The sequence below is a fragment of the Rutidosis leptorrhynchoides genome, chromosome 5 (assembly GCF_046630445.1).
Source record: "Rutidosis leptorrhynchoides isolate AG116_Rl617_1_P2 chromosome 5, CSIRO_AGI_Rlap_v1, whole genome shotgun sequence".
NCBI lineage: Eukaryota > Viridiplantae > Streptophyta > Magnoliopsida > Asterales > Asteraceae > Rutidosis > Rutidosis leptorrhynchoides.
In genome coordinates, this window is record NC_092337.1 from 132,323,365 (window position 1) to 132,395,453 (window position 72,089).

Here is a 72,089-nt window from a genome sequence, read left to right on the forward strand (position 1 = left end):
TCTGGGACGGTACTTCTCGTTCATCAAGTGCTTGAATGCTGACCACGGTAGTGCGTACGCATCATCTTGTCCCACTTGCACTAGATAGGTATTCCACCATGTTAACACAGAACCTGTGAAGGTATGCATAGCGTACTTCACTTTGTCCTCTTCAGTACACTTACTTATGGCAAACACCGATTTGACCTTCTCGGTCCACCGTTTCAATCCGATCGGTCCTTCGGTTCCATCAAATTCCAAAGGTTTGCAGGCAGTGAATTCTTTGTAGGTGCATCCTACACGATTTCCTGTACTACTAGATCCAAGGTTATTGTTGGTATGTAGCGCAGCCTGTACTGCGGCTATGTTTGAAGCTAGAAAAGTACGGAATTCCTCTTCATTCATATTCACGGTGTGTCGAGTAGTCGGTGCCATTTCCTTCAAAATAGTCAAATGGAACAAGTTAATCATACAGAATATTAAGAGTAGTTAATAGTATTTCGTAGCATAATATGAACTCATTTATAAAAGCTTTTTCTTCATATTAGCATTTTATAAGTTTAAATTCGGGTAGTACCTACCCGTTAAGTTCATACTTAGTAGCTAATATACAATTCAACTACTACAATTCTATATGAAAAACTGATTATAATAATATTTCGCGTTCAAACTTTTATACAATATTTTACAAACTTACAATACAGCTTATTTTACATAAAGCATGAAATATAGCACACAATAACTTTGATACAAGATAGTTGTGAAGATAATTCTAGCTAGCACACAAGTCGTTCAACAAAGGCAATAAAGACACGTAATTCATACGTCCAGAAACAAGTCATGCATTCTGGTTTTACTAGGACTACTTCCCATCCTTGGTCTTGTGGAACATAACCGTTATGGCCGTTGATAAGACAGCGTGTTGTAACGTCGTCAAAGGGACGAGGGTTACGTAATGTCCAACAGTCCCGTAACAATCTAAAAACCTCATTTCTTACCCCAATTACCGACTCCGTTACTTGTGGGAACATTTTGTTTAATAGTTGTAGCCCGATGTTCTTGTTCTCACTTTGGTGAGAAGCGAACATTACTAACCCGTAAGCATAGCATGCTTCTTTATGTTGCATGTTAGCCGCTTTTTCAAAATCATGAAGTCCTATATTCGGATACATTGAGTCAAAATAATTTCTTAACCCGTTGCGTAAAATAGCATTTGGGTTCCCCGCAATATATGCGTCAAAGTAAACACATCGTAACTTATGGGTTTCCCAATGTGATATCCCCCATCTTTCAAATGAAAGTATCTTATAAACCAAGACATTCTTGGAACATTCTTCGAATGTCTTACAAACTGATTTCACCTTAAATAGTTGTGCCGAGGAATTCTGACCGTCTCTAGACAAGATTTCATCAATCATGTCTCCTGGTAGGTCTCTTAAAATATTGGGTTGTCTGTCCATTTTGTGTTTTTAAACTGTAAAATAGACAAGAGTTAGATTCATAAAAAAAAAATTACTTATTAATACAAGCAATTTTTACATATATCATAAAGCATAAGCACACTATATTACATATATTACACCACACGAATACAACTATCTTATTCCGACTCGCTCGTTTCTTCTTCTTCGGTTTTGGTTCGTTTTGCCAAGTTTCTAGGGATATATGATGTTCCCCTAATATGAGCCGTCGTTTTCCACATTGGTTTAGAAAAACCTGGTGGTTTAGAGGTTCCCGGGTCATTGTTACAACTTAAGGGCTTCAGGGTTTGACAATACATATAAAGTTCATCGGGGTTGGAATTAGATTTCTCTATTTTTATGCCCTTTCCCTTATTATTTTCTTTTGCCTTTTTAAATTCAGTTGGGGTAATTTCTATAACATCATCGGAATTCTCGTCGGAATCCGATTCATCGGAGAATTGGTAATCCTCCCAATATTTTGCTTCCTTGGCGGAAACACCATTGACCATAATTAACCTTGGTAGGTTGGTTGAGGATTTTTTTTTACTTAACCGTTTTATTATTTCCCCCACCGGTTCTATTTCCTCCTCCGGTTCCTCCTCTTCCGGTTCTGATTCTTCTTCCGGTTCTTCTTCGGGAACTTGTGAATCAGTCCAATATATATTCGACTCTTCGTTATTATTAGGTGAGTCAATGGGATTTGTGCTAGAGGTAGACATCTATCACACAATATCAAACATGTTAAGAGATTAATATATCACATAATATATACATGTTAATAATATATAGTTTCCAACAAAAATGTTAAGCAATCATTTTTAAAGAAAACACGGTCGAAGTCCAGACTCACTAATGCATCCTAACAAACTCGCACTAATGCTTTTCTGGTTCTCTAAGACCAACACTCGGAAACCAACTGAAATGTCCCGTTCTTATTGATTAAAAACGTTCCATATTAATTGATTTCGTTGCGAGGTTTTTACCTCTATATGAGACGTTTTTCAAAGACTGCATTCATTTTTAAAACAAACCATAACCTTTATTTCATAAATAAAGGTTTAAAAAGCTTTACGTAGATTATCAAATAATGATAATCTAAAATATCCTGTTTACACATGACCATTACATAATGGTTTACAATACAAATATGTTACATCAAAATCAGTTTCTTGAATGCAGTTTTTACACAATATCATACAAACATGGACTCCAAATCTTGTCCTTATTTTAGTATGCAACAGCGGAAGCTCTTAGTATTCACCTGAGAATAAACATGCTTTAAACGTCAACAAAAATGTTGGTGAGTTATAGGTTTAACCTATATATATCAAATCGTAACAATAGACCACAAGATTTCATATTTCAATACACATCCCATACATAGAGATAAAAATCATTCATATGGTGAACACCTGGTAACCGACATTAACAAGATGCATATATATAAGAATATCCCCATCATTCCGGGACACCCTTCGGATATGATATAAATTTCGAAGTACTAAAGCATCCGGTACTTTGGATGGGGTTTGTTAGGCCCAATAGATCTATCTTTAGGATTCGCGTCAATTAGGGTGTATGTTCCCTAATTCTTAGATTACCAGACTTAATAATAAGGGGCATATTCGATTTCGATAATTCAACCATAGAATGTAGTTTCACGTACTTGTGTCTATTTTTTAAATCATTTATAAAACCTGCATGTATTCGCATCCCAAAAATATTAGATTTTAAAAGTGGGACTATAACTCACTTTCACAGATTTTTACTTCGTCGGGAAGTAAGACTTGGCCACTGGTTGATTCACGAACCTATAACAATATATAAATATATATCAAAGTATGTTCAAAATATATTTACAACACTTTTAATATATTTTGATGTTTTAAGTTTATTAAGTCAGATGTCCTCGTTAGTAACCTACAACTAGTTGTCCACAGTTAGATGTACATAAATAAATCGATAAATATTATCTTGAATCAATCCACAACCCAGTGTATACGTATCTCAGTATTGATCACAACTCAAACTATATATATTTTGGAATCAACCTCAACCCTGTATAGCTAACTCCAACATTCACATATAGAGTGTCTATAGTTGTTCCGAAATATATATAGATGTGTCGACATGATAGGTCGAAACATTGTATACGTCTCTATGGTATCTCAAGATTACATAATATACAATACAAGTTGATTAAGTTATGGTTGGAATAGATTTGTTACCAATTTTCACGTAGCTAAAATGAGAAAAATTATTCAATCTTGTTTTACCCATAACTTCTTCATTTTAAATCCGTTTTGAGTGAATCAAATTGCTATGGTTTCATATTAAACTCTATTTTATGAATCTAAACAGAAAAAGTATAGGTTTATAGTCGGAAAAATAAGTTACAAGTCGTTTTTGTAAAGGTAGTCATTTCAGTCGAAAGAACGACGTCTAGATGACCATTTTAGAAAACATACTTCCACTTTGAGTTTAACCATAATTTTTGGATATAGTTTCATGTTCATAATAAAAATCATTTTCCCAGAATAACAACTTTTAAATCAAAGTTTGTCATAGTTTTTAATTAACTAACCCAAAACAGCCCGCGGTGTTACTACGACGGCGTAAATCCAGTTTTACGGTGTTTTTCGTGTTTCCAGGTTTTAAATCATTAAGTTAGCATATCATATAGATATAGAACATGTGTTTAGTTGATTTTAAAAGTCAAGTTAGAAGGATTAACTTTTATTTGCGAACAAGTTTAGAATTAACTAAACTATGTTCTAGTGATTACAAGTTTAAACCTTCGAATAAGATAGCTTTATACGTATGAATCGAATGATGTTATGAACATCATTACTACCTCAAGTTCCTTGGATAAGCCTACTAGAAATGAGAAAAATAGATCTAGCTTCAAAGGATCCTTGGATGGCTTGAAAGTTCTTGAAGCAGAATCATGACACGAAAACAATTTCAAGTAAGATTTCCACTCGAAATAAGATTGTTATAGTTATAGAAATTGATTTAAAGTTTGATTATGATTATTACCTTGTATTAGAAAGATAACCTACTGTAAGTAACAAAGGTTTCTTGATCTTGGATGATTACTTGGAATGGATTTAGAAAACTTGGAAGTAAACTTGCAATCTTGGAAGTATTCTTGATTTTATAAAACTAGAACTTTTGGAATTTATGAAGAACACTTAGAACTTGAAGATAGAACTTGAGAGAGATCAATTAGATGAAGAAAATTGAAGAATGAAAGTGTTTGTAGGTGTTTTTGGTCGTTGGTGTATGGATTAGATATAAAGGATATGTAATTTTGTTTTCATGTAAATAAGTCATGAATGATTACTCATATTTTTGTAATTTTATGAGATATTTCATGCTAGTTGCCAAATTATGGTTCCCACATGTGTTAGGTGACTCACATGGGCTGCTAAGAGCTGATCATTGGAGTGTATATACCAATAGTACATACATCTAAAAGCTGTGTATTGTACGAGTACGAATACGGGTGCATACGAGTAGAATTGTTGATGAAACTGAACGAGGATGTAATTGTAAGCATTTTTGTTAAGTAGAAGTATTTTGATAAGTGTCTTAAAGTCTTTCAAAAGTGTATGAATACATATTAAAACACTACATGTATATACATTTTAACTGAGTCGTTAAGTCATCGTTAGTCGTTACATGTAAGTGTTGTTTTGAAACCTTTAGGTTAACGATCTTGTTAAATGTTGTTAACCCAATGTTTATAATATCAAAAGAGATTTTAAATTATTATATTATCATGATATTATGATGTACGAATATCTCTTAATATGATATATATACATTAAATGTCGTTACAACGATAATCGTTACATATATGTCTCGTTTCAAAATCATTAAGTTAGTAGTCTTGTTTTTACATATGTAGTTCATTGTTAATATACTTAATGATATGTTTGCTTATCATAATATCATGGTAACTATATATATAATCATATATATGTCATCATATAGTTTTTACAAGTTTTAACATTCGTGAATCACCGGTCAACTTGGGTGGTCAATTGTCTATATGAAACCTATTTCAATTAATAAAGTCTTAACAAGTTTGATTGCTTAACATGTTAGAAACACTTAATCATGTAAATAACAATTTCATTTAATATATATATAAACATGGAAAAGTTCGGGTCACTACATTAGTGCTGTTGGTGCTGAGGCTGGTGATGTTACTGGTGTTGGTGATACTGCTGGTGCTTGCAAATTATGTACCGTGCTCTCTAAAGTTAACACTCGAGCTCGGAGTTCTTTAACTTCTTCTACTAACCCTGGTTGGTTATCAGTGTGAGGTAGAGGTCGGATATCTTCTCTAGTTCCATTAATGGTAGCCTCAAGACGAAAAATTCTTGCAAAAAGGGTATAAACGGTGTTGCGAACAGGTTCTCCGGTGAGCGGGTCGAGTACCTTCTTCCCTTTTCCATAGGGTGAGTATGTCGCGAACCCATCCCCATTTTATCCAGTAATCACGGTAGTTGATTGGTTGGTGTGCTCCTGTCACGCTGTCTTCGGAGTCAGAGGAACGTGGTCGATTTGTAGAGGCCATCTTACGCGATCACAGAAAAGATTTTTGGTATGAAGAGTTTAGTGACAGCAATTGATAGTTGGATGTATTCTCAATGCATAATATGCATAGATATATATAGTACCAGGATTCCTTAAATTACAGAAAAATTTACGAGAGATATCAGGCAAGGTCTACAGTAACAGATATGCTAAGATATGAATTATCAGATACGCTAAGATATAAATTTTGTCTATACACTATTCATGCAGTCAATGCAGTAAAACGTGTTTAGACTAAGAATAATGAGCAAGTAATTTCCTAAGGATGATAAGCAGATGATTTTCGACAAAAACGATACGCAAAACTTTTGACATGCAGACACGGTCGAAGTCCAGACTCACTAATGCATCCTAACGACTATCAGTTAGACACACTAATGCAAGACCTGGTTCGCTAAGACCATCGCTCTGATACCAACTGAAGCGACCCATCCTAATCCATCCGGACGAAGTCCATATCGATTATAAACGATTCACAACAGTTGATTACATCGCGAGGTACGTGACCTCTATATGATACATATTACAAACATTGCATTCGTTTTTGAAAATACAATCTTTCATTACATCGAAAGTTGACGGCATGCAAACCATTTTATAATATATCTAACTATAATTGACTTAATAATAATCTTGATGAACTCAACGACTCGAATGCAACGTCTTTTGAAATATGTCATGAATGACTCCAAGTAATATCTTTAAAATGAGCAATTGCACAGCGGAAGACTTCTTTCATACCTGAGAATAAACATGCTTTAAAGTTTCAACCAAAAGGTTAGTGAGTTCATTAGTTTATCATAAATATTTATTTCCATCATTTTAATAGACCACAAGAATTTCATTTCCAGTTCTCATAAATACGTCCCATGAATAGAGACAATAATCATTCATATATATTGAACGCTTGATAACCGAACTAACAGGATGCATATAGAATATCCCCATCACTCCGGGACTCTCATCGGACATGATAATCGAAGTACTAAAGCATTCGTAACCCGAATGGGACTTGTCAAGGTCCATAGATCTATCTTTAGGATTCGCGTCAATTAGGGGCCATTTCCCTAATTCTTAGGCTACCAAGCTAAAAAGGGGCATATTCGATTTCGATAATCCAACCATAGAATGTAGTTTCGATTACTTGTGTCTATTTCGTAAAGCATTTATAAAAGCAGCGCATGTATTCTCAGTCCCAAAAATATATATTGCAAAAGCATTGAAAAAGGGAGCAAATGAAACTCACCATACTGTATTTTGTAGTAAAAATACATATGACAATACTGAACAATACAGGGTTGGCCTCGAATTCACAAACCTATATCATTTATATATATATATATATATATATATATATATATATATATACATATATATATATATACATATATATATACATATATATATATATATATATATATATATATATATATATATATATATATATATATATTAACACACATAATAGTAATCGAATAAATATATACATTATAATTAGTGATATAATTTCTATATTATTAACTTATATATTTTTCATTAGTTCATTAAATATATTCATTTTGTATATATATAAAAAATGTTATTATAGTTAAATTATGTAAGTTAAATATATTTTTATATATATCATTTGTATAATAGTAATAGTAGTCATAATAACATCAAAATAATTTTAATAGTGGTAAAAATGATGATAATTATAATACCTAATATTACTAATAAGATAATAATATTAATAATTCTATTAATGATAATAATAATGATTATAATTGTAAAAATATTAATTTTACTGTTAATGATAGTTTTGATAATGATTTTGATAATTATATAATAATAATACTCATATTAATAATTATGCTTATGTTGATTATAATAATTTTAGTATCTACAAAATGATGCCAATACTAATATTTATGACAATAACTTGTATTACATTCATAATAATAGTAATAATAATGATCACAATCATATCAATACCTATTTTAATATTAGTAGTAATAATGATAATATTAATATTTAATGATAATAATAATAATAATAATAAATTGTAGTATGATAGTTATAGTATTACTTAACTTTTCATTAATAATAATAATATTCATTTTTGTAGTTATAATCCTAATAAAATAATATTTACTACTTATGTTAATACAATACTAATAATAATGATATTACTAATAATAATAATAATAATAGTAATACTAATCGTATTGATAATAATAATACTTCTATTTCTTAATATTACAAGTAACATAATATTATAACAAAATGATTTATACTAACAATAATAATAATAATAACAATAATAATAGTTAATAATAATAATAAGAATTGAAATAAAAATAAAAAAATGTATACCCCTTGAAAGCTTTTTCAAAAAAAATATGCTCTAGACGAGGTTCGAACCTCTGACCTCTCGGTACCATGCAACACACCTTACCAATTGATCCATCTAGCTTTTGTGATTCAAACTCCACATCAATTTATTTAACCTAAACACTGCAACCTTCATCCTCATTATTACTTTGATCGAACAGATACCTCCATGACATCGTTTTGTATCTAACAATTTATGCCTAACGCATTTGATACATAATCCTTAAGCAGCGATTTTTATTATCTACCTCTTAGTTTAATTTTTAACAGCTTCTTTTAATCCATTTAATCGAATAACATGGTTCTTTTTTCCAAACTCGAACTTAAAATCAAACTTACAATCTAAAGGGTTTTAAGTTATAATTTCTTCATGAGATATGCTTCCAATCACCACTACAATACTCGTGTATCATCAATCGAATCTGAGACATCCTAAAAATTTCGAATTTGCTCAATAAAAATTCTGTTGACTTTTTCTTCCTCTACTTTGACTTCGAAATTCATAATCGTTCCTTCGAATTTGTTTTTGTAATTTTGAGGAAAGTTTCAAGTAATGATTTAGAAGGCTTCGGCATTTCCACTTTCCTTCAATTTGTGTTGAATCAATATTACCATCAAATGGTTTTCGGATATTTGACAGGATGAAGAACGAAAGGAAAAAAAAAATATAGAGATAAAGAACACGAAAGATAGAATAGTTGTGCAGGATTGTATGGTACGGTTGTGTGTTAAATTCCAAAATTTATTGATCAAAGTCTTCATGTAGGGTTGATGTTAGTTGGTAGCATGATCACGAGTGGAATAGAAAAAAGAAAGAAAGATGAATCTGATAAGTAATACTCGCGTATTTTATACCCTTTTATTTATTTATTTTATATTTAAATAATATTAATACTTAATAATTATATTAATTATATTAGTAATAAATAATATTATTGATTTCCTAATATAATTATCTGTATGTATCGCATATATTATATATATATATATATATATATATATATATATATATATATATATATATATATATATATATATATATATAATATATGCGATACATACAGATAATTATATTAGGAAATCAATAATATTATTTATTATATATATATATCTGTATACATCTATATCTTTATATGTTTATCTATTATATTTATATATTTATTTATTTTTATTTTTATTTTTTTTAGATTATAATTAATATTATTAATAAATATAAATATAACTATAATATTAGTACTCTTAATATTATACATGATAATAATAATACAAATTTATAATGATATAATAGTAATAGTAATATTACTAATGATAATGGTAACAATTATCCTAAAAGTATAGCAATAATATTGTTATTAACAATAATACTAGTTATACTAATATTATTAATAATAACAATAATATTAATAGTAAAAATAATATATCAAATTAATTGTATCAATTTTCATTAATAATATTAACAGTACATATATTATTAATACTAATGATAATAATGACTGTAATAATAATATAATAACTATAATTAAACTTGTAATTACATTTTAGTATCTAAATTCTACATTTCATTACATATGTAATGTTTACTAATAAAGTAAAAAATATATATATATTTGAATATTTACACTATATATATATATATATATATATATATATATATATATATATATATATATATATATATTACAATATCTATAATACTATAATACTACTTATATTTAGAATCATATTTAGTTATGTAGATTCATTTTAAGTTACACTTAATTATTCTATATCTTATTTTACATATTTATTTCTAATGTTTAAATTATATTTTATAATTTCAAACTTATTATATATACATATTTATTTACAAACAATTGTTCGTGAATCGTCGGAAATAGTCAAGGTCAAATGCATTCATGAAAAATAGTTCCAACATTTTGAGGCGGTTTAATAGACTTTGCTTATCGCCTCTAAATCATATAAGAATAAAGTTTAAATTTGGTCGGAAATTTCCGGGTCGTCACAACTAGTGGTGTCACAGGACCCCGTAGGAGTACTCCTACACTCGCCACTGCGTGTGGAAGTGTTATTATTATTACTAGCTTAAAGCACTCGAATTCGCGGGACTTTTTTTTAGACTAATCAAGAATAAATTATGATTTACAGATGATTTGATTAATGCATCATCAAATATCAATACACAAATGCTTTGTATAGTAATGCACACTCCATAAAGCTTCTGTACATTGTAACAATTTAATTTTGAAACATAACTCCATAAAAGAAGTAAAGGATTATTTTAATACTATTAAACCTATACAGTTGCATACAATGTATGATGCATACAACCATATCATGAAAAGTAAACAACTTAGATTATTAGTTGTGCCAATTCCACATGATAAAAGTCCACCAAGGCTATATCATTTATGCAATTCCCTAAAACAGTAAAATATAACCACACAAATAGAAAAAATACTACACATTCATATTCCATTTACTAAACTGAAATCACAAACTGATCAGGTAAACGTGAATACCATCACTTGATAATTTAATTTAACAAAATTTGAAGTACTTAAACACGTAGATTTTGCTAGAATTTTATATATATAAGAATTATCTATGGAGTATATATATTTCATGAAACAATCCCCTTATCTACTCAAAACCATAGCTACTATATTACCTGTTTAGACCCACTCAGTTAGAACTCACTAACTTTGGGTCATTCACCCATATATCCCACCATAAAACCATCGATTTAATATGCACCTTAAAACATCTCGTCTACACCACTTGAGACTATCCAACACTTCTTAACTTTTTACCTTCAATAGGCAAACGTCATGTGTTTAAAATTGTTCAAATTCAGCTTCTTCTACTATCTTCAATTCATCTTGTATTTATCCACTTTCCATATTAAGATTTTTTTAAAGTAAAATCAACTTTTTACAATGAAACGCCAAAGTTAATAGACAGTGAACTGAAAACATAGTAGAATTGTGTTATAAAGTTATTTCATTATTAAGCGTTTATATCACATGTGTTGTGGAGAAATGACTCTTAATGGAGGAATTATATGGAGAAAGAGGTGACAACCTCAACCCATATACTAAAAAATGGGCCAATTAGAGATATGTTTCAAAGATGATATAATAGGTAAAATGAAAAAAATTGTGGTTATATGTTATAAGTAATAGGCTATAGGTCAAAAGGTTTAAAAGGGCTAAAATACTGATCCAAAATTTTATATCCATTAATCGACAATACTAAACACATGCAATGTATTAAGGGAAACACAAATTAATAAACCCTAAAAAACGAATAAAGTACAAATCTCTATGAATTTATGAATCAGAGATGACATGCAATACAACAGATAATTGTCAAGAATATGTATGAGGCAATTGAATATTAAAACCTTAAAATTGAAACGAAAATTAAGTAAAAACTACCCTTTGTTTGCAATTGAACAAGATTGGACACAAGATGTTAGTGCAAGTATGTTGCTGGCAAACGTTTGCCGGAAAACGATTGAAGATGAGTGATTTGAAGTTGCGATAAGATGTTAGTGCAAGTATGCTGCTGGCAAACGTTTGCCGGAAAACGATAGAAGATGAGTGATATGAAGTTGCGATGGTGATTACGACTGTAGGAGTGTGATTGTATGTGACGATTTCAATGTATATAATATAATGGTTTCTTGTAAAATACCTTAATTAGCAAAGAATTATACATTAAATAAATTGAATTGCAATTTAATTAAAGGAAAAAGTCAACTACCTTATTTAACAAGTATTAATGTAATTTGAATTAATGTGATTAAGGACTTTTAAATTTTGAATTAGTTTTGAATTTTATATTTGAATTAATTTTAATTTGCTCAAATTAAGCACCTTAAATCAATTACTACAAATTCACATTATTCCTAAAATAAATATATTGATTAGAAGGGTGTTTTGGTAATTAAACAATTCAAGGTGATCATTATGATGTCATTAGAAAGTTTTTTGAAAATGAATGGTTGAGATTATTTAGGATTAAGTTAATGAAGAGCTAGGATTAGTTGTTGTTATTTAAGATGATATATTTTCATCTTTGTTATAATATACTATCTTCAATTCATCTTGTATTTATCCACTTCCCTATTAAGATTTTTTTTTTTTTTTTTGAAATAAAATCAACTTGTTACAATGAAACGCCAAAGTTAATAGACAGTGAACTGAAAACATAGTAGAATTGTGTTATAAAGTTATTTCTTTATTAAACCTTTATATCACATGTGTTGTGGAGAAATGACTCTTAATGGAGGAATTATATGGAGAAAGAGGTGACATCCTCAACCCATATACTAAAAAAAGGGCCAGTTAGAGATATGTTTTAAAGATGATATAATAGGTAAAACGAAAAGAATTGTGGTTATATGTTATAAGTAATAGGCTATAGGTCAAAAGGTTTAAAAAGGCTAAAATACTGATCCAAAATTTTATCGACAATACTAAACACATGCAGTGTATTAAGGGAAACAAAAATTAATAAACCCTAAAAAATGAATAAAGTACAAATCTCTATGAATTTATGAATCAGCGATGACATGCAGTACAACAGATAATTTTCAAGAATATGTATGAGGCAATTGAATATTAAAACCTTAAAATTGAAACGAAAATTAAGTAAAAACTACCCGTTGTTTGCAATTGAACATGAATGGACACAAGATGTTAGTTCAAGTATGCTGCTGGAAAACGTTTTCCGAAAAACGATTGAAGATGAGTGATTTGAAGTTGCGTTAAGATGTTAGTGCAAGTATGCTGCTGGAAAACGTTTGCCGGAAAACGATTGAAGATGAGTGATTTGAAGTTGCGATGTTTGGGAGGAGACGACTGCAGGAAGTGATTGCGATTGCAGGAGTGTGATTGTAGGTGACGATTTCAATGTATATAATATAATGGTTTCTTGTAAAATACCTTAATTAGCAAAGAATTATACATTAAATAAATTGAATTGCAATTTAATTAAAGGAAAAAAGTCAACTACGTTATTTAGCAAGTATTAATGTAATTTGAATTAGTGTGATTAAAGACTTTTAAATTTTGAATTAGTTTTGAATTTTATATTTGAATTAATTTTAATTTGCTCAAATTAAGCACCTTAAATCAATTACTACAAATTCACATCTATTCCTAAAATAAATATATTGATTAGAAGGGTGTTTTGGTAATCAAACAATTCAAGGTGATCATTAGAGCTCGCGGTGTTCCAAGTCGATTCCGCCGTCCATCACCGACGAGCCAAGAACAAGGACACCCCTTCAGCTTCGATTTCGATTTCCTTTCCCACCGTTACAACAGCGACGGTGGTTTCAACCTTTTTTTTTCCTTTTTTAAATTTTTCATTTTTTTATTGGTCCAAAACTAAGATCGACTCTGAAATGGACAACGAAATAGACACCGAACGACACCCCACTTTAATCAATTTCAAGGTCCATTTTTGACTTTGAAATGGACATCGAAAAATGGACACGGACACCTTGTGCTCTTATGATCTCATTAGGAAGTTGTTGAAAATGAATGGTTGATATTATTTAGGATTAAGTTAATGGAGGGCAATGATTTGTTGTTATTTAAGATGGTCTATTTTTATTTTTGTTATTATATATAGTATAGTTGTATAGATTTTTTTTTTTTTAATACATTTTTTTCATACAAAATGATGATCTAATTTATTGTTGAAAACACGACAATGAGGATACAAACCATTAAGATCTTAATGGAAACCACGTGTTTGTCAATTGATAACGTGGAACTCAACTAAGCAACTACATCCGTTCTATTGGATGTAGGTGCTAACATTCGATGTATTGGATGGTAGGTGCTATCTTTCTCTCTTTTAGTAATTTATAATTGTAAATGTACGGTGAAATCTGAAATGAACTTCTTTATTTAACCGGATGGTTATCATATTTTTTTAAGAGTCAGCGGGTCTAAAAAATTGTCCGGTGAAAAATATATAAATTTTTTTGAACATAGATCTTAGAGCTATTTTCAAAAATTAAATTAAAGCATAAATAACTTGTACATTGAAGTAGTTAAGAATAGTGAGAAGTTGATTATTATAAAAGTACGAATAACATGTGCATGTCTAAATTTCTTAAAATAGCCCTTAGATCTATCTTTAAGAAAATCCAAAATATATACAATAAAATGTCATGACCGCTATCTAAAGAATGATTTTACTACCCATAAATCTATATAATTATACTATACTATAATACTAATTATCATGAGTAATTATTGTTCACCTGCGGTAGTTTAGACTTTTTTTTTTTTTTTTTTTTTTAATTTTGGATCAGATTGATCCGTCTTCATTTGAATTATAAATTTGATAGAAACTGCTTACATATTTTGTACCGCTATTGGTAAATGGCTGAAGCATCTTGATAACACATCTTGTGGGGCGAATTTAGAGGGGGGCGGCGGCCGATTTCAAAATTTTAGTGTAAAAATTTGAATTTTTTTTATTTTGCCCTAAATCCAAAAGCCATTTGCCCCAAACCCAAAAGCCATTTGCTCAAAAACCTACATATTTTGCCTCAAAACCTTCAAATTTTGCCCACAATTCTCTAAATTTTGCCCCAAAACTGTCAAATTTTGCCCACAAACCTTCAAATTTTATCCAAAAACCTCAAAATTTTGCCTAAAAATCTCCAATTTTTGTCCCAAAAACTCCGTATTTTGCCCAAAAAAGTTGCTACGGTTTTAAAAAAAACATTTCGCCCCCGGTGAAGAAAAATCCTACTTCCGCCACTGGTTCGATCCCTCCATGTCCTAACCTTTTTTAATCCCATTTGATTGGGAGGTGATCCGTACACCACCTTCTAATTGCCATACACCATCATATAAATAATTAATATGACATTTTTACCTTCCTTTTATATTAGCCATATTACACAGCCTTTCTTTTACGAGGAATTCTAGAATTACATAATTCTTACATAAACATTTTTACAAATTGACGTGGCATTTTGACTTGGTAGTACACATCATCCCACTAACCAAACTTACCCATTAACATAATCTACTCACTACCCTAACCTAAATTAACTTCCCTTTTTTCTTCTTTTCTTATTTTTTGGTTTGATTCCTCTCCCTCTGTCCCCCAAATACAGAAATCCACCATGCTTTCTCAAAAACAAATCAATTGATAGAATACGAATTTATTAAATTCATGGATTTCTGCGGATGATTACTTGCTAACAATGATTAACTGATGTCCTTATACGTGATTAATCGTACAAACTGATTTCGTCGTCCTACAATGGTGTTTAACAAATAATAAGAATAATACAAGAGGAACTTGATTCAGTACAAAATTAGTTTGATCCGTAACTTAGGCACCCATACTCTCACTGAAGGGGTTTGTATGAAATTTCATAAAACTATTTAGCAGCGGAAGCATGTACAACAATTTTTAAACCTTTAAAAAACTCTCTACTAAGGATCCAATTGCATGTTGTTAAGAAAACTAAATAATAAATAGTGAGTTTAAAGACTACAATCTTTGAAGACTTTGAACTTGAGACGAAATAGATGCTTAGGATGTAGGAGCCAAAATAGCCTCCCTCTATCGTTAATCCACACTTGAGCAAAGTTTCAATACCAAATGGATGCTAGTCATTCTCAACCTTTTAAGAGTTAACTTTAACTCCTAACTCTTTTACTTACTAAAAGACTTGCTTAAAAGTTATTTTCATGTGAGAAATGAAAGCACATGGAAACCTTTTTATTTCCTTGTAAATGTACGTATCATTTCTTTTTAATGTGTAAGTATATGTATATATTCCAAATGTATGTTAGTTTTACTTATTTTAATAAGTGCACTTACACTTAAAATACATAAAGTAAAAGCTAACAAAAATAAAGGTAGATTATAATTATTCTTCCACCATCTCCATTATGCAAAGATGGTGTGTAAATGTGTCCATGATATGATCCACCTCATTAATTTAATCCATACATTTGTCATATATATTTGTCAAACAAATATAACACAATCTTAAATGTTACATGCAACATTACTAGACTATGTGCATATATATTGATACTTCACTACACATAATTATTTCATCCAAATAATAATGTTATCATACAAATTATGCTTGATTATATTTAAATCACATTTAAATATATACTTGGTATATAATTGCTCTTTGTGTTTGACCCTATAGGTTCATATGTTATTAGTAGTGTAAACATAAGTTGTGTCTTGGGCATTAATAACTAACAATCTCCCACTTGCACAAGATTCAACATATATAAACACAGACAGTGGTAAACGTCTAGCAACATGCCACTGCCCCTAATAACACATGAAAAATGTCATTCCGAGCATCCATTGATTCTTAAGTTAAAACTTCAAATCAATATATAGGTATGGTATCAGTTATTCCTTTGTTACTGACATCTTGTTGAGCATGAGGCATGGATAGTAATCAATCTCATATTTAGCTCATATATTATGTTACTCCGTCAAGATTGAAAGTGATAAAACAAACACCATTGAATACATCAATATAGTTTGAGCGTGGCCACGCATCTTAATCAATTTAAATCATCGAGGAGCCCATAGATGTCAATCTCTCATCCAGATGAGAGGAACAAATCCCGTCTAGACTACACACGTCTCTCATGTGTCTCATATTATACTTAACAATAGCTTTTATAATTGCCTGGCTAAAGAACAACGTTTGACTATGTCAAAGTATAACAATCCTCACACTTAAGGCCCAATATGTATCTACAGTCTAAGGATATAGAGATATTACCATTTTTAAGAATCACTTATGACATCGATCCATGAAGTGATCTTGAAAGCGGGTCATATCCAATGTTTATTCTCTAATAAACATAGGTGAATTTGGTTGCAACTCCCTTGCTCTACTTTCATCTTCATGAAAGTCAACCAACTTATTCACATTAGTCTTAACTCATAATTATTCCAATAATTGTGATCGACTATGGACGTTTTAGAATAACAATGTTATTCAAGGATTTAAACATACTAATAAGGAACACAACAATTATTAATGAGGATGATTATATCCGAATACATCATATCATTTAAGATAAATGTCGCTTATATGTTCCAAATATTCAAATACATAAATTACAAATCATTCCAATCATTAACATTACGAAGCCCTATGCACTGAGCATGACCCTCGTGTTTTGATTGTACCAGAGCCTTTGTAAAAGGATCAGCAAGGTTTTGATCTGTGTGAACTTTACGAATACAAACATCTCCGTTTTCCACTATGTGACGTATGTAGTGGAATCTCCTAAGGATATGTTTGGTGCTGTGATGCGATCTAGGTTCTTTTGCTTGAGCAATAGCACCATTGTTGTCGCAAAATATTTCTATGGGGTCTTCTATGCTTGACATCACCCCTAAATCAACAATGAACTTTTTCATCCACGCAGCCTCTTGTGCTGCCTCCGATGCAGCAATGTATTCAGCTTCTGTAGTAGATTGTGCAACTACTTTCTGCTTAGAACTTTTCCAAGTTATAGCTCCTCCATTCAAGATAAAGACATATCCAGATTGTGATCGTGAATCATCTCTATCAGTTTGGAAGCTAGCATCTGTGTAGCACTTTACAGTAAGATCTTCTTCCACACCACCATAAATCAAGAACATATCTTTAGTCCTTCTCAAGTACTTTAGGATGTTCTTGACAGCCATCCAGTGGCTTTCACCCGGATTTTGTTGGTATCTACTCGTCATGCTCAAAGCATACGATACGTCTGGTCTTGTGCATAACATGGCATACATAATGGATCCAATTGCAGAAGCATATGGTGTTCCATTCATTCATCTAAGCTCATCATTTGTGCTAGGACTTTGAGACTTGCTCAATATCGTACCATGTGACATTGGCAAAAATCCGCGTTTGAAATCTTGCATCTTGAATCTTTTTAGAATCTTTTCAATATATGCACTTTGGCTCAAACCGATTAGCCACTTTGATCTATCTCTATGAATTTTTATTCCTAGAATATAAGCTGCATCGCCAAGGTCTTTCATTTGAAAACACTTTCCAAGCCAAGACTTTACCTTTTGTAAAGTTGGGATGTCATTTCCAATAAGTAGTATATCATCTACATATAAGATTAAAAATACTACTATGCTCTCACCAGCTCTTTTGTAAACACATGACTCATCTTCATTTTTGATAAAATCAAACTCTTTTATTTTCTCATCAAAATGAAGATTCCAGCTTCTATATGCTTGCTTTAATCCGTAAATGGCTCTTTTAAGCTTACACACTTTATTAGGATACTTAGGATTTACAAAACCTTCTGGTTGTTCCATATAGACATCTTCACTTAAGTGTCCATTAAAGAATGCGGTTTTGACATCCATTTGCCATATCTCATAGTCATAATATACGGCTATGGCAATGAATATTCTAATTGATTTTAGCATGGCTACTGGAGAGAAAGTTTCGTCATAGTCAATACCATGAGTTTGAGTGAAACCTTTCGCCACTAGTCTTGCCTTAAATGTATGTACATTTCCGTCTCTATAGGTTTTCTTCTTGAAAATCCATTTGCTCCCAACAGCCTTGCTGTCAGGAGGTAGATCAACTAAGTCCCATACTTCGTTGTCATACATGGACTGCATCTCGTCATTCATGGTTTCATGCCATTTCTTAGATTCAGGATCTAATGTAGCATCTTTGTAGTTAGTGGGCTCACTTTCATCCACCAAGAAAATTTCGTCATATCTTTCGGGACTATGACGAGGTCTACTAGATCTACGAATGTCTTATGTTACTTCAGGTTCCTGAGCAACCAATTGTTCAGGTTCTTCAATAGTTTGTTGATAGCTAGTGCCAACCTCAGGTGTGATATTTTGTGGTTCTTGAATTTCTTCAAGTTCCACATTACTCCCACTTGCTTTATTTAATAGAAACTCTTTTTCTAGAAAAGTAGCGTGTCTAGAAACAAACACTTTGTTCTTGGTAGGATTGTAGAAGTAATATCCCATAGAATCCTTTGGGTATCCCACAAAAATGCATTTGATAGACCTGGGATCAAGTTTGTTGGAAGTTTCTTGTCGAACATGAGCTTCGCAACCCCAAACTTTCAAATAAGATAAATTTGGAACTTTTCCATGCCATAACTCGTATGGTGTCTTATTCACCTTTTTGGTTGGTACCATATTTAATATGCGAGCAGCAGATAATAAGGCATAGGTCCAGAAGGATGGAGGAAGTGTAGTATTATTCATCATAGATCGAACCATATCAAGTAATGTTCGGTTCCTCCTCTCAGAAACACCATTATGTTGTGGTGTTCCGGGTGGAGTGCGTTGTGAAATAATTTCACAATTCTTTAGATGATCGTCAAACTCTTGATATAAGTACTCACCTCTTCGATCTGATCGAAGAACCTTTATCGTTTTGCCGAGCTAATTTTGAACCTCATTTTGAAACACTTTGAACGTTTCAAATGCCTCATGTTTATGTTTCAATAAGTAAACATAACCAAATCTACAAAAATCATCAGTAAATGTAATGAAGTATCTTTCACCATTTCTTGACATAGTTCTAAAAAGACCGCATACATCGGAATGTATAAGTCCCAAAAGATCCTTTGCTCTTTCTCCGGAACTGGAGAAAGGCGCCTTTGTCATCTTCCCGCTTAAACAAGATTCACATACATCAAATGACTCAGAGTTAGTTGATTTTAAAATTCCATCAGATTGGAGTTTAGTTATGCATTTCTTGTTTATGTTACCAAGACAACAATGCCATAGATAATTTTGATTCAAGTCATACTTGGATCTTTTGGTGTTAATGTTATACATAGAACTATTATTGGATGAATCTTGTATGTCAACTTCATATATGCCATTGTGAGGGCGTGCCTCAAAATAAAAAACATCTTTATTGAAAACTGAAATATTACCATTAGAAAAAGCATACGAGTAACCAGATTTATACAATCGTGCAGCTGAAATGATGTCCCTAGTTAAACTAGGTACATAATAACAATTATTTAATATTAAGTACAAGCCATTTGGTAATAAAAGTTCATAAATGTCTATTGCTACGACCGCAACATGTGCTCCGTTGCCAACATGCAATACCAAATCGCCTGGTTTTAGCTGCTCAATCTTTCTTAGTCCCTGCACATTATTACAAATGTGAGTTCCACAACCAGTATCAAATACCCATGAATTACTAGAGAAAGCAAATAGTTCTATCATATAGATACCTGAGGTGCTAGCATGAAATGTCCCGTTCTTATTGATTAAAAACGTTCCATATTAATTGATTTCGTTGCGAGGTTTTGACCTCTATATGAGACGTTTTTCAAAGACTGCATTCATTTTAAAATAAACCATAACCTTTATTTCATAAGTAAAGGTTTAAAAAGCTTTACGTAGATTATCAAATAATGATAATCTAAAATATCCTGTTTACACACGACCATTACATAATGGTTTACAATACAAATATGTTACATCGAAATCAGTTTCTTGAATGCAGTTTTTACACAATATCATTCAAACATGGACTCCAAATCTTGTCCTTATTTTAGTATGCAACAGCGGAAGCTCTTAGTATTCACCTGAGAATAAACATTCTTTAAACGTCAACAAAAATGTTGGTGAGCTATAGGTTTAACCTATATATATCAAATCGTAACAATAGACCACAAAATTTCATATTTCAATACACATCCCATACATAGAGATAAAAATCATTCATATGGTGAACACCTGGTAACCGACATTAACAAGATGCATATATAAGAATATCCCCATCTTTCCGGGACACCCTTCGGATATGATATAAATTTCGAAGTACTAAAGCATCCGGTACTTTGGATGGGGTTTGTTAGGCCCAATAGATCTATCTTTAGGATTCGCGTCAATTAGGGTGTCTGTTCCCTAATTCTTAGATTACCAGACTTAATAAAAAGGGGCATATTCAATTTCGATAATTCAACCATAGAATGTAGTTTCACGTACTTGTGTCTATTTTGTAAATCATTTATAAAACCTGCATGTATTCTCATCCCAAAAATATTAGATTTTAAAAGTGGGACTATAACTCACTTTCACATATTTTTACTTCGTCGGGAAGTAAGACTTGGCCACTGGTTGATTCACGAACCTATAACAATATATACATATAGATCAAAGTATGTTCAAAATATATTTACAATACTTTTAATATATTTTGATGTTTTAAGTTTATTAAGTCAGCTGTCCTCGTTAGTAACCTACAACTAGTTGTCCACAGTTAGATGTACAGAAATAAATCGATAAATATTATCTTGAATCAATCCACGACCCAGTGTATACGTATCTCAGTATTGATCACAACTCAAACTATATATATTTTGGAATCAACCTCAACCCTGTATAGCTAACTCCAACATTCACATATAGAGTGTCTATGGTTGTTCCGAAATATATATAGATGTGTCGACATGATAGGTTGAAACATTGTATACGTGTCTATGGTATCTCAAGATTACATAATATACAATACAAGTTGATTAAGTTATGGTTGGAATAGATTTGTTACCAATTTTCACGTAGCTAAAATGAGAAAAATTATCCAATCTTGTTTTACCCATAACTTCTTCATTTTAAATCTGTTTTGAGTGAATCAAATTGCTATGGTTTCATATTGAACTCTATTTTATGAATCTAAACAGAAAAGTATAGGTTTATAGTCGAAAAAATAAGTTACAAGTCGTTTTTGTAAAGGTAGTCATTTCAGTCGAAAGAACGACGTCTAGATGACCATTTTAGAAAACATACTTCCACTTTGAGTTTTAATCATAATTTTTGGATATAGTTTCATGTTCATAATAAAAATCATTTTCTCAGAATAACAATTTTAAAATCAAAGTTTATCATAGTTTTTAATTAACTAACCCAAAACAGCCCGCGGTGTTACTACGACGGCGTAAATCCGGTTTTATGGTGTTTTTCGTGTTTCCAGGTTTTAAATCATTAAGTTAGCATATCATATAGATATATAACATGTGTGTAGTTAATTTTAAAAGGCAAGTTAGAAGGATTAACTTTTGTTTGCGAACAAGTTTAGAATTAACTAAACTATGTTCTAGTGATTACGAGTTTAAACCTTCGAATAAGATAGCTTTATATGTATGAATCGAATGATGTTATGAACATCATTACTACCTTAAGTTCCTTGGATAAACCTACTGGAAAAGAGAAAAATGGATCTAGCTTCAACGGATCCTTGGATGGCTCGAAGTTCTTGAAGCAGAATCATGACACGAAAACAAGTTCAAGTAAGATCATCACTTGAAATAAGATTGTTATAGTTATAGAAATTGAACCAAAGTTTGAATATGATTATTAACTTGTATTAGAATGATAACCTACTGTAAGAAACAAAGATTTCTTGAGGTTGGATGATCACCTTACAAGATTGGAAGTGAGCTAGCAAACTTGAAAGTATTCTTGATTTTATGTAACTAGAACTTGTAAAATATATGAAGAACACTTAGAACTTGAAGATAGAACTTGAGAGAGATCAATTAGATGAAGAAAATTGAAGAATGAAAGTGTTTTTAGGTGTTTTTGGTCGTTGGTGTATGGATTAGATATAAAGGATATGTAATTTTGTTTTCATGTAAATAAGTCATGAATGATTACTCATATTTTTGTAATTTTATGAGATATTTCATGCTAGTTGCCAAATGATGGTTCCCACATGTGTTAGGTGACTCACATGGGCTGCTAAGAGCTGATCATTGGAGTGTATATACCAATAGTACATACATCTAAAAGCTGTGTATTGTACGAGTACGAATACGGGTGCATACGAGTAGAATTGTTGATGAAACTGAACGAGGATGTAATTGTAAGCATTTTTGTTAAGTAGAAGTATTTTGATAAGTGTCTTGAAGTCTTTCAAAAGTGTATGAATACATATTAAAACACTACATGTATATACATTTTAACTGAGTCGTTAAGTCAACGTTAGTCGTTACATGTAAATGTTGTTTTGAAACCTTTAGGTTAACGATCTTGTTAAATGTTGTTAACCCAATGTTTATAATATCAAAAGAGATTTTAAATTATTATATTATCATGATATTATGATGTACGAATATCTCTTAATATGCTATATATACATTAAATGTCGTTACAACGATAATCGTTACATATATGTCTCGTTTCAAAATCATTAAGTTAGTAGTCTTGTTTTTACATATGTAGTTCATTGTTAATATACTTAATGATATGTTTACTTATCATAATATCATGTTAACTATATATATAACCATATATATGTCATCATATAGTTTTTACAAGTTTTAACGTTCGTGAATCACCGGTCAACTTGGGTGGTCAATTGTCTATATGAAACCTATTTCAATTAATCAAGTCTTAACAAGTTTGATTGCTTAACATGTTGGAAACATTTAATCATGTAAATATCAATCTCAATTAATATATATAAACATGGAAAAGTTCGGGTCACTACAGTACCTACCCGTTAAATAAATTTCGTCCCGAAATTTTAAGCTGTTGAAGGTGTTGACGAATCTTCTGGAAATAGATGCGAGTATTTCTTCTTCATCTGATCTTCACACTCCCAGGTGAACTCGGGTCCTCTACGAGCATTCCATCGAACCTTAACAATTGGTATCTTGTTTTGCTTAAGTCTTTTAACCTCACGATCCATTATTTCGACGGGTTCTTCGATGAATTGAAGTTTTTCGTTGATTTGGATTTCATCTAACGGAATAGTGAGATCTTCTTTAGCAAAACATTTCTTCAAATTCGAGACGTGGAAAGTGTTATGTACAGCCGCGAGTTGTTGAGGTAACTCAAGTCGGTAAGCTACTGGTCCGACACGATCAATAATCTTGAATGGTCCAATATACCTTGGATTTAATTTCCCCCGTTTACAAAATCGAACAACGCCTTTCCAAGGTGAAACTTTAAGCATGACCATCTCTCCAATTTCAAATTCTATATCTTTTCTTTTAATGTCAGCGTAGCTCTTTTGTCGACTTTGGGCGGTTTTCAACCGTTGTTGAATTTGGATGATCTTCTCGGTAGTTTCTTGTATAATCTCCGGACCCGTAATCTGTCTATCCCCCACTTCATTCCAACAAATCGGAGACCTGCACTTTCTACCATAAAGTGCTTCAAACGGCGCCATCTCAATGCTTGAATGGTAGCTGTTGTTGTAGGAAAATTCTGCTAACGATAGATGTCGATCCCAACTGTTTCCGAAATCAATAACACATGCTCGTAGCATGTCTTCAAGCGTTTGTATCGTCCTTTCACTCTGCCCATCAGTTTGTGGATGATAGGCAGTACTCATGTCTAGACGAGTTCCTAATGCTTTCTGTAATGTCTGCCAGAATCTTGAAATAAATCTGCCATCCCTATCAGAGATAATAGAGATTGGTATTCCATGTTTGGAGATGACTTCCTTCAAATACAGTCGTGCTAACTTCTCCATCTTGTCATCTTCTCTTATTGGCAGGAAGTGTGCTGATTTGGTGAGACGATCAACTATTACCCAAATAGTATCAAAACCATTTGCAGTCCTTGGCAATTTAGTGATGAAATCCATGGTAATGTTTTCCCATTTCCATTCTGGGATTTCGGGTTGTTGAAGTAGACCTGATGGTTTCTGATGCTCAGCTTTGACCTTAGAACACGTCAAACATTCTCCTACGTATTTAGCAACATCGGCTTTCATACCCGGCCACCAAAAATGTTTCTTGAGATCCTTGTACATCTTCCCCGTTCCAGGATGTATTGAGTATCTGGTTTTATGAGCTTCTCTAAGTACCATTTCTCTCATATCTCCAAATTTTGGTACCCAAATCCTTTCAGCCCTATACCGGGTTCCGTCTTCCCGAATATTAAGATGCTTCTCCGATCCTTTGGGTATTTCATCCTTTAAATTTCCCTCTTTTAAAACTCCTTGTTGCGCCTCCTTTATTTGAGTAGTAATGTTATTATGAATCATTATATTCATAGATTTTACTCGAATGGGTTCTCTGTCCTTCCTGCTCAAGGCATCGGCTACCACATTTGCCTTCCCTGGGTGGTAACGAATCTCAAAGTCGTAATCATTCAATAATTCAATCCACCTACGCTGCCTCATATTCAGTTGTTTCTGATTAAATATGTGTTGAAGACTTTTGTGGTCGGTATATATAATACTTTTGACCCCATATAAGTAGTGCCTCCAAGTCTTTAATGCAAAAACAACCGCGCCTAATTCCAAATCATGCGTCGTATAATTTTGTTCGTGAATCTTCAATTGTCTAGACGCATAAGCAATCACCTTCGTTCGTTGCATTAATACACAACCGAGACCTTGCTTTGATGCATCACAATAAATCACAAAAACATCATTCCCTTCAGGCAATGACAATATAGGTGCCGTAGTTAGCTTTTTCTTCAATAACTGAAACGCTTTCTCTTGTTCATCATTCCATTCAAATTTCTTCCCTTTATGCGTTAATGCAGTCAAGGGTTTTGCTATTCTGGAAAAGTCTTGGATGAACCTTCTTTAGTAACCAGCTAGTCCTAAAAACTGGCGTATGTGTTTCGGAGTTTTCGGGGTTTCCCACTTTTCAACAGTTTCTATCTTTGCCGGATCCACCTTAATACCTTCTTTGTTCACTATGTGACCGAGGAATTGAACTTCTTCCAACCAAAATGCACACTTTGAAAACTTAGCGTACAATTCTTCCTTCCTCAATACTTCTAACACCTTTCTCAAATGTTCACCGTGTTCTTGGTCATTCTTTGAGTAAATAAGTATGTCATCAATGAAAACAATGACAAACTTGTCAAGGTATGGTCCACACACTCGGTTCATAAGGTCCATGAACACAGCTGGTGCATTAGTTAAACCAAACGGCATGACCATAAACTCGTAATGACCGTAACGTATTCTGAAAGCAGTCTTTGGAATATCATCTTCTTTCACCCGCATTTGATGATACCCGGAACGTAAGTCAATCTTTGAATAAACAGACGAGCCTTGTAGTTGATCAAATAAGTCGTCGATTCTCGGTAGTGGGTAGCTGTTCTTGATGGTAAGTTTGTTCAACTCTCGGTAGTCGATACACAACCTGAATGTACCATCTTTCTTCTTGACAAACAAAACAGGAGCTCCCCACGGTGATGTGCTTGGTCGAATGAAACCACGCTCTAAAAGTTCTTGTAATTGGCTTTGTAGTTCTTTCATCTCGCTGGGTGCGAGTCTGTAAGGAGCACGAGCTATTGGTGCAGCTCCTGGTACAAGATCTATTTGAAATTCAACGGATCGATGTGGGGGTAATCCCGGTAATTCTTTCGGAAATACATCGGGAAATTCTTTTGCAATGGGAACATCATTGATGCTCTTTTCTTCAGTTTGTACTTTCTCGACGTGTGCTAGAACAGCATAGCAACCTTTTCTTATTAGTTTTTGTGCCTTCAAATTACTAATAAGATGTAGCTTCGTGCTGCCCTTTTCTCCGTACACCATTAAGGGTTTTCCTTTTTCTCGTATAATGCGAATTGCATTTTTGTAACAGACGATCTCTGCTTTCACTTCTTTCAACCAGTCCATACCAATTATCACATCAAAACTCCCTAACTCTACTGGTATCAAATCAATCTTAAATGTTTCGCTAACCAGTTTAATTTCTCGATTCCGACATATATTATCTGCTGAAATTAATTTACCATTTGCTAATTCGAGTAAAAATTTACTATCCAAAGGCGTCAATGGACAACTTAATTTAGCACAAAAATCTCTACTCATATAGCTTCTATCCGCACCCGAATCAAATAAAACGTAAGCAGATTTATTGTCAATAAGAAACGTACCCGTAACAAGCTCCGGGTCTTCCTGTGCCTCTGCCGCATTAATATTGAAAACTCTTCCACGGCCTTGTCCATTCGTGTTCTCCTGGTTCGGGCAATTTCTAATAATGTGGCCCGGTTTTCCACATTTATAACAAACTACATTGGCATAACTTGCTCCGACACTACTTGCTCCGCCATTACTCGTTCCGACACCATTTGTTCCTTTCGTTCTATTAACCCCTGGTCCGTAGACCTCACACTTCGCCGCGCTATGACCATTTCTTTTACACTTGTTGCAAAATTTGGTGCAGAACCCCGAGTGATTCTTTTCACACCTTTGGCATAGCTGCTTCTGATTGTTGTTGTTGTTGCGGTTATTATTGTTGTTGGGATGATTGTTGTAGTTGCTGGTGTTATTATTGTTGTTGTTGTTGGGCCGTTTGTTGTAGTTGCGATTGATGTTGCGATTGTTGGGATAATTGTTGCGATTATTGTTGTAATTGCTGTTGTTGTTGTATTAGTGATTCTTATCACCGTTTTCCTCCCACTTTCTTTTGACTTGCTTCACATTGGCCTCTTCAGCAGTCTGTTCTTTAATTCTTTCTTCAATCTGGTTCACGAGTTTGTAAGCCATTCTACATGCCTGTTGTATGGAGGCGGGCTCGTGTGAACTTATATCTTCTTGGATTCTTTCCGGTAATCCTTTCACAAATGCGTCGATCTTCTCTTCCTCATCTTCGAATGCTCCCGGACACAATAGGCACAATTCTGTGAATCGTCTTTCGTACGTGGTAATATCAAATCCTTGGGTTCGTAACCCTCTAAGTTCTGTCTTGAGCTTATTGACCTCGGTTCTCGGACGGTACTTCTCGTTCATCAAATGCTTGAATGCTGACCACGGTAGTGCGTACGCATCGTCTTGTCCCACTTGCTCTAGATAGGTATTCCACCATGTTAACGCAGAACCTGTGAAGGTATGCGTAGCGTACTTCACTTTGTCCTCTTCAGTACACTTACTTATGGCAAACACCGATTCGACCTTCTCGGTCCACCGTTTCAATCCGATCGGTCCTTCGGTTCCATCAAATTCTAAAGGTTTACAGGCAGTGAATTCTTTGTAGGTGCATCCTACATGATTTCCTGTACTGCTAGATCCAAGGTTATTGTTGGTATGTAGCGCAGCCTGTACTGCGGCTATGTTTGAAGCTAGAAAAGTACGGAATTCCTCTTCATTCATATTCACGGTGTGTCGAGTAGTCGGTGCCATTTCCTTCAACATAGTCAAATGGAACAAGTTAATCATACAGAATATTAAGAGTAGTTAATAGTATTTCGTAGCATAATATGAACTCATGTATAAAAGCTTTTTCTTCATATTAGCATTTTATAAGTTTAAATTCGGGTAGTACTTACCCGTTAAGTTCATACTTAGTAGCTAATATACAATTCAACTACTTCAATTCTATATGAAAAACTGATTATAATAATATTTCGCGTTCAAACTTTTACACAATATTTTACAAACTTACAATACCGCTTATTTTACATAAAGCATGAAATATAGCACACAATAACTTTGATACAAGATAGTTGTGAAGATAATTCTAGCTAGTACACAAGTCGTTCAGCAAAGGCAATAAAGACACGTAATTCATACGTCCAGAAACAAGTCATGCATTCTGGTTTTACTAGGACTACTTCCCATCCTTGGTCTTGTGCAACATAACCGTTATGGCCGTTGATAAGACAGCGTGTTGTAATGTCGTCAAAGGTACGAGGGTTACGTAATGTCCAACAGTCCCGTAATAATCTAAAAACCTCATTTCTTACCCCAATTACCGACTCCGTCACTTGTGGAAACGTTTTGTTTAATAGTTGTAGCCCGATGTTCTTGTTCTCACTTTGGTGAGAAGCGAACATTACTAATCCGTAAGCATAACATGCTTCTTTATGTTGCATGTTAGCCGCTTTTTCTAAATCACGAAGTCTAATATTCGGATATATTGAGTCAAAATAATTTCTTAACCCGTTGCGTAAAATAGCATTTGGGTTCCCCGCAATATATGCGTCAAAGTAAACACATCGTAACTTATGGGTTTCCCAATGTGATATCCCCCATCTTTCAAACGAAAGTCTCTTATAAACCAAGACATTCTTGGAACGTTCTTCGAATGTCTTACAAACTGATCTCGCCTTAAATAGTTGTGCCGAGGAATTCTGGCCGACTCTAGACAAGATTTCATCAATCATGTCTCCGGGTAGGTCTCTTAAAATATTGGGTTGTCTATCCATTTTGTGTTTTTATACTGTAAAATAGACAAGAGTTAGATTCATAAAAAAAAATATACTTATTAATACAAGCAATTTTTACATATATCATAAAGCATAAGCACACTATATTACATATATTACACCACACGAATACAACTATCTTATTCCGACTCGCTTGTTTCTTCTTCTTCGGTTTTGGTTCGTTTTGCCAAGTTTCTAGGGATATATGATGTTCCCCTAATACGAGCCGTCGTGATCCACATTGGTTTAGAAAAACCTGGTGGTTTAGAGGTTCCCGGGTCATTGTTACAACTTAAGGACTTCGGGGGTTGACGATACATATAAAGTTCATCGGGGTTGGAATTAGATTTCTCTATTTTTATGCCCTTTCCCTTATTATTTTCTTTTGCCTTTTTAAATTCAGTTGGGGTAATTTCTATAACTTCATCGGAATTCTCGTCGGAATCCGATTCATCGGAGAATTGGTAATCCTCCCAATATTTTGCTTCCTTGGCGGAAACACCATTGACCATAATTAACCTTGGTCGGTTGGTTGAGGATTTTCTTTTACTTAACCGTTTTATTATTTCCCCCACCGATTCTATTTCTTCATCCGGTTCCGATTCTTCTTCCGGTTCCGACTCTTCTTCCGGTTCCTCTTCGGGAACTTGTGAATCAGTCCACGAATCATTCCAATTTACATTTGACTCTTCATTATTATTAGGTGAGTCAATAGAACTTGTTCTAGAGGTAGACATCTATCACATAATATCAAACGCGTTAAGAGATTAATATATCACATAATATTCACATGTTAAAAATATATAGTTTCCAACAAAATTTATTAAGCAATCATTTTTCAAGTAAACACGGTCGAAGTCCAGACTCACTAATGCATCCTAACAAACTCGATAAGACACACTAATGCAAAATTCTGGTTCTCTAAGACCAACGCTCGGATACCAACTGAAATGTCCCGTTCTTATTGATTAAAAACGTTCCATATTAATTGATTTCGTTGCGAGGTTTTGACCTCTATATGAGACGTTTTTCAAAGACTGCATTCATTTTAAAACAAACCATAACCTTTATTTCATAAATAAAGGTTTAAAAAGCTTTACGTAGATTATCAAATAATGATAATCTAAAATATCCTGTTTACACACGACCATTACATAATGGTTTACAATACAAATATGTTACATCGAAATCAGTTTCTTGAATGCAGTTTTTACACAATATCATTCAAACATGGACTCCAAATCTTGTCCTTATTTTAGTATGCAACAGCGGAAGCTCTTAGTATTCACCTGAGAATAAACATGCTTTAAACGTCAACAAAAATGTTGGTGAGCTATAGGTTTAACCTATATATATCAAATCGTAACAATAGACCACAAGATTTCATATTTCAATACACATCCCATACATAGAGATAAAAATCATTCATATGGTGAACACCTGGTAACCGACATTAACAAGATGCATATATAAGAATATCCCCATCATTCCGGGACACCCTTCGGATATGATATAAATTTCGAAGTACTAAAGCATCCGGTACTTTGGATGGGGTTTGTTAGGCCCAATAGATCTATCTTTAGGATTCGCGTCAATTAGGGTGTCTGTTCCCTAATTCTTAGATTACCAGACTTAATAAAAAGGGGCATATTCGATTTCGATAATTCAACCATAGAATGTAGTTTCACGTACTTGTGTCTATTTTGTAAATCATTTATAAAACCTGCATGTATTCTCATCCCAAAAATATTAGATTTTAAAAGTGGGACTATAACTCACTTTCACAGATTTTTACTTCGTCGGGAAGTAAGACTTGGCCACTGGTTGATTCACGAACCTATAACAATATATACATATATATCAAAGTATGTTCAAAATATATTTACAATACTTTTAATATATTTTGATGTTTTAAGTTTATTAAGTCAGCTGTCCTCGTTAGTAACCTACAACTAGTTGTCCACAGTTAGATGTACAGAAATAAATCGATAAATATTATCTTGAATCAATCCACGACCCAGTGTATACGTATCTCAGTATTGATCACAACTCAAACTATATATATTTTGGAATCAACCTCAACCCTGTATAGCTAACTCCAACATTCACATATAGAGTGTCTATGGTTGTTCCGAAATATATATAGATGTGTCGACATGATAGGTCGAAACATTGTATACGTGTCTATGGTATCTCAAGATTACATAATATACAATACAAGTTGATTAAGTTATGGTTGGAATAGATTTGTTACCAATTTTCACGTAGCTAAAATGAGAAAAATTATCCAATCTTGTTTTACCCATAACTTCTTCATTTTAAATCTGTTTTGAGTGAATCAAATTGCTATGGTTTCATATTGAACTCTATTTTATGAATCTAAACAGAAAAGTATAGGTTTATAGTCGAAAAAATAAGTTACAAGTCGTTTTTGTAAAGGTAGTCATTTCAGTCGAAAGAACGACGTCTAGATGACCATTTTAGAAAACATACTTCCACTTTGAGTTTTAATCATAATTTTTGGATATAGTTTCATGTTCATAATAAAAATCATTTTCTCAGAATAACAATTTTAAAATCAAAGTTTATCATAGTTTTTAATTAACTAACCCAAAACAGCCCGCGGTGTTACTACGACGGCGTAAATCCGGTTTTACGGTGTTTTTCGTGTTTCCAGGTTTTAAATCATTAAGTTAGCATATCATATAGATATATAACATGTGTGTAGTTAATTTTAAAAGTCAAGTTAGAAGGATTAACTTTTGTTTGCGAACAAGTTTAGAATTAACTAAACTATGTTCTAGTGATTACGAGTTTAAACCTTCGAATAAGATAGCTTTATATGTATGAATCGAATGATGTTATGAACATCATTACTACCTTAAGTTCCTTGGATAAACCTACTGGAAAAGAGAAAAATGGATCTAGCTTCAACGGATCCTTGGATGGCTCGAAGTTCTTGAAGCAGAATCATGACACGAAAACAAGTTCAAGTAAGATCATCACTTGAAATAAGATTGTTATAGTTATAGAAATTGAACCAAAGTTTGAATATGATTATTACCTTGTATTAGAATGATAACCTACTGTAAGAAACAAAGATTTCTTGAGGTTGGATGATCACCTTACAAGATTGGAAGTGAGCTAGCAAACTTGAAAGTATTCTTGATTTTATGTAACTAGAACTTGTAAAATATATGAAGAACACTTAGAACTTGAAGATAGAACTTGAGAGAGATCAATTAGATGAATAAAATTGAAGAATGAAAGTGTTTGTAGGTGTTTTTGGTCGTTGGTGTATGGATTAGATATAAAGGATATGTAATTTTGTTTTCATGTAAATAAGTCATGAATGATTACTCATATTTTTGTAATTTTATGAGATATTTCATGCTAGTTGCCAAATGATGGTTCCCACATGTGTTAGGTGACTCACATGGGATGCTAAGAGCTGATCATTGGAGTGTATATACCAATAGTACATACATCTAAAAGCTGTGTATTGTACGAGTACGAATACGGGTGCATACGAGTAGAATTGTTGATGAAACTGAACGAGGATGTAATTGTAAGCATTTTTGTTAAGTAGAAGTATTTTGATAAGTGTCTTGAAGTCTTTCAAAAGTGTATGAATACATATTAAAACACTACATGTATATACATTTTAACTGAGTCGTTAAGTCATCGTTAGTCGTTACATGTAAATGTTGTTTTGAAACCTTTAGGTTAACGATCTTGTTAAATGTTGTTAACCCAATATTTATAATATCAAAAGAGATTTTAAATTATTATATTATCATGATATTATGATGTGCGAATATCTCTTAATATGCTATATATACATTAAATGTCGTTACAACGATAATCGTTACATATATGTCTCGTTTCAAAATCATTAAGTTAGTAGTCTTGTTTTTACATATGTAGTTCATTGTTAATATACTTAATGATATGTTTACTTATCATAATATCATGTTAACTATATATATAACCATATATATGTCATCATATAGTTTTTACAAGTTTTAACGTTCGTGAATCACCGGTCAACTTGGGTGGTCAATTGTCTATATGAAACCTATTTCAATTAATCAAGTCTTAACAAGTTTGATTGCTTAACATGTTGGAAACATTTAATCATGTAAATATCAATCTCAATTAATATATATAAACATGGAAAAGTTCGGGTCACTACATAGCATTGCTAGCCTTTGTCTTCTTCAACTCTGCAAGGTAAGTCGGGCAGTTTCGCTTCCAATGACCAATTTCTCCACAATGGAAACAAGTGGCATCTTTGGCAGGTTTTTCTTTCTTCTTGACAGAATTCTTTGGGACAAACTTTTTGCCTTTGTAGTTGCCTTGACTCTTAGGTTTGCCTTTAACTTTGCCTTTGGCTTGTGATTTCTTGATTTTTCCTTCCCGAATCATGAGGACTTCAGAGGTTTTGGATGGAATATTCTTCTCGGCAGTTTTAAGCATTAAATGCAACTCTGAGATAGATTTCTCCAAATTGTTCATATTGTAGTTCAAGACGAACTGGTCATATGACTTTGGTAGTGAGTTGAGGATTAATGGTGTATCCTATCGTATAACAGCTGTAATCAGTGGTGATTTTGGGGGTTTTGTTTTCAGCCACACACGTATAAGGACAAGATAAAAGGGCTAGTACATCGAAAAGTCTTTTTACAGCTAGAGGCGCGTGCGGTATTTTAGCTGTGCAAAAAGCAATCATCATAATGTCAGGAAAATTCGTCTGCATTTAATGCCTAAAATGTTTTCCCCGATGCAAGTAGGCAATGAAAAGGCTGGTTTGGCATGCGTTATCAAAAGTTTAACGACTTAATCATTCTTCAAATGCTTAAGTCATTAAACTGGGGGGACTTAATGGTGTATCCTATCGTATACACGCGTAAAAGGCATAACGGTTGCATAAAAGTAACATCAGGAAGGCTGGAAACAACAGTTTTGTGGAATTATCTGTCCAGCGTTCTCCACTGTACAGGTTGCTCCGTCATGCGTAAGCTCCGAAGGCCGCCTAGCGTGTAAGCCCTCGCCGGAGAACGGCACTTTCAGCATAAATTTCGGATCACGAATAACAGAACGTATCATCATCTGACATGTGTCCCCGAACAATCTAGTGGATCTGACACTATAAATAGACCCCTTGGGTCGTCATTTTACACAGTTCAGACATTTTGACAACTTTGAGAGCTGAGACTTCACTTCTCTTTCTCTCTCTACTTTCTCTCACTAGAAGTCATCCGGCTAGCACTTTTACGCTCTACGGACGACAGATTGATTAAGCCACCTCACAAGTTTCAACACTTGTGAACCGGGTCTGCAGGGATTATTTTCCGAGGGTAAAAATCAATCGCCAACACTCCGCCCTCCTAAAGCTAGATTACTTCTAGTATCTTGTTGACACACTAAGCCTTACCTCATAAGGAAATAGGTGTTAACAAGGATCAAGTCTATTGCCAACTCAGGACCAATGGAAGATCCAAGCTTCTCAAGTTGATCTATGTAGCTCTTCATTTTTAGAACATAAGAGCTTACAGATGTCCCCTCTGTCATCTTGCATGCGTGTAACGCTCCGACAGTTTTAAAGCGTTATTGCCTAGCTTGTTGCTGGAACATTTCCTTTAGCTGCTTAAGCATATCAAAGGCATCATGATGTTCCAGGTCCTTTTGCAAGTCTGGAATCATGGTGGCTAACATGAGGCATGCTACCTCTGTGGAGTCATCCACATGCTTAGTCCAAGCATCTCGGATGCTCTTAGTGACATTAGCAGGGGGTTCCTTGGGAACGGGTCCATCAAGTATATACGACTTCTTTTCGACTTTGAGAACAATTCTCAAATTACGATACCAGTCTAAGAAGTTCGTATCATTGAGTTTTTTCTTCTCTAAGACAGATCTTAGAGAAAGGTGGTGAACGGGTGTAGTTGCATTGGGTGACATCTACAAAATTAACAAAGTTCTTTTAGTATTTTAATATTTGATCCTTTAATAATTGATTACCTTAACTTTGTTACGAAAAATTAATTTGTTAAGGATAGAATTCAAGTTACATTTAACCTTGAATGGTTGGCTGATGCTCTCTCCACTAAGTTTAAATCAACAAGGTAGGTAGCGATTACCAATTGCAAGTCTAATACAATTTCTATATCTTAATGGGATCCTTAACAACAATTGTCAACTGGTATGTTTAATCCCATCTATGCCTTGAGCATCTTGTGTTTGGCTGATGCTCTCTCCACAAGAAGCACCAATTAAGTTGTCCTATTTAAAACTTATGGTGTTCGGCCCAAGACTGTCATGGGAATCGCGAAACACCATCTCGGTAATCACAAGACGACCGTGGTGGTTGGCTGATGCTCTCTCCACAACGACGTACAAATGACAAGCGAGTGTCTTAAAAAGGATGGCATAAACTTACATTTTAAAAGGGATTTTGTGTTTTGTATTATTTCAATTTGACAAAACATTTCGTATAATAATTGTTGCATGCATTCAACAATATATTATACGTATACTTTAGATAAAATCATATTTTATATGTTGGTCTTGAGTTTATAGAATCTCTATTTTAGTCACTCACGGCGTGCCCAATATTAAACTAATATCCTATATTAATATGTATATATTGAGCGCGCTAACTTAAGACCAATTTTAGTTTCTAATAAAACTCATTTTATTTAAAACTTTATACAAGAGTTTGGTTTAAATTTATTAAATTCATAATTTATTAAAATTCATAATTTTAATGTTAACTTTGAGCTTTATGTAAAAACTTTTTTTTATTAAAACTAATTTTATACTTTTACAAAAAACCATTTTCAAAATTATATATAAATTTACCAAACTCTTATTTGTGTTTGATTTGTTTAAAAAAATTTATTTTCTAGCATGCAGATATCCTATATTCAAACATGCAACATACAAACATAAACACAACAATTAATAGGTGTATAGCCAAGCCTTTTTCTAATCGGTTTTCGTGAGCCAAACGAAGGGACCAAGTCAATCTAAGGACATAACAAATATCCATGCTCCATTGTGATGTCTTAGAAGCTCCCACTTGCCTAGTCAACATTTGGTGTTGCAAATGGCTCCAAAATTGCTTAGAACTCCATCTTGAATTTTCTTCATGTCTTGTTACATTTTTATAGATAAAATATACAAGTCTACACTAATACTTTTACATCTCAAAATTAAACAAAACATGAAAAATAAAATTATTACAAACCATTATAAATAAAGAATAATTTACAACCCAATCGAATTTCAACACAACCAAACATCACAAAATGGTCTAAAGGCTTTCTATGCACCATGCAACTTAATATATCAACTAGTATATATATAGCAACTTCTACAACCATACATGCATGTAAAAGGAATGGTTGTAGCAAATAAAATAACTAAGTTGCATTTTAGAAATCTACAACTTTTCCTTAAAAAAAAAAGTTGTTCATTTCTAATAATAAGAACAAGTTCTTATTGTATATAACATAAGTTTCTTAACACATGCAAAAGCGGCTCTTGTACCACTAAAGGGGTTTGTATGAAATTTCATAAAACTATTTAGCAGCGGAAGCATGTACAACAATTTTTAAACCTTTCAAAAACTCCCCACCAAGGATCCAATTGCATGTTGTTAAGAAAACTAAATAATAAATAGTGAGTTTAAAGACTACAACCTTTGAAGACTTTGAACTTGAGACGAAATAGATGCTTAGGATGTAGGAGCCAAAATAGCCTCCCTCTATCGGTAATCCACACTTGAGCAAAGTTCCAATACCAAATGGATGTTAGTCCTTCTCAACCTTTTAAGGCTTAACTTTAACTCCTAACTCTTTTACTTACTAAAAGACTTGCTTAGAAGTTATTTTCATGTGAGAAATGAAAGCACATGGAAACCCTTTTATTTCCTTGTGAATGTACGTACCATTTCTTTTTAAAGTGTAAGTATATGTATATATTCCAAATGTATGTTAGTTTTACTTATTTTAATAAGTGCACTTACACTTAAAATACATAAAGTAAAAACTAACAAAAATAAAGGTAGACAAGATGATGGCATTAAATTATAATTATTCTTCCACCATCTCCATTATGCAAAGATGGTGTGTAAAGGTGTCCATGATATGATCCACCTCATTAATTTAATCCATACATTTGTCATATATATTTGTCAAACAAATATAACACAATCTTAAATGTTACATGCAACATTACTAGACTATGTGCATATATATTGATAATTTACTACACATAATTATTTCATCCAAATAATAATGTTATCATACAAATTATGGTTAATTATATTTAAATCACATTTAAATATATACTTGGTATATAATTGCTCTTTGTGTGTGACCCTATAGGTTCATATGTTATTAGTAGTGTAAACATAAGTTGTGTATTGAGCATTAATAACTAACACTCACCTCTATTATGTGTAAATGTACTAGACTATAAGAGGAACTTAGTGCAACCATGAATTATTTTAAAATGTTTTATTTGCATCTCATCATGGATTGGGAGGCAATTTTTTTTTCTTTTTAAATTCGAATTCAACAACAAAATCAAGTCTTTCAATTAATTTTGTTTTTGATAGACAATGGGTCTCTGTATTGGGACGGAAGAAAAAGACGAATCAAATCAAAACGAAAAATTAAGAAAAGAAGAAAAGAGGGAAGTTAATTTAGGTTAGGTTATGTAAATGGGTAAGTTTGGTTAGTGGGATGATGTGTACTGCCAAGTCAAAATGCCACGTCAGTTTGTAAAAATGTATATGTAAGATTTATGTAATTCTAGAATTCCTCTTCTTTTACACCTAATATAAATTAAAATAATAAAATCCCTCTGTGAACCGTCTCTCTTTTCAACATAAAATAAAATAGAATAAAATAAATAAATCAAATCATAAAATCCCTCTAAACCCACTTTAATTCCTTCTCATCTTCTTAATTCTTTAATTACTCGTACTGATTATTGATCATAATGAACACCCATATATGATTAATTGGTTTCATAAATAAAGTAGATGATAAACTTGCGGTTGCGTTAAAGGATGTGGGTGGTGCAGGAGGGGTTCTACTCAGAGATGGTGCCGGCGATTTCGTTAAAGGATGTGGGAACGACTTTGTGCAGAAATTGAAGTTTGTGGCCCTAATTTTGTAGAATTTTTTATGTAGATTTTTTTTTTTTTAGTTCCTAATTTGAAATTAGGGTTCTTAATTATCAATAATATGTCACAATTGTTTGTATGTAATGAATTATGATACTTTGTGTTACTTTTGTTCTCTGTTATACTTCAAAATTTCTACTTAATATTCATTAGAAGGAAAAGACCCACCAGTTTATGGACTTGTATATTTTTGATAATATATGTGCACCCTTCGTGTATCCATGGTTAGATTCATTAATAGCCATGGTTCTAAATTCTAAAATATTGATCAATTGTACCTACTGCCACAGCTGTTTAGTTAGTTTAATATAGGACTTGCAAATGAAAAAACCCGGGATACGAAGGTGTAAAGTAAATTTGGGAGGTTAAAGGGAGGTGATGGTGGGATATATGGTAAATAAAAGGAAGGGTAAAATTGTCTAAATATCTTATTTGGCGGTGTATGGTTAAATGAATGTGGTGTACTGATCACCTATTTAATTGAGCCTTCTTTTTCACTTTGTTACTACTATACTATAATAATTAATTTATAAATTATATTTAAATAATAACTTAATTATTATTTTTTATTTTTTTTAAAGCGAATTTTTGCGTCAAATTCTCTCATTTGCCACCCACACACTCGTTAGAAAGAAACTCTTCGCATCAATCGCGCAAAACGTACCCGAAATGCTTTAGGTTAATTAATTATTAATGATTTAATAATTAATTATACTTATAAATAAAATTAAAATAATAATAAAATAACAATGATAATTATTACTTCGTATTATATAAAACTTTTTTAATTACTTTTTTTACTTCATTTTTTCTTCTTAATTTTTCATTTTTTTATACATTTAGTTAACTGACTGTTAACCGCTTCTTTTAAAAGTTAAATTAACCAACTCTTAACTGAAAAAAACAACCCTGTTACGAAGTTATTTTTTTATAAATTTCTTTTTTCCTTCCTCTTTTTACTGTTTTGCCCGACCGTTGACTTTTTTTTTAAGTTCGATTAACTGATCGTTAAACGTAGAAAATAACCCCACAACGAAACCGTTTCTCTTTAATTGAAATCTTAAATGAAAGCATTCCGTAATATACCACCAATTATCTTAAATGTATTCCGATACCCCCAAATCCTTTAAATTAACTGCGTATCCAAAATGTTTTAGATTAACGGCTCGTAATATACTATCAATTCATTTAAATATACAACAACTTACATTACTATACCATTTCCCTATTCTGTATTTTCATTATTTTTAAACAAGAATGTTTTGGTTAAATATGTTATAAAATCGCAATCTGGCTCAATATATTTTATTAAATTTAGATAATTAATTAAATTAATACGCAAGCAAACCTTTCATTATGATTTTTTTATTATTTTTTTATTTTAAAACATAAGATAAAACAAAATTTGAAGGAGGATGATATGATATGATATATCAGCTGCGACAGCGAACTCTGAGATCGGAAAACCACTCAATCCGTAAATTGTAAATATATACATGATCTCATTTGTTCATATATTTATCACTATTACACATAATTTGTGTAATATTTCAATTTCATGTTTGAGTCTCTAAAATCAATGCAATGATAACAATTCAAATTCAGTCATCAATTTTCAAATCTTCATTGAAAATTGAACCACAATCGACCAAATTAGGGTTTATAAATTCACCTGCGACGTGCCTCAATTGCCGTCGGAACTTAATTTTTCCTGCAATCAAAGCTTCGCGAATGTCTTCATTTAAAACCGATATTGACATCAGCAACAGTTCGGATGATAATTTCAGTGGTACTATATTCTTACATATTTGAATTATTATAATATAATAATTTAATTTATATTTATGTAAAGTAATCCGTATATATTTATTTAAATTAGGTTTAATTCGAAACGAATTACCTACAAAGGGAAATACATCAATGAATATTGTTTGGCATAAATGCTCTGTTGATAAAGTTGATAGAGAGCAATTGCTTCACCAAAAAGGTTGTGTTATTTGGATTACTGGCCTCAGCGGTTCAGGTTAGTTATTTAGTTAGTTAATATTGACTTTATATATGGTTTTAGGCTTTGTTTTGAACTATTTGAAATTATCACTTAAATATTAAGCACCTCTGTTTCTTATCATACTCTCCTTAAAATTTATCCATAACATTTTATCATACAATTATATTCTTTAAATGGTTAATATGAAATATGATAATTTTACATCATTTAGAGTGTCCAAAACCATCACAAGATAGCCCATGTTGAGGCTCTAAGTTCCTTGTAAGAGGTTTCAGGTTTGAATCATGTGTAGGACAATTATTTTGTGGTGGTTAGGGAAGGGTTGGAAACAGCTAGAGAGTAATCTTGTTGGCTGCGTACGTTAGAGTATGGGGTCGGATTATTCGTCCTCTCAGGTAGCTCGAACATGGAAAAACATCCTACCTTACCTCACCTTACCTTTAGAGTGTCCAAACTATCAAACAGGTTACTATCATTCAAAAATTAATCTTTGTGAACAATGTGGATATCATTTGAAAATGAGTAGTTCTGACAGAATCGAACTTCTGATCGATCCGGACCCCTACTAAGAAAGACATTCACTTGTTAAAATATTCTATATACGTAGGCGGAAACAGAGGAAAGGGCGGAATTTATCCAGACGGAACCATTTGAATCATTCAGATCTTGAACCATTAAAGCACTTAATCATTATGTTTTTATCAAACGCACCTTTAGTTTGTGTATCTTCACTGAATGAATAAAATATATGTTTAGCAATGGACCTATGAAAGTATTGAATTGAATGATGTTTATATGATAAACCAGCAATCAAAAAGGTTTAATTGTGAATGCGACTTCAGGAAAGAGCACATTGGCTTGTGCGTTAATACGAGCTTTGCATTCTCGAGGGAAGCTGACGTACGTCCTTGACGGTGATAATGTCAGGCATGGTCTTAACAGTGATCTTACTTTTAAAGCAGAAGACCGTATTGAGAATATTCGAAGAATTGGTATAATTCATCATTGTTATATAACTCTCGATGGTACTACAATTAACTCGCATGTACTTATTTGATCATATTCTAAATATTTAGGAGAAGTTGCTAAGCTGTTTTCAGATGCTGGAATTATTTGCATTGCAAGTGTGATATCTCCATATAGAAAAGATCGTGATGCTATTCGTTTCAAACTTCCAGATGGAGATTTCATTGAGGTTGGTACTATAATAATAATATAGTATTATACTTAATTACTTAATAATTTTAGGTTTTGATGATGTGGTTTACATTTTTAAGTAATGATTTGTGATATGAACAAAAGGTTTTCATGGATGTGCCTTTAAGGGTTTGTGAGGCCAGGGATCCAAAGGGTCTATACAAGCTTGCACGTGCTGGAAAGATTAAAGGTAATTCTTAAGCTCAAAATGCAATTTCGTTATTTATAGTATGAATGAGAACCATTTGTTCCCCACTCAAAATACCTGAGCCAGACTTTGTCTTCTGAAAATGCAAATGATGCCATTCTTTTTCCCATATGTTGCATCAGTCATTTGTTTATTCCCTCGCATCAAACAATGAATTAATACCAATAAGAAAATTGTAGGAATCTTAAAACTATCACATAACTTGATTGGTGTTTAATCTCTTTGTCGTTAGTTTACATGAGTCCCTATCTTTATTATGTCCATACGGTGATACAGAATGAAATTTGATTAACAGTGTTCAAGTGTTGTTATAATGATCTTTTTTGGGCTATCTTTCTTCTATTTGAACTCATGGGTTACATTCCACAATATCATCTTGACAGATTTTACAGGGGTTGATGACCCATATGAGGCGCCACTAAATTCTGAGGTACGTTTACTTACAATGCTTTATGTATTCTCAATTTGCAGTACCTTGCAAATTTGAGCAACCACAATGAGGCTTCTTGTGGTTTAGTAGTCGAAATAGTTGTCATAAGTCCATTTTGAGAATCCTTGCCAATATGCCATGTTCTGCCTATAAAATAGTAGAGAATGTTATGATGATTATGATTACATTTAAAGTAAAGAATATAAGTTAGCACACATATTTTTGGAATTAAAAGTCTTTTTGTGAATGTGACTTTGGTAATGATAACAAGTTAAAGAAAGTAGAATTATGAATGTTGTAAGCTTATAACTAATAAACTTTGAATGTGCAGATAGTAATACAACAGGAAGGTGATGTATGCCCACCACCTGAGGCTATGGCTGAAAAAGTAATTTCTTACCTTGATGCAAATGGGTATTTGGATGCATAATCATTCAAACACACTCTTATTTGCACACTTAAATACTCAATAAATTGTCATCTCCGGGAAATTACTCGTTTCTCGGTCCCTTTTTTTCTCAAGAGTCTCTCAATTAACCAACCAGTCGGTTAATTGCTGTTAAATATCATGTGTATGTGTATGTTGATTAGTTGGTGGAGTTAAATATTGTAGTATGTCATTGATTGTTGTGTATATGAAAATATGGATTAGGATTTGGTAATGTTATAGTTTATGTGTGTCTGTGTTGTTTGATCTCCTTTGTTTCATTTTTTTGGCATGTGGATATTAAAATGTTTTTCGTCCAATGTTAATACCATTTCGGCGGATTAGAGTGTTTCTGGTTAAATAGCTCAACCATATGCAAAGTCTGTTATAACCAGTTTGAAACTAGCCTTACGTTTATGCCTTTGGACGCGTTCAGTGCTGTTTAATTTTTATGTTTAGCTCGCTAGTTTTTGCAAGGAAGGAAAAAAAGTATGATACATTTCTTGTCCAGGACAATCTCCCCTACATGAGGATGGTTTGAAAGGTATTTTTAGTTAAGTTCAAAAGAAAACAAAGAATTTGTTAAACATAATCTCATTTGTGTTTGATATTCTAGACTAGATGTTGTTTTTGTATACAAATTACCACCTTTTTAAAAATTTTAAACATTATCTCAATCTCAATGTGCATGGATATGAGGTTGGAGTTTTATTGTCTGGGATGAGATAATTAAAGAGGATCAAGTTTCATAACTAATAGTATTTGTAACTTGGTTGATTGTAATTTGAGTTTGGTAGTTTTGGTTTGTTATGATGGTGGTTCGGGAGATCAAGATGGTTACTAATGATGTACGTCCCGCCATGACCGTCACGTGAGACGCATGTCGTACTTCTTAGCTGTACGTTTAGCTTCAATTCCTGGTTGCATTACACCTAAGTCAACGCTGTCTTCAGGTCATGATTGTTCTCACGCTACGCCACCCGTAGCGTACCGTTGAGTGTTGACTTAGTCTGCTTAGTCGCTTGTCCGTCCGACAAACCAGGAGAACGTGGAGCAGTTAGTGGGCATGATTAGAGGATTCCAGGAGTGGTAATCGTGGGTTAGTGGACTGATGGTAGTTACCTAGAATAACCGCCATCTTTCTCCTATAAATACTAGCCATAATCAATCATTTACAACACATTAAAAACAATCAGCATTCACTTACCATTACTGATCACTTTGATTAGTTCACCTTGGAGGCTCGGCAAAAGTCAACCACCACAACACCCTTCAAACCCATCGCGTTAACCGGAGGAACCCCTTCCGAAGGTTAGTCACAACAATCTTTTGCACTCAGGTCAATTTTGGCTTGATCATTTGGCTCCATCTGTGGGACCGTTTGATCAATACTTTTACACAAGATGACAGGTGATTCCAATCCGTCAACAACCGCCAACACTGGCAAAGAACCGTACGATCCTTTGAAGCCCACTGACGATAGAGGTTACGAGACACCAGATGACTCTATCAAGCGTACAATGTTGCAATTCGACGATGATGATGAGGCCAATAAGCGTGACGTCGAGGGGACAGGAACCCCGGAAGCCAACTTAAGCCAGCTTAAACCCATCGGTGGCGAAGAAGCGATACGTTTTTTGGCAAAAGGAGGATTTGTTTTACCGTCGCTCATGTCCAAAGGCGGCGAAAAACCAACTGGTATGTCCAAAGTTTATCCACGAAGCTCTACACGTTCAGCGTCAGAGACTGGTAAGAGTTCTGGCAAGACCAGAGAGGAGGCACGAAAGGACTTAATCGAGAACTTAATTCTAGCCGCACCGGAATCCATGAGCGCTCAGGTCGAGCAGCCTGGCGTGGCGGATAACATGTTGAACAATTGGTACGCGATGATGGGAGACAACGTTAAGCGAACGTTTGAAGTTTCCGCGACGTCGGAGAAGTTTACTCGAGAGATAGCCACCCATCCGTTGCCCGCCGTCCTTACTACCCCTCTCACACTAGGGATGTATGACGGCACCACGGATCCGGAAGACTTTCTGCAGCAATTTGAACACGCCGTCAAGACGCAGCATTGGGATAGTCCGACAGCGTGCCACATGTTCCCGGGACAGCTACAAGCCGTCGCGAGAGAATGGTTCGCCAAGTTGCCTGCCTTGAGCATATCCAGCTACACCGACCTCAGAACTAAGTTCGTGCAACGTTTCCAGAACTTTAAACGCACCGAACTCACTCACCTGGATGCGCACAGCATCAAGATGAGGACGCGTGAATCCCTGATGAATTTCACTTCTCGCTTCACGACGGAGTGCCAAAAGATCCCCGATCTGCCTGAATCGCAGCAGATCTCCGCATGCATCATGGGAATCTGTCAAACCCGTTATTTGTCGTTAGTAAAGTCGATGCGGCGTAAGCTGCCGAAGACGTTCGTTGAGGCCGTGAAAATGGTAAAGGATTATGTACGTTCCGAGGAGTTTGCAGATGCTGCCGTTGGGGACCACAGCACAACGGACCGGCACGATAAAGACGATAAGAGAAACAGAAAAGGCAACGCAGGTAACAAGTACAAAGGAAGTGGAAGCGGCCACAACAGGGGTTACGGGCGTTCCAGCCACAAGTCTGACCACCGTAACAGCTATCGTCCTTACGAATGGTACGCCCCAAAAAGGTTGTCGGCAGAAGAGGAGAGTTTGATAAAATCGTTGTCGAAAACGCCTAAGGAAATTCTGACAACGGAGGAACTAAGCAAAGATTTTCCGCCGCCGAAACCAATGCAGCCACGCTTCGCTGTGGATGAAAGTAAGTGGTGTATCTTTCATGAAGATAAGGGGCATGATGTGGATGACTGTAGGGAACTTAAAAAGGTGATAGTCGAACGATTGAAGCTTGGGGAATTTGACCATCTGAAGCCGTCACGTGTTAAAACCCCCGGTGCAAAGAAATTTTCTTGGCAAAGAGGAAAAGAAAAAATTCCCGAAAATCACATCCACATGATACAAAAGTGGCACGCAGGTCACGTTCGAAAGGCAGAAGTTTTGGAGGAATGGGAATGTGCCCCTATCACGTTTCCTGCTTTTTGGAGAGTCTGTCCTACCGATTTGCCCGTGACGATAACCGCCACGGTGGGACGGTGCAAGGTCTCCAGGATTTATGTGGATACAGGAAGCGCCGTTGACGTCTTATACGAACATTGCTTCTTACAGTTACCACAGGATGTGCAGGATAAGTTAAAACCACCGCTTCATCCCGTCGCGGGTTTCACGGGAGAAACCACTTGGCCTTTGGGCCGGGTAAATATTGATGTTACGTTAGAAGAAAACGAGAAGCGGCGAACAGTAGCCCTGAATTTCGTGGTCGTTAGAAGCCAATCGAAGTATAACATTATAATGGGATGGGAAGCGTTGTGTGAATTCGGCGCTATAGTTTCTACGGTACACGGAATGATGAAATTCCCAACCCCGTTAGGCGTTGCAACCGTTTACTCTGATCGAATACCGATTGTAGGCCAGGTCGAGCAACCGCTACAGCGGACGGCACCGATTGAGCATGAGGGGAGTGTCATCATTAACCATTCCTTTTCCGAAAAGACGGTTCAGATTGGGCAAACGCTGTCCGATGCGACGAAAAGCGCGTTATGTGAACTTTTGGCAAACAACGTCGATGTATTCGCGTGGCAAGAGTGATATGACGGGAGTACCCCGCACCGTAGCAGAACATCGCTTAAACGCTAACCCAAGTATAACTCCTGTGAGGCAAAAGAAACGGGGTATGGCTCCAGAACGTAGCGCCTTCTTAAAAAACGAGGTAGAAAAGTTAGTACAGGCAGACATACTACGTGAGGTTAAGTATCAGACATGGGTCGCTAATCCAGTATTAGTCAAGAAGGCGAACGGCTCGTGGCGAATGTGTGTCGATTTTAAAGACATCAATAAGGCTTGTCCCAAGGATAATTATCCGTTGCTAGAGATAGATTGGAAGGTAGAGTCGCTGGCGGGTTTTCGTTTCAAATGTTTCTTCGACGCTTACAAAGGATACCACCAGATCCAGATGGCGGAACGCGACGAAGACAAAACCGCGTTCCACACAGATCAAGGCATTTTTTTGTTACAAAAAGATGCCCTTTGGTTTGAAAAATGCTGGAGCCACGTACCAGCGCTTCATCGACGCTACGTTTAGGGAACAAATTGGTCGAAATGTGGAGGCATATGTCGACGACATAGTAATCAAAAGTCACACCGAGCCGGATCTTTTGACAGACATCCAAGAAACGTTCGACTCACTGCGAAGAATCAACATGAAGTTGAATCCGGACAAGTGTAGTTTTGGATTCGAAGAGGGAAAGTTTTTGGGACACGTCGTCACGACGCGCGGCATACGGGCAAACCCTAAGAAAATTCAAGCTGTTGAAGAAATGGTAGCGCCGCGAACAAGGAAGGAAGTGCAAAGCTTGAACAGAAAACTGGCAGCGTTGTCCAGATTCCTGTCGAAAGCAGCGGAGCGGTCACTTCCATTTTTCAAAGTGTTGAAGGAAAACGTAGGACGGAACTTTGATTGGACCCCTGAAGCGGATCGCGCTTTCCAGGAAATGAAGACCTTGATCAGGACGTTGCCGACATTAACGGCACCGGTACCGGGTAAAGTAACCGTTCCGTGATAATTTTTTACGAATTTTTATATCTTGTAACGCTAACGTGTTAAGAGTTTTCAGGCGAAACTCTTACAATTGACTTGGCGGCAGGAACTGAGGCTGTTAGCTCGGTGCTCGTCGCGGAACGTGGTGGCACGCAGATGCCAGTTTATTTTGTGAGCAAAGTGCTACAGCATGGCGAAGTTAACTACAAACCAATTGAGAAGCTTATTTTCGCTTTAGTACACACCGCAAGACGATTGAGACGGTACTTTCAAGCGCACCCAATGCTGGTGCTAACAGATTCACCTATTAAACAGGTACGGTACAGCGGTCGGAAACGGAGCAAATTGGAGGAAATTTATTCTAACAAGTTTTCCATGCAGGTACTGAGCAAACCGGAGGTTTCGGGCAGACTAGCCAAGTGGGCAATCGAATTGGGCGAACATGAAATCCATTACGCCCCCCGTACCGCTGTCAAAGGCCAGATCATGGCAGATTTTATGGTTGAATTTATAGGCGCCGCGTCACCAGAGCCGGTTGTTGAAGAAATACCGAACACCGTCACGTGGGAACTATTCACTGATGGTGCGTCAAGTTCTGACGGTGCAGGTCTAATCCTAATTGGCCCTGACGGCGAGGAACACACTTACGCGTTGCGTTTCGAGTTCCCCGCCTCCAATAATGAAGCGGAATATGAGGCATTGCTGTCTGGTTTAAGAATGGCTGAAAAAATGGGAATTAAAAATCTGAAGGTGTCGGTTGATTCTCAACTCGTAGCAAACCAAATGAACGGGACGTTTGAAGCTAGAGATCCGGCTATGCAAAACTATTTGGCATTGGCCGAAGAATTGGCCAACAAATTCGAGCGTTTTTCAATAACGCAGGTGCCGCGATCCTTGAACAAAAAGGCCGACGCACTCAGCAAGCTCGCGTCAAGCGTATTCAGCCACTTCGCCAAGGACGTTTGGGTGGAGGTCCTTAGTCAAAAATCCACTGACGTTGTACAGGTATCGACTCGCTTCGATAAAAAATACGCTATATGCATAATCTGTTTAAAACACAACGTACACTTATGTACTGACTTCCTTGCAAAATAATCACAGGAGGCGGCCCCTGTAGAGGAGGTCGAGACATGGATGAGTCCCATTGTTACGTATCTAAAGACCGGGACGTTTCCAGTCGACGGGTCAAAGGCACGTAAGATTCGTATGAAAGCACCTATGTATTTGTTGAGGGACGGAGTTCTATTCAAGAAATCCTTCACGGCACCACTTTTAAGGTGTGTCGGTCCAAGCGAGGCGGAAACAATTGTATGGGAGGTGCATGAAGGGACTTGCGGCATGCATGCAGGATTTAGGACCGTTGTGGGAAAGATAATGCGGCTAGGGTATTTTTGGCCGTCCATGTACCGTGATACGAAAGAAATCATTACTGCCAGTGCATGAGCTGATTCCCGTAACGTCTGCTTGGCCCTTTTACAAATGGGCAATCAATTTGTTAGGCCCCTTCCCGGACGGAAAACACTTGGTTGTTGCAATCGATTTTTTCACCAAGTGGGTCGAAGCCAAACCCTTGAAGAGCATAACGGGCAAACAGGTGGTGAACTTTGTTTGGGAGGAAATCGTGTGCCGTTTCGGAATACCACATGAAATTGTCAGCGATAACGGCAAACAGTTTGCTCACGATCCGTTTCGTTCATGGTGTGACGGGTTAAATATCAAACAGACTTTCAGTTCCGTTGCCCATCCGCAGGCAAATGGGCAAGTGGAAGTCACAAACAGGGATATCATTGCCGGGATAAGGGCAAGGTTGGACACGGACAGAAAAGGTTGGGTAGATGAGCTTCCACAAGTCTTATGGGCGTTCCGCACCACGCCAAAAGGAAGCAATAGAGAAATGCCATTTAGCCTTGTCTATGGTACCGAGGCGGTGATTCCCGCCGAAATTGCTGTTCCAACCCAGCGTGTAATGCAATTCAACGATGAGTCCAACGTCATTAGCTTGAAATAAAATTTGGACTTGTTGGAAGAAAGGCGCGCCGCCGCCTCCATCAGGGAAGCGTCTAATAAGCAAAAGATTGCCAAGTACTACAATCAGCGTGTGAAGGAACGTACTTTCCGCCCCTGTGACTTTGTGTGGCGTAACAACAATGCCAGCCGGGTTGAGGACACTGGAAAATTGGGACCCAACTGGGAGGGCCCGTACGTGATTGCAGAAGCAATTGGCAACGGGACGTATAACCTCAAGACGCATGATGGCAAATTTGTACCGCGTACTTGGCACGCGACAAACTTAAAGAAGTTTTATGTTTAAAGTATTTCGACATGTTCCATTGTTGAAATTTGTTCTTTTTCATTTTACCTAAGTTTGTGATTGATCACCACAAATGTAAGCGCGTAGCGCATTAGACTTTGTTTTTTAGTTGTTTCAGTTAAATGCATCTTTCAATTTTCATTGTTAATGTGTTGCGTAACTTTTATGGCAGCACTTCGGTGTTTCGTAAGAATGTAATAATGTAAGTCCATTCACAAGTTACTTATGCCATGAACAAAGACATCATCTAATCTTTGGACAGCATTGGCGACGCCAGGCGTATTGGAGGTACGCCTAGCCATCGGAACGGGGTGCCTCCGGATTTCGTATCCGTCGCATTAATCCCATCAGTAAGTATATGAGTGCAATGTCGACAATTATCAAGTGTAACCTTGACAAATGGTACGTTACCGTGACGACGGTACGTACATATTTATATAAACATATTTTACTACAGTTGGAACACAGTAAAATAACAAGAATCATAAGGAAATGATATTTCATTGACTTATTTACAATCATTAGGATCAAAAATGAATACAGAATTACAAAAATCCCTACAACTACGGGATCATCTTCTTCACTTTAGTCAAAGTAAGGTCCGACGTCGAACCAATCTGTTCAATAAATGGCACCTTAATGGCTGCGCAAGCATTGACCGCCGCATCGTGGAGGTCGTAGGCGTCCTCATCCGCCATGTTTCGGATTGCCTCCGGAATTGGTTCTGCTATTTCAACATGTTCCACCAATGTGGTGTACGCGTCCAAGCGCTCTACTTTCCTCGTAGCGTCAACCAAATTCTAGAACGGCTCCTTCACCTCTGGCACTTTGAGAGCCTTATAAAAAATAGAGGGGATGAGGCTGCAAAGCTCTTGAAAGTCGGCCGCTACCTTTCGGTTGGCAGCAGACAACTCTTGGTTCTCGGCGGTGAGGAGTTCATTACTTGCTCTCTCCTCCGCCAGCTCTTTATGCGCCGCCTCCAGGTCCTTTAGCGCAGTTTGTTCTTTTTCGGCGCACAAGGCCATTTCTTTGATAGCCTTTTGGGCCTCCTTTAAGGCCTGCTTCTTTTCAACCTCCGCTGCGGTAGCGGTTTGCTTAGCCCGTTCCAGCTCCTCCCTGATCTTGACAATTTCAACATTCAGCTCTTTACCGTCAGCCTCCGCGCGACGGGCACGTTGGTCCAGATCAATAGTCCGTTGTAGCTCGTCCCGGGTCAGCACCAACCCTTCATAAATGTGCTGAACCCTGGCGCGACGAGCGGCGCTATCGGGCATTTTTCGGACCGCCTCGTAAAGTGCCGGAGGGCAAATCCATTGCAGATACTCAAACTGCGACAGAGCGTCGCTGTGAGAGACATTCCACATAGTCTCCATGTGGCTGAAGGTGGGTTGTTTCCCAAAACCAGGAGAATAAGGCTGCTCCAAAGAAGTAGAACGTTGGCCGGACGCGTCTCCAGAACCGGAAGCCGTCAGTATGTCTTTTTTCGACGCCTTTCCTTGGGCGTCAGATGAATCTTGGAGATGGACGATAGAGACTCCCATGCGTAACCCTGGAGAAATAACAAACTTGATTAGTTTCTCCCATTGGGATTCTGGTGACGTAGCGGGGTTATTATCAGGGTTTTCATAATACCCACCTTGGCTGGGAATCTCTTCAAAAGTTTTTAAGTTGCTCTCTGCAACTTCTCGTGGCGTTTTCCTTTTTTTTGTGACCGCCAGTTGTGGCTGTCACTTTTGGGGGAGAATGGGGGCGTTTCTGCTGTTGAAGTTGCTGTTCCAGCTGAAGCAGGGGAGGTGCGACGGATATCGGATCCGGATTGGTGACAAGAGTTGAGCCGGTTGTAGGTTGTGTCGTTGCCACGTCGCTGGAAGCGTTGGTGGATGAACCAGCAGCAACACCATCTCCCTTCAACGGATGACCTTCTGGAAGGTTGGCTTTTGGGAATCTCTTGAAGAAAACACCGTCAAGAGAAGGGCGGCGGAGCACTCTGTTGAAATCCATCTCTACAAAAGAAATTTAGAAAAATTAAATGAGCAGAATACTTACAAGTTTAAAGACGTAGCGGCACGAAGAGCATACCTCTTCCGTCGCACATGATTAATGGCACTCTGTCACTCCATGGCCAATAATGCTGAACATTGCAGAGTTTCAGCATCACCTCGCCGTAAGGACGCATCTCTAGCGTAGCGTCCTTACACAAATTAAAAAGCTCCAGCTCCCCTTGGTCAAGGTCTGGAGTTTTGGAAACATCTGGAGAGCGTTTGGAATGCCATTGTGCGAGGTGGGCACGCCCTTCGCCCAGCAGTTCGATCCCAACAAAAAAGAACATTCCCCTCCAATCATGGAGGGACGGAGACTTCTTGGTGGTAAAGTTGCACTTTTTCTCAAAAGTGTACCATCCCTTTCCGGAAGCAATGAGTTTGAACGTCGCTCGAAAAACGTTCAGACTTGCGGGTCTATTTTGTGCCCTAAAAAACATCTCGAAAATTGTAACACGCTGCCATGTGTGAGGATGTAATTGTGAGACGCTAATGTGATAATGGTCTAGCACAGCCGCAACGAATGGGCTCAACGGAAAACGCAAGTTGCCCAATGCCACCGCTTTCCAATACAAGGTAAAGTATCCTTGTGGCGGCTCGTCGGCACACTGCCCGGGTATCGCTACCATCGTCGTTACGTTTTGAAGTACCGGATACTCGGCTATAAATTTCTCCATCTCTTCCGTCGTAACGGTAGTATTTTCCGTAGAAACGTTAGCCTTAGACATTTTGGTTTACCTTAGAATGAAAACGGCACGCGTATGGTGAGGAGATAAGAATTTTTTAATAATAAGGAGGCGGAGAAAGAGATGTAACAATGAGGAGGTAAAAACGCCATTTTATAGAAGAAACTTACTGTGGACCCAGTTCATGGGCTTTGATCCTGATCGAACACGTGTCCTAGGAATGTTGAGGCACAACCGTTGGATTCGCGTCGTTTCAGTTTTACAGCTGTAAAACGAAATGAGTGCTGACATCATCCCTAGCACACCCTACGAGGGAACAGGAATTGACGTTTACGGCGTATCAGTAATGATGGCTTTTTATAGTATTTTATTTAATATAGTTTGGTTACAATTCAAGGTAATTGGATTCCAACCAAACTGGGGGACTTAATGACGTACGTCCCGCCATGACCGTCACGTGAGACGCATGACGTACTTCTTAGCTGGACGTTTAGCTTCAATTCCTGGTTGCATTACACCTAAGTCAACGCTGTCTTCAGGTCATGATTGTTCTCACGCTACGCCACCCGTAGCGTACCGTTGAGTGTTGACTTAGTCTGCTCAGTCGCGTGTCCGTCCGACAAACCAGGAGAACGTGGAGCAGTTAGTGGGCATGATTAGAGGATTCCAGGAGTGGTAATCGTGGGTTAGTGGACTGATGGTAGTTACCTAGAATAACCGCCATCTTTCTCCTATAAATACTAGCCATAATCAATCATTTACAACACATTAAAAACAATCAGCATTCACTTACCATTACTGATCACTTTGATTAGTTCACCTTGAAGGCTCGGCAAAATTCAACCACCACAACACCCTTCAAACCCATCGCGTTAACCGGAGGAACCCCTTCCGAAGGTTAGTCACAACAATCTTTTGCACTCAGGTCAATTTTGACTTGATCAGTTACATATTTTACATACGGTAGAGGGAGTGGTGGTGGTATGGATATCAAGGATCAAAGAATATTGTGCGACTATACATCAAGCTAAAAGTCTTTCTATTGTCTACAATATCAAGTTGTGTTCTAACCTTAAAGTACACCCGTAGTCGTGGTCAGAGAGAACCTTGGGTTCAGTAATGCATAGTTTGATTTATGCATTAGTATTGGTTGCAATTATTTAGTTTTCTGATTTCTATTGGCTTGTGCTATCAAGTAAAAGTGCATTTGGGGCAGGATCAATGGGGAAGTAACCAATCGGGGGAAGCGGGAGGAAGCAATTTTTTTTTTTTCATTTTTTTTTGGAATTTTTTTTTCCGGCATCAAAATCACACGAAAATATGAACATTTAGAAGAGACACTTCGTGATGAATGTTATTATTTAGGCGGAAAAACGATCGACAAAAATAACATTCAAAGATAATATTGTTCGTGAAGAATATGAACGTTTTTTTTTTTTTTTTCTTCATGTTTTTTGAAATAAAATTTAGCCCGATTTAGAGTTTAGGGTTTAGGGTTTTAGGTTTATTCCATAAACCCAAAACACCAAACCCTAAACCCTAAACCGTTCATGTTAAAAACTCAATCTAAATCCTAAATCTAAACCCTAAATCTAAACCCTAAACCCTAAATTTCTAAACCCTAATATCTAAATCCTATAAACCCTAATATCTAAACCCTAATATCTAAACCCCAATAACTAAAACCTCAACATACACTCGAAAAACACGATAATTATTATATATTACTTCTTCGAGCGTTTTCCAACCAAAATAAAAACATTTATCACAAAGTGTCTCTACTAAATGTTCATATTTTCATCCCATCTATAATATTCGTGAACAAAGTTTTTTCAAAAAACGAAAAAACAAGTTTTTGTTTCCTCCCGCTTCCCTCCGATTGGTTACTTCCCTCTTGATCCTACCACAAGTGCATTTTTTAATTTTTTATTTTTTTGGCAAAAAACGAAAAAACTTATATTGAACGTAAACTTTGTCAAAATAAATAAGTGAACTAAGTGCAAGTTGTAATTGTCCTTGCTTTCATTTTTTTATTGATGGTTGGTATGGCTTTCACTCTTTTTAACAAAAAATTGCAACCTTTTACACGTTTATGATAAGTTTTTTATAGAATTTATTATATAGAATAAAAAATATACAAATTTGGAATTCATTGAATATAGATAAAATTTAAAAATCACTACAAAACTTTGGAAGTCAATTAATCGGCCGGTGATCACGCCTAAAACTAAATCGGTGATTTTAGAATTAGACTTGAGTGATTAATTTGATAAAAGTATGTTGATCAACTGTTATATCTTCAATAACTGTGCAAACCCCGTTTGAAATCTGGATTCCAATGGCGTAAAACAAACGATTAGATTAACGTCATGCGGATGGATCGAATAAATTAATATCTTGAATGTTGATGAACTCCGATATCGACCGGATTCTTAGTCGGAGTTGTATTTTGGACTGAATAATTTTACGGTATGATTTTGGCAGAGTAACAATGTGTTTTCAGTGTGTTGTAATGAATGAACCATGGGGAGTATTTATAGATGTTTCGAAATAGTTTGTTAGAGGGAATGATGACGTGACATATGTCCCTTTCATAATCGTAACAACTTTCCGGGATTTGTGGGCTGACGTGACACATGTCCCTTTCATTAGCGTAACAAACAAATCCTAACAAACTTTTATAGATTCGTGGCTGAAGTGGCACACGATTCATTCGTGTGTTTGTTCCAGGACCATGTGTTTGTTCCGGGACTAAGTGCTTGTTTCGGAACCATTTGTTTTTACGGAATGGTGTGATTATTCCGAAATGGTGTGTCGGATCTGTCTATTATTTGAGAAATGGGCGACACACCTTTGGTTAGGTAGGAGGACTTACATATGAGAATTGCCTAATATTATCCAAGTGTTTCTTCGCGGTACTCTCCTAATCGGGTAAGGTCACAACCGGCTCATATGTCTGTCATAATATTCTTCTAGAGGTTATCGGGCGACCATCGTATTTGGCTGAGCATGAGACCTTTACGTGGAAATGTGACACGTAACCTCTCGGTGCTTTGTATCCGGATGTATTCCCGGACGGTGTCTCATCCGGGATATTTCTTCCCGGATGCATATTCGGATAGTAGACCGGTTTGTTTAGGTGGGAACGAGAGAAAGTATTTTCTCCTGGACCATTATGCCGGTTCAATTCCGGATGGAATTTTAACAAATGGTAAGTCGCATTTAAAATATGACTTTTTTGATACGGATTCAGTATGTGTATCATCCAACTTTCAACATGGCTTTCAACTTTTCGATTACTTGTTTTTCCACATCTGCATAGATCATTTTGGTGATCATTTCAGTATCATCTTGTGACGATCCGATTCCACTCGAACCACCGATTTTGAGACCAGAAAAACTGAAATTCAGCCTTCCGTAACAGTTGGTGATTTCTTACGGTGTCTGTCGTCTTCACCGCCAGAAATGTGCATCTCAACATCTGAATTTTTACCGGAGTGGGTATGACCAATTGATTGTTTCTGGAGTTTTGATCCTTCCACCGTTGGTGAAATTTCATTGCATATGGTGTTTTGAATAATGCCGGGCGTTCCTTTTTTGCTTGCTGTTTCGCTGCTTTGTTTAGCTGAATTATTCGGACCTTTTGGTGGAGCCATTTGATCACGCCGAAAACTATATTGGTGATTTTAGAATTAGACTTGAGTGCTTAATTTGGAAAAAATATGTTGATCGATTGTTTTGTGCAAACCCTTTGAAATTTAGATTCCAATGGCGTAAAACAAACGATTAGATTAACCTCATTTGGTTAGATCGAGTGGGTTAATATCTTGAATGTTAATGAACTTCGATATCGACCGAAATCTTAGTTTGGCAGAGTAACAATGTGTTTTCAGTGTGTTGAAATGGATGACCCATGGGTTGTATTTACAGATGTTTCAAAATAGTTTGTTTGAGGGAATGATGACGTGACATATGTCCATTTCATAATCGTAAAAAACTTTCCTAGATTTGTGGGCTGACATGGCACATGTCCCTTTCATTGGCGTAACAAACAAATCCTAAAAAACTTTCATAGATTCGTGGGCTGACATGGCACATGTCCGATTCATTCGTGTGTTTGTGTAACAACCCTGTTATTCCCGTTAAGCTTCGTTAACTATCCGTTAAGTTATTTAACGGAACTTACTTGAATTTAGTGTATTTAATTTAATTAATTGCATACTTGGTTCTTTGAGTACTACTATAATTAATATGTGAATATTGATGTGCGTAGAGGTGCATACGAAATAGTTATATTTTTACTACAAAATACTATTAAATACGATACAATTTTACACAAGTTATTTATTTATTTATAGAGTGGATATACCTAAACCTTACTACAACACTTATAGGCAGTATACCTAATCGTACAGTAGTGTAGTTTTTGGTAAGTCCGGTTCGTTCCACAGGGAGCTAGCCAAGTTTAACGCTATATTTTTTTTACAATTATATTTATAGAATATATATAATTATATATATTAATATTATTATAAAAGGGGGTTTTTACCGTTTAATGACCGGTTTGTCGATTTTAAAACTTAAGTAGCAGTTAAAACCTAATGTAAAATATTAAAAATAAATATAACTTAATTTTAAGCGTAAAGTAAATAACGATAATGAAATTGCGATAAATAAAAATGCGATAAATAAAATGACGATAAATAAAATTGCGATAATTAAAAAGTACGATAATTAAAAGTGCATTTAAATAAAATGACAGTAAATAAAAGTGCGATAATTAAAAGTGCAATTAAATATGAAATAAAGGATTTAATGCTTGTTTAAACTTTCGTAATCATGATGTTTGACGTGTTGATTTTAGTTTATTACAATGGGTTAATTGTCCTTTGTCCTGTATTATTCAATATGTCCGTCTGGTTTTTGTCCATAACAGTCCATCAGTCATAAATATAAAGTGCTAGTGTCCTCGTCAAATTATCCTTATATCCGAAGTCAAATATTCCAACTAATTGGGGACTTAAACTATAATTACACCAAGTGTCCTTGTATATAATTCACCCATGTTTTAATAAGTCCATTGACTATTAATCCATTCCCGTGTGCGGTTAAATGAACGATTATTAGTACTTATAAATATCCCGCCCATCGTGTCCGATCGAGTGTATATGGTTATTTATAGGTACGTCCAATTGTAAATCTTTATATTAAATTAACAAACTATCATTTAATTAAACAAATATAAAGCCCATTAATAGCCCATAGTCTAAATTCCACAAGTGTCGTTCTTTTGTCCAAACCCCAATTATGGTACAAAGCCCAATAACCCAATTTTAATATTTTAGCCCAACATCACGATTACTTCGGCTTAAATAAGCATAATAATAACTTAGCTACGAGATATTAATTTAAAAAGGTTGAACATAACTTACAATGATTAATAATAGCGTAGCGTTACACGGACAGAATTTCGACTTACACCCTTACAACATTCGCTAACATACCCTTATTATTATTAAAATTAAAATTAAAATTATAATATATATATATATATATATATATATATATATATATATATATATATATATATATATATATATATATATATATATATATATATATATTACGTTGATATAGAGAGATAGATGGTATGATAAATTCGAGCACCAGACTGCCTTTTATAGGGATGTGGCCAGAAAAAGTGGCCCATGCGATCGAATGGAAATATAGCCTCCAGGCCATGCGATCGCATGGCCTGCTTTTCCAGCTCACATTTTATTGTTTGCTTCTTGCCGACGGTTTTATAAATATATATAATATATATATAATTTTTAAGAATTATTTATATATTATATTATATTTATGTGCATAGTTAACTTGTAATTTTAGCTCCGTTGCGTTGAGCGTTGAGAGTTGACTCTGGTCCCGGTTCCAGATTTTCGAACGTCCTTTCGTACTATTTAATATCTTGTACTTTGCGTTTTGCGTTTTGTACTTTTGTAACTTTTAGACATTTCTCATCAATTATTTGAACATCTTGGATTGTACTTTGTACTTTTGAGCTTTTTGGTCTTTTGCGTCTTCAATTCGTCGAATCTGTCTTTTGTCTTCACCTTTTATTATTTAAACGAATATCACTTGTAAATAGAACAATTGCAACTAAAAGCTTGTCTTTCTTGAGAGATAATGCTATGAAATATATGTTCGTTTTTAGCATTATCAAATATTTCCACACTTGAGCGTTGCTTGTCCTCAAGCAATATAGTCTTGAAAATAAAAATACTAGAATCACTTCTTTATTCTTCACACTTTGTACATCAGTGATTTCTATACGGCGGTATGAATAATGGTAGTAACGATGTGGTTTACAGTCCCACATGACTATAAAAATTTAGATCCTTTAGGAAATTGGATCTTTATGAAAACATTTGAGCTTTTGTAAATTCAATCTAGCTTTTACCCTAGATAAGTTTTCCGGAATAACCCTTCACCGGTGTTTGCAAAATGTTTTTGTGGGTTTGGTGGGTTTCAAATTTGAAAATTTTAGCTCAAAACTTATGGTTTGTGTCACCCACTTGCTAACCTTGTATTAGGAAAGCAACACGTCCACTATACTTGCTCCGTATATTACCTTTCGATAAACTACCGTCCGGTTATAAAGGAAAGCGTTGAACAACAACTGTTAAGGCAATGTCCCGTGACATGCTTTTAATTATGGTCTATATCGTGTCAGATGCAATTATATCCTTTGTAGGAGCAATAGTAAAGATCACCCTATAGTTTTCCGGTCTGGCACAAGGTCCTGTCTTTGACCATGCTATGCAACCACCGTTCTTACGGTTGACACCCGATTTGTTTCAGGTGACCTGATGAATTCCAGGTGAATTCCTAGGATTTTACGTTCAATGGTAATGAGCGCATTAAAAATGGGTTTTCAGAAAATAAATCAGTTTGTAATTTGATCAAAATATTTTCTCGTTCAAACTCGAGTTTAGATATCATCGAATTCCATGAGTTTGTAATTCTCAATCTTTAAGGTCAATCTCAAGGATTGAGTAATATCAGGCTTAAAGGCTAATTTTTAATCTTTTAAGGAGATTATCCTTTCTGGAGGTCTGATTCATTAGTCTTATCAAGCTAATTTGCACGGTGCCCTCCCCATTTTACGAGACAGATCCTTTCATGGTTAGGATAAGTCTGACCACTTGGCGACCCTGTTTGATGCTGAGGTCCGTGGATTTCCTGTTGATTTTAGAGATGACTTTTCTAGATTTTTCGTCAACCTACAGCTGGTCTGGACGACAACTTCCTGACCTAAATCAAGAAGCGCGTGTCTTTTTCGGAAGATTTTACTTCCTTTTAATGATGGAATTGATTTATCGTGTAGATCCATCTATTCTTTCAAAGGTATTACAATAAATCGGGTAAAATAGTTAATTTAGTCCAAAACAAAAGCACCTGCAATAACTTTACAGAAACATGTGATAGATAGTTTTAATTGAATAACTTGGTACATTCTCCCCACACTTGGCTTTTATTTATTTTTTTCTTTGCCTTTTTATTCTCTTTTATTCCATTTTAAATGAATTCAAGCGTTTTGGGTTGTTTCTCCATTTATGTTCTCTCCGAGGTAACAATAATTTCGGTATTAACACCTAGTTTTATCGTTCATAAATATGTATAAACATGATTTTCAATTCATTTAGTTGAAAATTTTTCAAATTTTCACAAAATTTGGTAATTAAACCAAGTGTAAACCCGAGAGAATTTATAACCCTTCCCCACACTTGAGATCATGCAATGCCCTCATTTGCAAGAAATCAGTAAAAATTTAAATTCATGAGGATGATTAGTGTAGAAAAATGATTAAAAATACCGAGTTTGCAAACATATTGTTTTATATCACATTTGATATTTTACGTCTTGTCGTCAAAATTAGTAGTTTTTGTTGAACTTAATGTCAGTCTTTGAAAGTGCTTTATTTTACCCTGTTTTGTACATAAGATAAACTACAAACATATATATATATATATATATATATATATATATATATATATATATATATATATATATATATATATATATATATATATATAACCTTTATTTATTAAAACAATTTAAATGAATAATTTTTTAAAATTTTGTTTCCTTTTACTTTAGGTAGTTTCGGTACGTTTACCTAGTCCGTCCCTCAACAAAATTTAAAATTTGTCGTTTTTAAAGCGATTGTTTTAAAAGCAAAGATTTTTGGGTTTTTTTAATTTTTTTTGGTATACTTTAGATCAATAAAATTAAAATAATGATAACAAAATTTTTCGCCCCGCCCTCGGGTAAAGCAATTTCGGTTCCATGACCTAGTCTTCAACTTACGATGAATTTTAGAAATCATTTTTTAAACTTAATGAAATAAAGTAAATTTTTATTTTTAAATTCACACAAAACATAAATTTAAAAAGTGAATTAATTTCATACAAACCCTACAAAACAAAAATTCAGAATGGGGGGAGAAAACTAGTTCTTTAGTGTCTGCTAGCGGAAAAGACCAATCGAATTCCATTCTCAGAACTACACGAGAACAGAACAACTAACCCTAGACAGCATTATTTTTTTAGAACATTTGAATCTCCCCACACTTAGGTAGCTGTGGTGTCGAAATTGTGGTTAACTTCATTGTCAATTTCTCTTGGACCATAATCAACTTGCATATCTGTGACTTTTGCTTTAAGCCATTGGTCGGATTCCTGTGTAATATCCACAAATTCAACTAGTTTCGCCTTTTCTCTAGGAGATAGATTGGATACTAACCGGTTACATAACTTAAAGTTCCCCTTGGTTCTAGCATCGCGAATCCGTTTAATAAGTTTCTTCATTGAACTGTTAATAACGAGGTCATTTAATTTCCTATCAACAACGGGGTTCTTTGTTATCAGGTCATCATTAGGTGTTGCTTCATCTTCCCCACACTTAGGCGTTTTATTATTGTTAAGCACTACCGTTGGAGTTGGTAAATCAATATGGTTTTTACCAATCGTTTTTGTTAGTTCAACGGTTTTGGTTGGTAGAGATTTAGACTTCCGAATCACAAAGGTGACCAATTTGTCACAATCACTAAGTGTCATTCTACCTTTTCTTACATCAAATAACGCCCCGGTGGACGCTAAGAATGGTCGACCTAAAATTAGAGGAATGTTTAGGTCCTCTTCTATGTCAATGACAATGAATTCGACTAGAAAGGTTAAATTACCCACTTGAACGGGTAGGTTGTCAGCAATTCCAACTGGGTGCCTAATGGTTTGATCAAAGAGTCGAACACTCATTTCTGTTGGACTTAACTCACCTACTCCTAATCTCTTATATAATGAAAGAGGCATACCACTCACACTCGCACCTAAATCTGCTAGTGCATCATACATGACACAATCACTAAGTAGAAAAGGAACAATAAATTCACCCGGATCACCCAACCTGGGTGGAACTTTTGGTGGAACTGTCTTCACCGGATTTATTTTTACGGTTTTTGTTTCTTGCACTTTCTTATTCTTCTTCTTATTTCTAGAGGTATCACAAACTTTATTACCTATTACTTGCTCATACTCAACTCTTTTTCTTGGAAATGGGATGGGTGGTCTGTATGGTGCCACCACTGGCTTTACATACTCGGGTGGTGGTGTTGGTGTTGTAACTTCTTCATTGTTACTCACATCTAAAACCTTCCCATCTTCTGGTGTTGGTTTTTCAGAATTCATTGACACCATATTAACATTCTCATTCCGAGGATTTACTTCAGTATTACTCGGTAGCTTTCCTTGTTCCCTTTCACTCATCATGCTAGCAAGAGTACCTACGTGTTTTTCTAGATTCAAAATTGAAGCTTGTTGAGTTCTTAATGACTGATCAAACCTCTCATTTGTTTGGGTTTGAGATGTAATAAATTGTGTTTGAGATTCCATTAGCTTTGCCATCATTTCTTCCAGATTTGACCTTTTCTCTTCGGTTTGTTGTGGTGGTTTATATAAACTAGGTCTTTGTTGATTGAAAGTGTTGTTTTGAGTTGGTTGGTTATTCGGACTTTGTTGGTTATACGAGTTATTGTTTGGTCCATTTGGATTGTAAAGAATGTTTTGATTTCGATTAAAGTTCGGCCTTGGCGATTTATAATTATTTTGATAATTATTTCCCAGCCTTTGGTTCATGTAGAAAACATTCTCTCGTTGTTCCATCGTTTGTTCAATGTGACAATCTTTCGTTAAATGTGGTCCACCGCATTGCTCACAACTGATTCGTATTGCGTGAATATCTTTATTCATCTTTTCCATTCGTCTTTTAAAAGCATCTATTTTTGCAGAAACAGAATCAAAGTCATGGCTAGAATCGGCTCTAGCCGCTTTAGATGAACGAAAAATATCTTTTTCTTGGTGCCATTCATGTGAGTGGCTGTGTTATCAATAATTTTGTAAGCTTCAGTTGCGGTTTTCTTCATAATCGAACCACCAGCTGTTATGTCGATGTCTTTTCGTGTAGCAACGTTGACACCTTGGTAGAATATTTGCACTATTTGATAAGTATCTAAACCGTGTTGAGGAAATCCTCTCAACAACTTTCCAAATCTTGTCCATGCCTCATATAGAGTTTCATTTGGCTTTTGTGTGAACGTAACAATTTCTCCTTGAAGTCTCACAGCTTTAGATGCCGGAAAGAATTGTTTAAGAAATTTTTCAACTAAAACGTCCCATGTATCAATTTCCCCTTCAGGTAACGATTCTAACCAATCTTTGGCTTCTCCCTTTAAAGTCTAGGGAAATAACATGAGATATATCTGTTCATCCTCAACTTCTCGAATTTTAAATAGAGTACAGATCCTATTAAAGGTACGAAGATGTTCGTTTGGATCTTTCTTCGGCGCACCACTAAATTGGCATTGATTAGTTACCATGTGTAGAATTTGTCCTTTGATTTCATAATCTGGTGCATTAATGTCTGGCTTAATAATGGCGTGACCATGGCCCGTACGTGTGGCTCTCATTCGGTCTTCCATACTTAGAGGTTCCGTTACTTCCATAATTGAAATTGTTGAATACGAATCACTAGAGGATTCTGATTTAATGGTTTGTAGTTCAGGAGGAATGATTAGTGGTTCAAGATATCTGAATTGTCCTTGAATATCCTCCGGATTCTCAATTGTGAGGTCGGGTTCAAAAAATGGATTATCGGAAATTTGAATTGGAGTACTTGGTCGACTAGATGACGATTCTAAAGAAAAATCAACGACAATATTGGCTAGATGTCTTGATCGAGTTACAGGTGGTGAACGTATGAAAGGTGGTGAACGTTTTGCTCGGTGCATTCACTGAATATCATATTAGTTATAAAGATAAAAATTATATAAGTTATCAAATTAATAGACTTTTCTGATTTTGTCCACGTTTCGAATAGCCAATAGATGCAGCAGGTAGCCAGGACCCTTTAAATCGGAAGCCCACAACTCGCCACTAACAAATCCAACTATTACTACGAACCAGAAAATTTTGGATGTCTATCAATTTAACCGCTTAAAATAATTTTTCGTTTTGAAATTTTAGAGAAGAAATAGAAAATTCTATGTCCTAAAAACTAGAGTGTCGAGAAATAAGAAATAAAAAGAGCGCGTCGGAAAACGTCGAAAAATAAAAGTTCGAAAAAATAATAAAATGAACGTAGCGCGTCGAAACTTAAAATTCTAAAAACTAAAAATTAAAAGTTGTGTCTAAAAATATTAAAGCTTAAAAGAAATACTATATCCAAAACGGCAATAAATTAAAAAGTACTAAAATTTATAAAACGGCGTCGCAAAATTCTAAAGCACCTAAATCTTAGTCTAAAGAATAAGCACTTAAGGGATTTTACGGCAAAACCTAAAAATCTAGAAATAAAAATAACTATGGCAAAAACTATGACTTAAAACTAAATACGAACGAAAAATACAAATATTATGCTAAAATAAATAAAAAGATACAAAATATAAAAATAAACTTAAAGTTGTAAAAAGTACAATTTTTTATAAAAATATTATTTTTATATTATTTATTATATAAAAGTATTAATTTTATAATTTATTAAAACTAATTAAACTAAATAATACAAATTTATTAAAACTAAAATTAATTAATCTAAAACTAAACCCTAATTAGGGTTAATTAATAATAATTATAATTAAATTAAACCCTAAACTGTCGGCTGAGGTTACCAGGCCTGTCAAATCAAGCCATGCAATCGCATGGTCTTTGCGTTATAAATCAATGCGGTCGCATGGAGTAGGGTTTCGGGCCAGGTGTTGGGCTGCTATAGTTCTCGGGCTGAGGCTTTTATATATATATATATATATATATATATATATATATATATATATATATATATACACATATATATATACATATATATATACATATATATATATATATATACATATATATATATATTTTTTAATTTTTTTTTAAAAATTAAAACGTATTTTTACAAAAGTAAATTAAAAATCTTTTTTTTTATATATATAGCGTTTCGCTTCCGGCGTTTAAGCAGTCCCCGGTAGCCGCGCCAAAAATACTTGATGTGCGTAGAGGTGTATACAAAATAGTTATATTTTTACTACAAAATACTATTAAATACGATACAATTTTACACAAGTTATTTATTTATTTATAGAGTGGATATACCTAAACCTTGCTACAACACTTATAGGCAGTGTAACTAATCGTACAGTAGTGTAGTTTTTAGTAAGTCTGGTTCGTTGCACAGGGAGCTAGCCAAGTTTAACGCTATATTTTTTTACAATTATATTTATAGAATATATATAATTATATATATTAATATTATTATAAAAGGGGGTTTTTACCGTTTAATGACCGGTTTGTCGATTTTAAAACTTAAGTCACAGTTAAAACCTAATGTAAAATATTAAAAATAAATATAACTTAATTTTAACCGTAAAGTAAATAACGATAATGAAATTATGATAAATAAAAATGCGATAAATAAAATGACGATAAATAAAATTACGATAATTAAAAAGTACGATAATTAAAAGTGCATTTAAATAAAATAACAGTAAATAAAAGTGCGATAATTAAAAGTGCAATTAAATATGAAATAAAGGAATTATGTTTATTTAAACTTTCGTAATCATGATGTTTGACGTGTTGATTTTAGTTTATTACCATGGGTTAATTGTCCTTTGTCCTGGATTATTCAATATGTCCATCTGGTTTTTGTCCATGACAGTCCATCAGTCATAAATATAAAGTGCGAGTGTCCTCGTAAAATTATCCTTATATCTGAAGTCAAATATTCCAACTAATTGGGGACTTAAACTATAATTACACCAAGTGTCCTTGTATACAATTCACCCCTGTTTTAATAAGTCAATTGACTATTAATCCATTCCCGTGTGCGGTTAAATGAACGATTATTAGTACTTATAAATATCCCGCCCATCGTGTCCGATCGAGTGTATATGGTTATTTATAGGTACGTTCAATTGTAAATCTTTATATTAAATTAACAAACTATCATTTAATTAAACAAATATAAAGCCTATTAATAGCCCATAGTCTAATTTCCACAAGTGTCGTTCTTTTGTCCAAACTCCAATTATGGTACAAAGCCCAATAACCCAATTTTAATATTTTAGCCCAACATCATGATTACTTCGGCTTAAATAAGCATAATAATAACTTAGCTACGAGACATTAATTTAAAAAGGTTGAACATAACTCACAATGATTAATAATAGCATAACGTTACACGGACAGAATTTCGACTTACACCCTTACAACATTCGCTAACATACCCTTATTATTATTAAAATTAAAATTATAATATATATATATATATATATATATATATATATATATATATATATATATATATATATATATATATTACGTTGAGATAGAGAGATAGATGGTATGATAAATTCGAGCACCAGACTGCCTTTTATAGGGATGTGGCCAGAAAAAATGGCCCATGCGATCGTATGGAAATATAGCCTCCAGGCCATGCGATCGCATGGCCTGCTTTTCCAGCTCACATTTTGTTGTTTGCTTTTTGCCGACGGTTTTATAAATATATATAATATATATAATTTTTAAGAATTATTTATATATTATATTATATTTATGTGCATAGTTAACTTGTAATTTTAGCTCCGTTGCATCGAGCGTTGAGAGTTGACTCTGGTCCCGGTTCCGGATTTTCGAACGTCCTTTTGTACTATTTAATATCTTGTAGTTTGCGTTTTGCGTTTTGTACTTTTGTAACTTTTAGACGTTTCTCATCAATAACTTGAACCTCTTGGATTGTACTTTGTACTTTTGAGTTTTTTGGTCGTTTGTGTCTTCAATTCGTCAAATTTGTCTTTTGTCTTCACCTTTTATTATTTACACGATTATCACTTGTAAATAGAACAATTGCAACTAAAATCTTGTCTTTCTTGAGGGATAATGCTATGAAATATATGTTCGTTTTTAGCATTATCAATTATATTAATCAGGAAAACTTATTTCATTTTTGAAATACAAAAAAAACGATACGGTTTTGAAAACTGCAAAAGATGTCTTTCGGGACTGCGAAAAACTCGGTTTTCGATTAAATACGTATTTTTAATAATTATTAACTTTGGGAAAAAATTATTTAATTTATTATATATTTAATGAATTAAACTTGGTGGATTGCGTTTTAATGACCGGTTAACGTTTCGGGAACTCGGTACGGTTAACGGCAACAAGAAACGAACCACACTTAGTGAACAAGCAGACCAAAACGTAATATAATTCACTTTTAATAATTATATTATATAATTATTATGTTTTTAAGACACTTTCAATTTATTAGAATTTTTATAGATTAAAAACGTCAGAAATTAACGTTTAGCGATTTGGTTTGCGTTTTCGGGTCACAGAAGTTAATGACACCTAATGGGCTACACTAAAAATGTACCAACTAGTTCAAATCAGCCCAAAAACTTCGTTTTATGATAAAAGAGCCGAAATTATTCACCCATGACTTTTAATTTGGGTCTTTTTGCTTAATTGGTTCATTAACTACTTACATAGGCCCTAAAGCTAATTAGGGTATTAAATCAAAACACTGTAAACTTTCCCTAACCTAATTTTAGTCGATTAAACCCCTTCCCCATCCTATTTAGTCGTTGATCACCACCACCCCAAGAACACCATCAAAAATTGCTTGTTTGCTTGAACCTTCAACACGAAAGTGATTGCTTTGATCGTCCTCTACACGCTAGTATCAATTTGTAGTGACCCGAACTTTTCCATGATTATTTAATATATGAGACTAATATTTACATGAATAAATGTTTCCAACATGTTAAGCAATCAAACTTGTTAAGACTTGATTAACTAAAATGGATTTAGTGTTAACGTTTGACCACCCAGTTTATCCGATGATTCACGAACGTTATAACATGTATATGAAATGATATTATATATATGAACATATATATATGTTTAACATGATGAAATGATAATTAAAGTATCTCATTATGTATATTAACAATGAACCTTATACATAAAACAAGACTACTAACTTAAGAAATTTAAAACGATATCTATACGTAACGATTATCGTTGTAATAACGTCTTAATATTTATATATCATATTAAGATATATTAGTACACCATGTTATCATTATAATGTAATAATTTAACATCTCATTAGATATAATAACAATGGGATTAATTACATTTAACGAAATCGTTAACTTAAAGGTTCCGAAACAACAGGTACATGTAACGACTAACGATGACTTAACGAATCAGTTAAAATGCATATACATATAGTGTATTAAGATGTATTAGTACACTTTTTAAAGACTTCATGACACATATCAAAGTACTTCTACTTAACAAAAATGCTTACAATTACATTCTCATTCATTTTCATCGACAATTCTACTCGTATGCAACCGTATTCATACTCATACAATACCTAGCTCCTAAATGTACATACTATTGGTATATGCACTTCAATGATCAGCTCTTAGCAGCCTTTAGTGAGTCACCTAACATGTGGGAACCATTATTTGGCAACTAGCATGAATGATTACACAAAATTACAAACTAATGAAGCCTATATACCAACCCCATATTCATGTGAACTTGCATCTCCACAAACACATTCATTTTTCAATTTCCATGCATCAAATTACTCTTTCTCAAGTTCCCTCATATTATTCTAAGTGTTCTTAATCATTTCCTTCATAATCTACATCAATCTAGCTCATAAATCCTAACCTAGATCAACTTACAAAACAACTACTCAAGAACACATCAAGAACACTTTCAAGTTTGTTAACTTACTTCCAATCTTGCAAATCCATTTCAAGTGATCATCCAACCTCACTAAATCATTATTATTTACAGTAGGTTATCATCCTAATTCAAGGTAATACTCATCTTCAAACTTTGATTCAATTTCTACAACTATAACTATCTTAATTCAAGTAGTAATCTTACTTGAATTTGTTTTCGTGTCATGATTATACTTCAAGAACTTCCAAGCCATCCAAGATCCTTTGAAGCTTAAGTTATTTCTTCATCATTTCCAGTAGGTTTACCTACTATACTTGAGGTAGTAATGATGTTCATAACATCATTCGATTCATTTATATAAAACTATCTTATTCGAAGATTATAACTTGTAATCACTAGAACATAGTTTAGTTAATTCTAAACTTGTTCGCAAACAAAGTTAATACTTCTAACTTAACTTTTAAAATCAACTAAAAACATGTTCTATATTTATAAGATATGTTAACTTAATGATTTATAACTTAGAAACACTAAGAACACCGTAAAAACGGACATACGCCGTCGTAGTAAAATCGGGGGCTGTTTTGGGTTGGATAATTAAAAACTATGATAACCTTTGATTTAAAAGTTGTTCTTCTGGGAAAATCATATTTCATATGAACATGAAACTATATCCAAAAATCATGGTTAAACTCAAAGTGAAAGTATGTTTTTCAAAATGGTCATCAAGATGTCGTTCTTTCGACAAAAATGACTACCTCTTACAAAAATGACTTGTAACCTATATTTTCGACTATAAACATATACTTTTTTTGTTTAGTTTCATAAATTTCAGCTCATTATGAATCCATAGCAACTTGATTCATTCAAAACGGATTTAAAACGAAGAAGTTATGGGTAAAACAAAATTGGATATTTTTGCTTGTTTTAGCTACGTGAAACTTTGTAACAAATCTATACTAACCATAAATTAACTAACTTATATTGTATTATACATGTATTCTAACATATATTATGTAATCTTGATAGACCATAGACACGTATACAATGTTTTGATATATCATATCGACGTCATCTATATACATTATTTGGAATAACCATAGACACTCTATATGCGGTAATGCTCGAGTTAGCTATACAGGGTTGAGGTTGATTCCAAAATAATATATATACTTTGAGTTATGATCGAGTCTGGGACTTGTATACACTAGGTCGTGGATTGATTCGAGATAATATATATTGACTTATTTTCTCTATTACTAACTGTGGACAACTAATTGTGGACTACTAACGTTGGACTGTTAACTTAACAAATTTAAATTGTTAAAACGTAATAAAATATGTTGTGAATATATTTCGATCATACTTTGATATGTATGTATATATTTGTTATAGGTTCGTGAATCGACCCGTGGCCAAGTCTTGTTTTCCGACGAAGTGAAAATACGTGAAAGTGAGTTATAGTCCCACTTTTTAGAATCTAATATTTTTGAGATGAGAATACATGCAGTTTTATAAATGTTTTACAAAATAGACACAAGTACCTGAAACTACATTCCATGGTTGAATTATCGAAATCGAATATGCCCCTGTTAGCTTGGTAGCCTAAGAATTAGGGAACTGGCCCCTAATTGACGCGAATCCTAAAGATAGATCTATGGGCACTAACAAGCCCCAGTCAGAGAATTTGAACTGCTTTAGTACTTCGATTTTATCATGTCCGAAGTGAGTCCCGTAATGATGGGGATATTCTATATGCATCTTGTTAATGTCGGTTACCAGGTGTTCACCATATGAATGATTTTTATCTCTATGTATGAGATATATATTTATGAGAAACGAAAATGAAATCTTGTGGTCTATTATTATTATTATTATTATGATATAGGCTAAACCTATAACTCACCAACATTTTTTGTTGACGTTTTAAGCATGTTTATTCTCAGGTGATTATTAGAAACTTCCGCTGTTGCATGCTAAATTAAGGACAAGAATCGGAGTCAGCATGCTTGTAATATATTGTTTAAAAGCTCCATTCGGAGATTTAAATCGATGTGTAATATTATTGTAAACCATTATATAATAGTCGTGTGAAAAATGTTATCTTTTAGATTATCATTATTCGATAATCTACGTTATGGTTTTAAAACCTTTATCGATAAAATAAAAGTTATGGTTTGTTTTAAAAACGAATGCAGTCTTTGAAAAACGTCTCATATAGAGGTCAATACCTCGCAAGGAAATCAATTAATATGAAACGTTTATAATCGATATGAACGGGACATTTCAGTTAGTATCCGAGCGTTGGTCTTAGAGAACCAGAAATTTGCATTAGTGTGTCTAACCGAGTTTGTTAGGATGCATTAGTGAGTCTGGACTTCGATCGTGTTTACTTTAAAAACGATTGCTTAACACTTTTGTTGGAAACTATATATATTTCTACATGTAAATATTATATTAATCTCTTAACATGTTTGATATTGTGTGATAGATGTCTACCTCTAGTACAAATCCCATCGACTCACCTAATAATAATGAAGAGTCGAATATATTTTGGGAAGATTCACAAATTCCGGAAGAAGAAGAAGAAGAACCGGAAGAAGAGGAACCGGAAGAAGAGGTTCCGGAGGAGGAAATATTAGGAACCACAAAAAAATAGATAAATAAAAGAAAATCCTCAACCAATGGACCAAAATTAAAAATGGTCAATGGTGTTTCCGCCAAGAAAGCAAAATATTGGGAAAATTATCAATTTTCTGATGAATCGGATCCCGACGAGGATTTTGATGATGTTATAGAAATTACCCCGGCTCAATTTAATATAGCAAAAGAAAATAATAAGGGAAAAGCTATCAAAATAGAGAAACCCGAGTCCAAAACCGATGAAATTTATGTTAACATGAAATATCCCGATGGGATATATCGTAAACACCCGTATTTCTTAAATTTTAACTAAAATCCGGGAACATCTAAACCACCAGGTTTTTCTAAACCATTTGTGAAAATGACAGCTCGTATTAGAGGAGCACCATGTATCCCTCGGAAATTAGCAAAACGAACCAAGTCTGA

At 34.4% G+C, this 72,089-nt stretch overlaps 4 protein-coding genes across 4 annotated transcripts; 1 reads left to right on the forward strand and 3 right to left on the reverse strand.

The window, feature by feature from the left end:
- Positions 1 to 17,570: 17,570 nt before the first annotated feature.
- Positions 17,571 to 18,275, reverse strand: LOC139849029 (secreted RxLR effector protein 161-like). The gene has a single exon (XM_071838706.1). The coding sequence runs from the start codon at positions 18,273 to 18,275 to the stop codon at positions 17,571 to 17,573; it is 705 nt and encodes a 234-aa protein (XP_071694807.1).
- Positions 18,276 to 33,776: 15,501 nt separating this feature from the next.
- LOC139849030 (uncharacterized) lies at positions 33,777 to 34,103 on the reverse strand. The gene has a single exon (XM_071838707.1). It carries the CDS (start codon positions 34,101 to 34,103, stop codon positions 33,777 to 33,779), a length of 327 nt encoding a protein of 108 aa, XP_071694808.1.
- A 1,092-nt stretch (positions 34,104 to 35,195) lies between these two features.
- On the reverse strand, positions 35,196 to 35,546 carry LOC139849031 (uncharacterized). Its single transcript, XM_071838708.1, has one exon. The coding sequence runs from the start codon at positions 35,544 to 35,546 to the stop codon at positions 35,196 to 35,198; it is 351 nt and encodes a 116-aa protein (XP_071694809.1).
- A 4,650-nt stretch (positions 35,547 to 40,196) lies between these two features.
- LOC139846936 (adenylyl-sulfate kinase 3-like) lies at positions 40,197 to 43,304 on the forward strand. Its single transcript, XM_071836514.1, has 7 exons — positions 40,197 to 40,570; positions 40,661 to 40,804; positions 41,632 to 41,781; positions 41,866 to 41,984; positions 42,092 to 42,176; positions 42,578 to 42,624; positions 42,956 to 43,304. The coding sequence occupies exons 1-7, from the start codon at positions 40,366 to 40,368 to the stop codon at positions 43,052 to 43,054; spliced, it is 849 nt and encodes a 282-aa protein (XP_071692615.1). The 5' UTR covers positions 40,197 to 40,365; the 3' UTR covers positions 43,055 to 43,304.
- Positions 43,305 to 72,089: the final 28,785 nt, after the last annotated feature.

Coding starts and splice junctions, on each gene's coding strand:
- LOC139849031 (XM_071838708.1), bottom strand. CDS start 35,546: ATGTCACCCAATGCAACTACACCCGTTCACCACCTTTCTCTAAGATCT.
- LOC139849029 (XM_071838706.1), bottom strand. CDS start 18,275: ATGAATGGAACACCATATGCTTCTGCAATTGGATCCATTATGTATGCC.
- LOC139849030 (XM_071838707.1), bottom strand. CDS start 34,103: ATGAACAATTTGGAGAAATCTATCTCAGAGTTGCATTTAATGCTTAAA.
- LOC139846936 (XM_071836514.1), top strand. CDS start 40,366: ATGATAACAATTCAAATTCAGTCATCAATTTTCAAATCTTCATTGAAA. Junction 42,177..42,577: donor ACGTGCTGGAAAGATTAAAG/GTAATTCTTAAG, acceptor TCATCTTGACAG/ATTTTACAGGGGTTGATGAC. Junction 42,625..42,955: donor AGGCGCCACTAAATTCTGAG/GTACGTTTACTT, acceptor TTGAATGTGCAG/ATAGTAATACAACAGGAAGG.